At 39.1% G+C, this 72,089-nt stretch overlaps 2 pseudogenes; both read left to right on the forward strand.

Moving 5' to 3' along the window:
- Positions 1–20,371: 20,371 nt before the first annotated feature.
- LOC133756785 (olfactory receptor 2J3-like) lies at positions 20,372–21,314 on the forward strand (annotated as a pseudogene).
- A 9,917-nt stretch (positions 21,315–31,231) lies between these two features.
- LOC133756786 (intraflagellar transport protein 88 homolog) lies at positions 31,232–33,605 on the forward strand (annotated as a pseudogene).
- The last annotated feature ends 38,484 nt before the right edge of the window (positions 33,606–72,089 follow it).

Raw genomic sequence — 72,089 nt, forward strand, 5'->3', positions numbered from 1 at the left:
GCACAGCCCTAGCCTTATCATAAACCTTCAACTAGCCCATCCCTATCCCTAATCCTAACTCTTAACCCTAGTCCTTGTTCTAAGGCTCACGCTAGTCCTTGCTTTTAGCCCTACTTCTAAAACTAACTCTTGTCCTAATCTTAACACTAACCACTAATGTTAACAACAATACTAACCATAGGATAATCCTAATCCTAATACTAAACCTAACCCAATAATCTTAACCCTAACGCTAACCCTAGGCCTTGTCCTACCCTTAGCACTAGCCCTAGCCATAGCCCAGGCTGTAAATCTAACTCTATTCCTAAATCTCATGCTAACCACTAATCCTAACAATAACACTAATATTACCACAGCCCTAGCCCTAATCTTAACCCTAACCCTAAGCCTAACTCTGTCACTAGCCTAAATCCTGGCCCTAAGCTGCCCACAAGCCCTGGCCTTAGCCTATCTAACTCTAGCTCTATCCCTAACACCAATGACAAATTCTAACAATGACCCTAATTATCATACAGCCCTAACCCTAACCCTAACCTAACTCTAACCTTAACCTTAATAACCTTAACCTTATCTGTAGGCATCCACCTAACACAAGCAGTAGCCATCACTTTACCCCAAGCACTAAACCTAACTATAGTCCTAGCATTTAAACTAACAATTAAAATTAATCATAACATTAACATAGCCCTAGCCCTACTCCTAACCCTACCTCTATCCATAACCATAATACTAACACTAGCCTGTCTCTAAGGCTCACACTAGCCTTTGCCTTAACCCTATTGCTAACTTAACTATAGCCATAATACCAACACTAACCACTAACTCTAACAAAAACACTAATTGTAGTATAGTCCTAACTCTAATACTAAACCCAATACAACCCTAACCCTAAACCCAACACTAGGCCTTGGCCTAACCCTAACACTAGCCCTAGCCATACCCCTAAACTTTACTCCTATTCACCCTAAACACTAATCATAACAATAACACTAATGCTACCATAGCCCTAGCCCTAAACTTAACCCTAACACTAACCCTAGCCCTGGCCCTAAAACTCACCCTAGCCCTAGTCTTAGTGCAAAGCCAAATCGTAGCCCTATATATAAAAGTAAGCACAAATTCTAGTGATAATCCTTTCATACAGCTCTAATGCTATTCCTAAATCTAATCTAAACCCTAAACCTAACACAAATAGGAGCTATCATCATACCCTCGGCACTAAAAAATAAACTGGTCATACATCAGTATAAGCTTTAAATGAAACTTAACAAACTGAAACATAATCCTACATAGCCCTAGTCATAACCCTACCCCTCAGACTAATCCTGACCCTAATCTTAGCCCTAGCTTTGGTCCTAAGCCTCAACTAGCCCTGGCCATAGTTATATTGCTAAACCAAACTCTAGCCCTTTCCCTAAAATCAACCATGAATTCTAAGAATAACCCAAAGTGTTATATAGCCCTAATCCTAACCCTAAACTTAACCCTAACACTAACACTATCCCTTACCATAAGCCTCACACAAGCCCTAGTATTAGCCTTAGTGCAAAACCTAACCCTAGCCATATACCTAAAAGCAAGCACAAATTTAACAATAACCCTAAGTGTCAAGCAGCCTTAACACTATTCCTTTTTTATTTTTATTTTTTAAACCTTTTATTTAGTGAATGCATATTTCATAGGTACAACTTTAGGAATATAGTGGTTATTTTCCCCATACCCACCCTGCCACCTGACACTATTCCTAATCCTAACCCTAAGCTTAGCTCTAAGCCTCACACTAGCCCTTGCCTTAGACTTTCTGGTAAACCTAACCCCAGTCCTAACAGTAACACTAACCACTAATTCTAACAATTACCCTAACTGTAGTATAGCCCTAACCATAATTTGAAACATAGCCCAAACCACAACTCTAACCCTAGGCCTTGACTTAACCCTAACACTTTTCCTAGCTGACGCTCAAGCCCTAAACATAACTTTACTCCTAACCTTCACCCTAACCATTAATCCTAATCATAACACTAATGCTACCATAATCTGAGCCCTAATCTTAAATCTAAACCTAACCCTAAACCTAACCCTAACCTTCACCATAACCCTAACCCTAGGACTCATCCTAATATAAATAGTCCACCTCACCATTGCCCTGGCACTGAAACAAACTCTAGATGTAACCCTCAGCATAAGTATTAAAACTAAACATAACACTAATTGAAGAGCAGTCATAACCCTAATTAACCATACTACTAACTCCTACCCCTAAGGCTAACCCTAATTCTAAACCTAGCCCATGCCCTGACCCTAAGCCTCAAACTAGCCCTGGACATAACCTTACTGTTGAACCAAACTCTAGCCCTTTCTCTAATATCAACCACAAATTCTAACAATGACACAAAATGTCACATAGCCCTAACTATAATCCTTAACCTAAACCTAACACTAACTTTAACCTTAACCTTAATCCTAACCCTAGACCTAACCCTAACCCTAGCCCAAGCCCTAAGCCTTACATCAGCCCTGGCCTTAGCCTTAGTGTAAAACTCAATTCTAGCCCTGTACCTAAAAACAATCACAAATTCTAAAAATACCCCTGTCACATAGCACTTATACTATTCCTAAACCTAACCCTGATTCTAAACAAAAACCTAGTCCAGATTCTAAGCCTCATACTAGAACTTGCCTTAGCCCTACTGCTAAACCTAACTCTAACCCTAATTTTAACAGTAACCATTATTCTTTTTTTTTTCAGAGACAGAGTTATAGACAGTGAGAGAGAGACAGAGAGAAAGGTCTTCCTTCTGTTGGTTCACTCCCCTAATGGCCGCTACGGCCGGCGCTGTGCTGATCCGAAGCCAGAAGCCAGGTACTTCCTCCCGGTCACCCATGTGGGTGCAGGGACCCAAGCACCTGGGCCATCCTCCTTTGCCCTCCCAGGCCACAGCAGAGAGCTGGACTGGAAGAGGAGCAACCGGGACTAGTACCCGGCACCCCAACTGGGACTAGAACCCTGGGTGTCAGCGCCACAGGCAGAGGATTAGCCAAGAGAGCCATGGCGCCAGCCAACACCAACCATTATTCTAACAATAATCCTAAATGCCGTAAAGCCCTAACCCTAATACAAACCTCACCATAACCATAACCTTAACCCTAAATCTAGGATTCAGCCTAGCCCTACTACTAATAACGTTATTCCTAAACCGAACACTAAACCAAACTGGAACCCTAAACCTAGGCCTGGCTCAAAGCCTCATACTAGTCCTTGCCTTAGGCCTACTGCTAAACCTAACTCTAGCCCTAACCCTAACACTAACCATTAATTCTAACAATTACTCTGACCATAGCATAGCCCTAAACCAAATCCAAACCGAACCCTAACCCTAACCCTCATGCTTGGCCTCAGCCTAAACCTAACACTATCACTAGCTGAAGCTGAAGCCATAGAACTAACTGTGCTCCTAATCTTTACCCTAACCATTAATCCCAGCTATAATACTAATGGTACCACAGCCTTAGCCATAACATTTACTGTAAATATAACTCTAACCCTAACCCTAATTCTAACCTTAACCCTAGCCCTGGCCATAATCCCCACACTAGCCTGGCCTTAACCAAGAGCAAAACCAAACTCCAGCCCTATCCCTAAAACCAAGCCTGAATTTAAACAATAACCCTAAATTTCACATAGCCCTAATGCTATTACTAAACTTCACCCTAGCTGTAACCCTAGTCCTGGTCCTAAGCCTCACACCAGTCCAAGCCTTAGCCTTGGTGCAAAACCTAACTCTAACACCAACCCTAACACTAACCACAAATTCATACAGTTACCCTAACCTTAGCATAGCCTTAAACCTAATTCTAAACCTAATCCTGAACCTCACCTAGGCCTCAGCCTAGCCCTAACACTATTCCCAGCTGATGCACAAGCCCTAAAACTAAATGTACAACGAACCTTCACCCTAACCCTTAATCCTAACTATATCACTAATGGTATTATAGCCCTAGCCCAAATCTTAACCTTAAACTTAACCTTATCCATAACTCTAACATTAACCCTAACCCTAATCCGATCCTAACCTTAACCCTAGCCCAGGCCCTAGACTTCACACTAGACTAGCCTTAGCCTTAGTGCTAAACCTAACTTTAGCCGTATCCCAAAAATCAAGCATGAAATCCAAAAATAAATCTAACTTTCACACAGTTTTAATAATATTCCTAAACCCAAATCTAAACCTAATCCTAAACCCAACCATAACCATAACCTTAAACCTAGCCCTGGATCTAAGCCTCACACTAGACTTTGCCCTAGCCCTACATCTAAACCTAACTCTTGTCCCAACTTTAACACTAACCATTAATTCTAGCAATTACCCTAACTGTAGCATAGCCCTAAACTTAGTTTTAATCCTAACAGTAACTCTAACATTAACCCGAAACCTAACCCTAGGCCTTGGTCAAACCATGACACTATCCCCAGTCGACACTCAAAACCTAAACTTAACTGTACTCCTAATTCATCCTAATGCTTAATCCTAACCATAACACTAATGGTAACGTTGCCCAAGATACAATATTAAACATAAAACTAGCCATAAAACTAACCCTAACCCTAACCCTTACCCTTACCGTAGCCCAGGCCTAAAGGCTCATACTAGCTCTGGAGTTAGCTTTAGTGCTAAACTTAACTCTACACTATCTCTATCACCAACAATGAATTCTAACAGTAACCCTAACTACCACATAACCCTAATACTATTAAAGTTAACCCTAATCCTAACCCTAGTCCTAACCCTAACCTTAATCAAAGGTCTCAACATAACAAAAACAGTAGCCCCCAATTTATTCCAAGCACGAAAGCTAACACTATCCTAATCCTTACTCTAACCATTAAAACTAAACATAGTATTAATTTTAGCATAAATCTTGCTCTAATTCTAATCCTACATTAATCCTAGCCCTAGCCCTGCCCCTAAACCTCATATAATCTGGATTTAAACTTATGCTAAACCTAAATCTAGCCTTATCCCTAACACCAACAAGGAATTCTAACAATAACCCTAATATCACATAACCCTAATGCTATTCTTAACCCTAACACTAGAGCTGGCTTTAAGCATAATAATAGCCCTGGAATAGCCTTACTATATTTTTATATTTTTAAATATTTTTTTTAGTAAGTATAAATTTTCAAAGTACAGTTTATGGATTACAATGGCTTCCCCCCCATAATTTCCCTCCCACCCGCAACCCTCCCCTTTCCCGCTCACTCTCCCCTTCCATTCACATCAAGATTCATTTTCAATTCTCTTTATATACAGAAGATCAGTTTAGTATATATTGAGTAAAGATTTCAACAGTTTGCCCCCACATAGCAACACAAAGTGAAAAAATACTGTTGGAGTACTAGTTATAGCATTAAATAACATTGTACAGCACATTAAAGACAGAGATCCTACATATTTTTTTTAAAAAATAATTAATTTTCTATGCACTTTCCAATTTAGCACCAGGTTTTTTTTTTCATTTTCAATTATCTTTATATACAGAAGATCAATTCAGTATATACTAAGTAAAGATTTCATCCATTTGCACCCACACAGAAACACAAAGTATAAAAATACTGTTTCAGTACTAGTTATAGCATCACTTTACATTAGACAACACATTAAGGACAGATCCCACATGAGATGTAAGTACACAGTGACTCCTGTTGTTGACTTAACAATTTGACACTCTTGTTTATGGCGTCAGTAATCTCCCTAGGCTCTAGTTATGAGTTGGCAAGGCTATGGAAGCCTTTACGGTTCACAGACTTTGATCTTATTCCGATAGGGTCATAGTCAAAGTGGAAGTTCTCTCCTCCCTTCGGAGAAAGGTACCTCCTTCTTAGATGGCCCTGTTCTTTCCACTGGGATCTCACTCGCAGAGATCTTTCAGTTAGGTCTTCTTCTTCTTCTTTTTTTTTCCAGGGTGTCTTGGCTTTCCATGCCTACAGTACTCTCATGGGCTCTTCAGCCAGATCCAAATGCCTTAAGGGCTGATTCTGAGGCCAGAGTGCTATTTAGGACATTTGCCATTCTATGAGTCTGCTGTGTATCCCACTTCCCATGTTGGATCGTTTTTTCCCTTTTTGATTCTATCAGTTAGTATTAGCAGACACTTGTCTTGCTTGTGTGATCCCTTTGACTCTTAGACCTATAGTGTGATAAATTGTGAACTGAAGTTGATCTCTTGGACTAGTGAGATGGCATTGGTACATGCCACCTTGATGGGATTATATTGGAATCCCCTGGCACATTTCAACTTCACCATTTGCGGCAAGTCCGATTGAGCATTTCCCAAATTGTACATCTCTCTCTCTTATTCCCACTCTTATATTTAGCAGGGATCACTTTTCAGTTAAAAGTTAACCACCTAAGAATAATTGTGTGTAAATTACAGAGTTCAACCAATAGTACTAGAACAAAAAAAAAATACTAGAACGGATAAAGTATTACATTGTACATCAACAGTCAGGACAAGAGCTGATCAAGTCACGGTTTCTCATAGTGTCCATTTCACTTCAACAAGTTTCCCCTTTGGTGCTCAGTTAGTTATCATCAATCAGGGAGAACATAGGATATTTGTCCCTTTGGGACTGGTTTAATTCACTCAGCATGATGTTTTCCAGATTCCTCCATCTTGTTGCAAATGACCGGGTTTCATTGTTTTTGACTGCTGTATAGTATTCTATAGAGGACATGTCCCATCATTTCTTTATCCAGTCCACCGTTGATGGGCATTTGGGTTGGTTCCAGGTCTTAGCTATTGTGAATTGAGCTGCAATAAACATTAATGTGCAGACAGCTTTTTTGTTTGCCAAATTAATTTCCTTTGGGTAAATTCCAAGGAGTGGGATGGCTGGGTTGTATGGTAGGGTTCTATTCAGGTTTCTGAGGAATCTCTAGGCTGACTTAAATAGTGGGTTAACCAGTTTGTATTCCCACCAACAGTGGGTTAGTGTCCCTTTTTCCCCACATCCTCTCCAGCATCTATTTTTGGCAGATTTCTGAATGTGAACCATTTTAACCGGGATGAGGTGAAATATCATTGAGGTTTTGATTTGCATTTCCCTGATGGCTACTGATCTTGAACATTTTTTCATGTGTCTGTTGGCCATTTGGATTTCCTCTTTTGAAAAATGTCTATTGAAGTTCTTGGCCCATCTCTTAAGTGGGTTGTATATTTTGATGTTGTGGAGTTTCTTGATTTCTTCGTAGATTTTGGTTATCATCCCTTTGTCCTTTGCATAGTTTGCAAATATTTTATCCCATTCTGTCAGTTGCCTCTTCACTTTCCTGATTGTTTCTTTTGCCACAAAGAAACATCTCAATGTGATGCAATTCCAAATGTTAATTTTGGCTTTGACTGCTTGTGCTTCTGGGGTCTTTTCCAAGAAGTCTTTGCTAGTGCCTATCTCTTGCAGGGCTTCTCAAATGCTCTCTAATAATTTGATGGTATCAGGTCATAGATTTAAGTCTTTAATCCATGTTGACTGAATTTTTGTGTAAGGTGAAAGGCAGGGGTCTTGCTTCATGATTCTGCACGTGGAAATCCAATTTTCCCAGCACCTTTTATAGAATAGACTGTCCTTGCTCCAGGGATTGGTTTTGGATCCTTGATCAAATATAAGTTGGCTGTAGATGTTTGGGTTGATTTCTGGTGTTTATATTCTGTTCCATTGGTCTATCCATCTGTTTCTGTACCAGTATCATGCTGTTTTGATAACTACTGCCCTGTAATATGTCCTGAAATCTGGTATTGTGATGCCTTTGGCTTTCTTTTTGTTGTACAAGATTGCTTTATTTATTCGAAGTCTCCTGTGCCTCCATATGAATTTCAGCATCATTTTTTCCAGATCGGAGAAGAATGTCTTTGGTATCTTGATTGGTATTGCATTGAATGTATAAATTGCTTTTGGGAGAATAGACATTTTGATGATATTGATTATTCCAATCCATGAGCGTGGAAGCACTTTCCATTTTTTGGTATCCTCTTCTATTTCTTTCTTTAAGGTTTTGTAATTTTCATCGTAAAGATCTTTAACGTCCTTGGTTAAGTTTATTGCAAGGTACTTGATTGTTTTTGTAGCTATTGTGAATGGGATTGATCTTAGAAGTTCTTCCTCAGCCATGGCATTGCCTGTGTATACAAAGGCTGTTGATTTTTGTGCATTAATTTTATATCCTGCTACTTTGCCAAACATTTCTATGAGTTCCAATAGTCTCTTAGTAGAGTTCTTTGGATCCCTAAACCCAAAATGTACACAGAAGCCTAAACCCAACACTAACATTAGCCTTGACACTTAAACTAAAGCCTAATATTAATGTTAATCCTAAACCTAGTGAAACCCCATATCTAGGCAGAGCCCTAACGCCAACTCTAACCCTAACCCTAGGCTATATCAAACACTAACCCTGAACCTAACCCAAAAATTTAGGTAAACTTAATGCAAGCTTTGAACCCTAACCTTAACTGTCATCCTAACCCTAACACTTACCCTAACACTAGCCCTAACCCTAACCCTAACCCTAACCCCGTGTACCTAAATTGAAAACTAGAGGTAAACCTAATGCAAGCCCAAACCCTAACCCTAATCATCATCTCAATCCTAACCTTAAACCCTAACCCTAACCCTAACCCTAACCCTAACCCCGTGTACCTAAATTGAAAACTAGAGGTAAACCTAATGCAAGCCCAAACCCTAACCCTAATCATCATCCCAATCCTAACCTTAAACCCTAACACTAACCCTAACCCTAATAAAACCCAAAACTCAAACATATCCCTAACCATAACCCTAAACCTAACCCTAGGCAAAAACCAAACCCTAACACTAACCCAAATCTGAACCCTAAAGCAAAACCTAACACAAGCCCGAACCATAACTCTAACACTCATCCTAATCTTAACCTTATACCCTAATCCTAGATCTAACTCTAATGGAACCCCAACCATTAACATAGTCCTAACACTAATCCTAACTCTAACCCAAGCCCAATTTCTAACCCTAACCCTAAACCTAAATCTGAACACTAGGCAGAAGCCTAACCCTAACACTAACACTAGCCCTAAATTTTACCAAAAACACTAACCCTAACCCTAAACCTAATGAAACCCCAATCCTAAATACAGCCCTAACCCTAATCCCAACCCTAGACCAAAGCCAAATCTTAACCACAACCATAATCCAAAACCTATAGGAAAACCTAACACAAGTCCTAACCTTAATCTCAACCCTCACCCTAACGGTAACCATGCACCCTAATCCTAACTGTAACTCTAACAAAACTCCAAACATTAGTGCAGCCCTAACCATAACCCCAACTCTAGAGCCAGCATCAACCTAATGGTACCCCAAGCCTAAACTTGAACACTATCCAGAAGCCTAACCCTAACACCAAACACTATCATTAGCCTTAAACCTTAACCCTAAACCCTAACACTATCCCTAACTCTAATGAAACCCCAAACCTAAGCAATGCCCTAATCCTAAATCGAAACTGAACTCTAAGCCAAAAATTAAAAAAAGAACTTGAACCTAACCTGAAAACTATAATAAACCTAATGCAACCCTAATCATCATTCTAACCCTAACCCCAACCCCAAACCATAATGCTAACCCTAATGATGATGAAACCTGAAACCTAAGCACATCCATTACCTAACACTAACCTTAGGCCAAAACCAAACCCTAACCTGAACCTGAACCCTATATGTAAGAATAACACAAGCCCTGGTTGGCGCCGCAGCTCACTTGGCTAATCCTCAGCCTGCGGCACCAGCACCCTGGATTCTAGTCCCGGTTGGGGCACCAGATTCTGTCCCAGTTGCTCCTCTTCCAATCCAGCTCTCTGCTGTGGCCCAGGAAGGCAGTGGTGGATGGCCCATGTGATTGGGCTCTGCACCCCCATGGGAGACCAGGAGGAAGCACCTGGCTCCTGGCTTCAGATTGGCGCAGCGCACTGGCTGCCACATGCCGGCCATAGCGGCCTTTTAGGGGGTGAACCAAAGGAAAAAGGAAAACCTTTCTCTCTGTCTCTCTCACTAACTCTGACTGTCAAAAAAAAAAAAAAAACACGAGCCCTAACCCTAACATAAACTCTCATCATATCCATAACCCTACAACTTAATCTTAACCCTAACTAAACCCAAACATTAATGTATATCTAACCCTAACCCTAACTCTAACCATAAACCCTAAACTCTAACCCTAACCCTGAACAGAATCTGATAGGTCAACCTAATGCAAGCCAAATCTTAACCCTAAACCTCATCCTAAACTTAACTTTACACCCTAATCCTAACCCTAACCATAGAAACCCCAAACATTAGCATATCTCTAACCTTAACCCTAACTTTATCCATAACCCAAACCCTAACCCTAACCCTAAACCCTAACACTAATGAAACCCAAAACCTAAGCATATCTTTAACCCTTTTTTTTTTTTAAATTTTTGGCCAGGCCGAGTTAGACAGTGAGAGAGAGAGAGAGAGTTATAGACAGTGAGAGAGAGAAAGGTCTTCCTTCCATTGGTTCACTCCCCTAATGGCCACCACAGCCGGGCCTGTGCGGATCCGAAGCCAGGAGCCGGGTACTTCCTCCCTGTCTCCCATGCGGGTGCAGGGACCCAAGCACTAGGGCCATCCTCCACTGCCTTCCTGGGCCACAGCAGAGAGCTGGACTTGAAGAGGAGAAACCAAGATAGTACCCAGTGCCCCAACCGGGACTAGAAACTGGGGTGCCAGTGCCGCAGGCAGAGGATTAGCCAAGCGAGCCACAGCACAGGCCACAATATCTTTTACCTTAACTGGAACCCTAACCTAAGGCCAAAACCAAACCCTAACTCTACAGGTAAATCTAATGCAAACCCAAAATTAACCCTAACACTCATCCTAACCTTAAACATACACCTTAATTCAACTCTAATCCTAATGAAATTCCAAATATTAGCATAGCCCTAACACTATCCCTAACCCTAACCTTAAGCCTAAAACCTGAGCCATAACCAGAAGTCTAACCCTAATACTAACACTAGCCCTAGCACTTACCTTAATCCTAACACTAACCATAAAACTAATGAAACCCCAGACCTAAGCATAACCCTAACAATAACCCTTATCCTTTCCTTAGGCAGAAACCAAACCCTAACCCTAAATCTAAAAAAATACTATATTTAAACCAGTACAAACCAAACTCAAAATCTAACCATCATCCTAAATCTAACCCTAAATCCTAACACTAGCCCTAACCCTAAAAAAACCTAAAGCCTAAGCATAGAAATATCATAACCCAAACCCTAGTCCAAACAAAATCCTAACCCTAACCCTAAACCAAACCAGTAAGTCAATCTAATGCAAGCCCGAATATTAACCCTAAAAGTTGTGCTAACCATAATCCTACATCCTAATTCAAACCATAGTCTTAATGAAACTGCAAACATTAACATAGGCCATAACTTTAACGCTAAATCTAACCCTAGCCCAAACCCATTCTTAACCCTAAATCTAAATCCGAAACCTAGCCAAAGCCTAACTTAACATAAATACTAGCCTTAGCACATACCATAAACCCTAACACTAATGCTAACTCTAATGAAATTCAAACCTAAGCTTAGCTCTAACCCTAACCCTAACCCTATGTCAAAACCAAACCCTAATCTACCCTAACCTGTACCCTGTGGGAAAACCTAACACAAGCCCAAACCTTAGCCCTAACCTGCATCCTAACCATAACCCTACAACAAAATCCTAACCCTTACCATAACAAAACCACATTAACCTAACTCTAACCCTAGCCTGAACCCTAACCGTAATGCTAAGCCTTAGCCCAAACCCAAGCCAGAAACCTAACCTTAACATGAATACTAGTACTAACACTTACACTAAACCCTAACAATAACTCTAACTCTAATGAAACCCAAAACCAAATCATAGCCTTAACCCTGGCACTAACCCTAGGTTGAAATCAAACCCTGACTCTAAACCTAACCCCAAATCTATAAGCAAATCTAACACAAGACCAAATCCTAACCCTAATCATCATCCTAACCCTAAAACTAACCCTTTACCCTAACAAAAACTGAAATCTAACAATACCCCAAGCCTAACCTTAACCCTAAACCTAATCCTAGGCCAAAACCAAAGCCTAACCCTAACACAAATCTTATAGGTAAACACAAGCCTAAGCTTAACCCTAACCCTCATCCTAACCTTAAACCTACACCCTAATCCTAACGAAACCACAAACATTAGCATAGCCCTTACCATAACCCCAACTCTAACACAAGCCCAAATTTTAACTCTAACATAAGCATAAACCTAAACTCTAACCAGAGGCCTAACTCTAACATTAACAGTAGCCCTAATACTTACCCTAAACTGTAACACTATCCCTATCCCTATGAAAGTCCAAACCTAAGCATAGCCCTAATCCTAATCCTAGGCCAAAATCAAACTCTAACCCTGAACCTAACCTGAAAAGTTTGGGCTTACACAAACCCGGACTCTTACACTGTCATCATAACCTTAATACTAACCATAACCCTAACAAAACACAGAACCTAATCTTATTCTTAACCCTAACCCTACCCCTAACACTAAGCCAAAATCAAACCCTAACCCTAACCCAAGCTGAACCCTCTAGATAAATGTAACACAAGCCCAAAGCTTAACCCTAACTCATCTTAATCATAACCCTACACCCTTATCCTAACCCTAACCCTAATGAAACTCCAAAGATTATAATAGCCCTAACTCTAACCCAAACTCTAATCCTAGCCAGAACACTAACTCTAACTCTATGCTAAATCCCGAACCCTAGCCTGAGGCCTAACCTTAACACTAACAATAGCCCTAGCACTCTAAACTCTAACACTAACCCTAACCATAACCCTAATGAAACCCTAAACCTTGTCATAGCTCTAACCCCAACCCTAACCCTAGGCCTTAACCAAACCCTAATCCTAAACCTATCCTGGAAACTATAGGTAAACCTGTAAACTTAATTCTAACCACAATCCTAATCCTAACCCTGAAACAGAAAAGAGAAGGGAAGAAACAAATAAATAACATTAGAGATGAGGCCGGAGCCACAGCTCAATAGGCTAATCCTCCGCCTGCAGCACTGGCACACCGGGTTCTAGTCCCAGTCAGGGCACCAGATTCTGTTCCGGTTGCCCCTCTTCCAGGCCAGTTCTCTGCTGTGGCCCGGGAGTGCAGTGGGGGATGGCCCAAGTGCTTGGGCCCTGCACCCCATGGGAGACCAGGATAAGCACCTGGCTCCTGCCTTCAGATCAGGTGTGCAGCGCGCCAGCTGCAGCGGCCATTGGAGGGTGAACCAACGGCAAAGGAAGACCTTTCTCTCTGTCTCTCTCTCTCACTGCCCACCCTGCCTGTAAAAATAAATAAATAAATAAATAAAAAAGAATTAAAAACATTAGAGGTGAAAAAGGAAATGTAATAGAAATCAACAAACAACAAATGCTGGTGAGGATTTTGGGGAAAAAGTAACCTAATCCACTGTTAATGGGAATGTAAACTTGTGCAGCCACTGTGAAGACAGTATGGGGATACCTCAGAAATCTGAATATAGACCTACTATATTATCCAGCCATCCTACTCCTGGGAATGTACCCAAAGAAAATTAGATCAGCATATAATCCAGCTCTCTTCTATGTCCTGGGAGAGCAGTAGAAGATGGTCCAAATAAATCTTTAAAATAATTTAAGCAACATTGCCTACTGGGGGAAAATGCTGGACTTCATCATGATGTGTTATCTTTATAAGATATTTTTATGATTTGTTTATTTATTTGAAAGAGTTCAGAGAGAATGAAAGATAAAGATAATCTTCCATCTGCTGGTTCACTGTCCAAATAGCTGCAATGACTAGGACTGGAATAGGCCAAAACCAGGATATAAGAATTTCATCCTGGTCTCCCACATGGGTGACAGGTTTCCAAGCACTTGGGCCATCTGCTGATACTTTCCTAGGGGTATTAGAAGAAAACTGGATCTAAAGTAGAGCAGCCTGGGGCCGGTGCCTTGGCACAGTTGATTAATCCTCCACCTGCGGCGCCAGCATCCCATATGGGCACCAATTCTAGTCCCGGCTGTTCTTCCAATCTGGCTGTCTGCTGTGGCCTGGGAAAGCAGTGGAAGATGGCCCATTTCCTTGGGTCCCTGAACCCTCATGGGAGATCTGTAAGAAACTCCTGGATCCTCGTGGCTTCAGACTGGCACAACTCCAACCTTTGCAGCCAACTGGGGAGTGAACAAGCGGATGGAAGACTTCTCTCTGCCTCTCCTTCTCTCTCTGTTTAACTGTGACTTTCAAATGAAAAAACAAGCAAACAAAAGAAAATAAATATTTAATTTCTCAACTGCAAATCTGTCATATATATTTCTGACCTTTTTTTTTAAAAAAAATTTCTTTTCATATGCGATGCCAGGACTGCAGGTGGCGGCTTTACCCGCTACACCACAGCACCGGACCCAAGTGTTTTTTTTTTTTTAATACCTAAAAGAAAGAATAATAAAATTGAGGTATGATTGTTTGTTATAAAATCAGTTCTATTTAAAATTGACTTTATTTAAAAATCACTATAATGGCACCTAACAGGAATTGAGTGAATATGCTACAGGCACTATGGGGAATGCTTACCCATTTTTTTCTTATTGAGTCTCCACAACAATTCCTGTTTCTGAAATGAAAAATCATTTATTGGTACCCATAGCAAATGGAAAGGAAAGCACTTGGTCATTCTTAAAATCACTCAATTGTATAGGTGGCCTTATTATAATGTGATACCGTTTCCATACCAAGATTTTCTTTAGTACAAGGGCAATATTTTAGAGGAAAGATTGAACAATTTAAGCATGTTCATTAATTGATAACTTACCAATTTTTTTTACATCAACAACTCAAGTAATGAGTACTGACTGAAAAGCACAGTTAATTTCACTTTTTGAACATTTTGACTAAGCTTTTAAACAACACTTTAGAAAAAATGTTGGGGGCAGTGTTGTGGTACAGAGCTCTCACCCTGTATCAAAATGCCTGTTTTAGTCCTAATTGCACTACTTCCAATCCAGTTACCTGCTAATGTGCCTGGGAAGGCATTGGAAGGTGATTCAAGTACTTGGGCCTGTACTGCCCAAATGGTAGAACTGGATGGAGTACCTAGCTCATGGCCTTGACCTGTCCCAGCCCTGAAAGTTGTGACTGTTTGGGAAGTGAACCAGCAGATGGAAGAGCTCTTTCTCTCTGTTTCTCCCTCTTTCCCTGTCATTCTGTCTTTAAAATAAATAAATCTGGCTAAAAAGAAAAATGTTTCATAAACATGAAACAGTTTTGCTACGGTTTTAGGGTTTAGGAGGTGAAGTTCTGAGTTGTATTTTGGGTTTCAGAGATTGCTTTTATCACTTATGCAGTGTTCAACTGGACTTGATTTTGGAACTATCTGGCAGACAAATATGGAACTCAAATTAGCAAGGCACAGATATATAATTTAGTTTTCTTCAAATATGGCATGACTTCAATCACCATCCATTTAATCTACTGAATATGTTTGCCTCAAACTCAATCATTAGAATAATGAAACATTGAGGAAAAATGCTAGTTATTCAAGACAGCACCATCATATCCTTGTAATAACACTCAAAGCATTTAACTCAGTGATGGTCAGATTAGGAACTTACTGTCATTTTATTACAGCAATGTGGCATCATGCTGAAGGCATTCCTGCAAAACCATTCTAACCAGAGTAACTCCTTGAAGGGCATTAATTACCCATTTGGGATTTACCCTCCCCATGGCCTCAGTCTAAGAAAATGAGTCACATTCTTCTTTTGTTTCAGAAAGGCCCTGTTTATGCTAAGATAAGGCTCCACCCCTTGAAACAATGAGTGCCCTCATGAGTTTCTCCTTCTGGCAACCAAATCCTGTTACTGGACTCAAGGCTCTCTCTTCTGTGTCAGTGATTATCACAGTTATTTTCAGACTCTGTTTTCCTAACTTGATTTAGTAAGTAATAATCTGTGATAGGGACAACAATTTGTATTGGTGAATTCAAAGAGATCAGCGATCAATCAGTGCATACATGATGAGGACACAGGTTGGGAAGACAGTAGACAGGGAGTGTGGACAGACACAGGAAGGACAGAAGTTAGGAGTTCTAAAGGACTGCTGAAGCAGTGGCTAAGACTACAGAAGAAGTAATACGATAAGAATCAAGGAGCTGTCCAGGGTCATGATGATGGTGAAAAGGGATAATTTTCCATCATGTAATGCTTGATTTCCAGAACTACAGACGATAATTTCTTCACGGCCATGACAGCAACTTTTGGTAAGGTCTTCACTTCTCACACTTCCAGTAAGAAGAAAATCAAATAATATATTGCCTACCATTTCACCATGTGAATTTGATAGCATGCTTCGTTTCTTATCCAATATAGCTTTCTAACTTATCTACATAAGAATGCTGAAAAATAGTTCATGTAATGAATGAAAATGTCTCACAGCATTCATTTTGTCTTAGTCAATGTCCTAAGTCATGCAGACAACTGGAGAAGTTAATCACATGTACATCCGAGGAAACACAACATTTGTACACTATTCATGATGTATTATATCCCATTCTCAGGAAACCAAAGGAAGTTTCCTGGAAGATGTCCATCATGCCTCAAGTGGCAGTGATCTGTAAGGGAAGTAATCTTCACAATTTACTGTTTGAGCCGGCACCGTGGCTCACTAGACTAATCCTCCGCCTTGCGGCGCCGGCACACCGGGTTCTAGTCCCGGTCAGGGCACCGATCCTGTCCCAGTTGCCCCTCTTCCAGGCCAGCTCTCTGCTGTGGCCAGGGAGTGCAGTGGAGGATGGCCCAAGTCCTTGGGCCCTGCACCCCATGGGAGACCAGGAGAAGCACCTGGCTCCTGCCATCGGATCGGCGCGGTGCGCCAGCCACAGCGCGCCTACCGCAGCGGCCATTGGAGGGTGAACCAACGGCAAAAAGGAAGACCTTTTTCTCTGTCTCTCTCTCACTGTCCACTCTGCCTGTCAAAAAAAAAAACAAAACAATTTACTGTTTGACTATTGGTATCTTTTAATTACTCCTGGCCTCGTTTACAGGAATTGCATTTATTGAACATTAGCAGTTATGAGGCCACCCAGAGAGGTATCCACAAGTTATTTTTTTTTTTAATTCTCTCTGTTTGTATCATAGCCTATTAGGGTGAGTGAGAACAGGAAATTGCCTTTGCAGAAGGAGGTTACCAGCAGAATGTTGCGAAGCTATAGGATGTAAATAATTTGGAGACAAAAAGGGTTATTTATACAATGAGTTACTGTGCCTTTCCATAATGACTATATGATAAATTCAAATAATAATGTTTTCTATGAAAGCCCAAAAGCCTGTAGAGAAAAAGTATCACCTATTTGTAAAACCTCCTTCATTATTTAATAAAAGGGTAACAATCATTTTAGCAGTATATTAAATGACAACAAAAACCAATGTGATTTTGTATTGTTTAACAAAAAGGTAACTATCAGTACCTCTGTATATTAAGTGACAAAAAGCAATTTAATTTTTTCAATAAATATTTGCAATTCTTTTTTAAATGGGAGAATAAAAGTATGTGATAGTTGTATTGTATGCCAAAAGTTAAAATACTGTCTATGTTATATTCCTAGAGAAAAAGAATCATGTAGAAACATTCTTGTATTCCTGTGGTTCAAATTTCTCAGCCCAGTATATACATACTCTCAGTCCTATGACCTATAGTCAGGTTCCTCTCTTTTCTCCTACCCTATCACTCCTTCCATCTTCTGTGCCATCTCACTGAATTTTATCTATCTTCCCCTAAAGCTTTCATTTCAAATTTAGTAATTTGAATTACATTCACAATTCTTTTTTTCCTTTTTAAAAATATTTTATAAGTATATATTGAATAGATCATGAATTTCATAGATATGATTCAAAGAATATGATGGTCATTCTTTAAGAATGATTCTAGGGGGCTTTGCTGTGGCATAGCAGGTAAAGCTGCCACCTGCAGTGCTGGTATACATTATGGGCACCGGTTCAAGTCTCAGCTACTCCACTTCCAATCCAGCTCTCTGCTATTGCCTGGGAAAACAGTGAAGATGGCCCGAGCTCCTGGGCCCCTGCACCAGACGTGGAGGGAGCTCCTGGCTCCTCGCTTCAGATCGGCACAGATCCAGTTGTTGTGGCAATCTGGGGAGTGAACCAGCAGATGGAAGACCTTTCTTTCTCTCTCTCTGCCTGTACTCTCTGTGTGTAACTATGCCCTTCAAATAAATAAATATTTTTTAAAAGAATGATCCTATTACTGTACTCCCTAAATTGTTAGCTTTGTTCATATCATGAGTAATCATAAGTTTATGTGCATTTGGCTTTGTCTCTTTTTTTGGTATCTCCACTATTTTACTTTTCATTTAGAACTAAGTTTTGAGTGTAAGTGAGCAAATCCTATATAAGATTTTCTCTATAAGCACACATAATTCAGTCTAAATATTTTCTACTCGATATGAACATTTTGAAATAACATCTAAATTTGATATTTTTCATCCTGTTTTTTTTAAAAGATTTACTTTAAAAAAAAAGATTTACTTATTTATTTTAAAGTCAGAGCCACAGAGAGGGAGAGACAAAAAGAGAGTGATCTTCCATCTTCTGGTTCACTCCCAAGTGGCTGAGCTATAAAGAAGCCAGGATTAGGAACTTCATCTGGGTCTCCAATGTGAGTTGCAGGGGCCCACTTGCTTGGATCATTTTCTGCTGCTTTCCCCAGACCATTGCAATGGGAGAATGGGAGAATACAGGACATCAACAGGGGCCCTTAAGGGATGCCAACATCACAAATAGCAGTGTTATCCACTAGGCCACCCACAAAGCAGGTCCCCACTCATCCTATATTTTCATCTATAAGTAAGATTATCAGGACTGCCATTTTTATGTTAATTATTATTTTTCCAATGAGTACAATCATATAGATGGAAATAACTTGAAATTATTAAAAAGAAAAACAAAAATACTTATTTGCTAAAAAAGAACAGTTTCTTGGACATTGTATTCTCAAGTTAGATTAGCACATTTTTCAATTTTTTCTTAGGATAAGTCAGAAGATCTTGATAGTTAAGATGTTTTTTATCCTATAGTAAGACAATTATATGGATGAAATATAAAACTTTTAAAATTATTTTATATTTACATTTAGGAATGTTATATTATGATAAATATTCAAATTGATAAAAGCATTGAAAAAGTAGCGTAAAAACATTCACTGCTTATTAAGAGTTAGCATTAGTAGAGTTTTTTTTCTCTTAAAAGCTTTGTTCTGTCACCTATTACCTGATTTTTTGATATTTCTTAACTAATACAGAGACTTCATGTTCCTTTACTCATGAGTATTTCAGTGTTCATTGTCTTTGAACAATAAATTATGTTACATCTTTACAGTTACCAAAGTCAGCAAATGCAATGAGATTAATATTATTATTTGTTTAATAGTCCATATGAATTCTAACATTTCAGTAATTTCATAAATAGCCTTTTCTCAAGTCTGTGTTCTTATACTTAGGTATCAAATTCCATTGATCTCTTTTGATCTGGGCCAGTTTCTCCACCCTAATTTATCTTCAATGGCCATTATATTTTTGAAGAATATTAGAAAACTATTTCATTTCATTTTGAATCTGTATCAAGTTTGTTCATTATTAGAGTTAAGGAGTATATATTTTGCAACAATATCACTGAAGTCACAATCATGTCCTCTTTAGAAAATCACATTAGTAACTAGTTGCATTGATTTGTCCTAATATTAGTGATGTTAATATTGCTCACATGGTGATGAAATTAGCGATCGGCTTTTTTTTTTTTTTACTGTAAAGTTTACTGTTTTTTTTTTTTGCTAGAAAAATAAATGATAAAATGCAACATCAGGAAATAATTTTAAAACTGTAAATTTTCTACTCCTAGCCAAATTTTTTTCTACAAGTGTTTGATCCATTTGTGTTTTTCTAACTCCATCCTTTATTGCCTATTTGTTAATTAGGCTGTCAGTATATGGAATAATTGGCTTCATCATGTATTTATTTCTTTTATTTTTGTTGTAGTCTGAGCTTGAGAATTCTTAGTTGTTCAAATCAATTACAACCATAGTTCCTATTAATGCTAAAGTTGTCCAGGAATTGAATAGTGGGTAGCCCTCCCAGTTAACTTTTACTTCTGCTTAGCAGTCCCCATGATTCTTGGAAAATTTGTTTACTTTTTTGAACTTATGTGATTTTTTTTCCACAGGCAACAAAAAATGAATGACAATGGAAAATGTCAATTCTAGTTCTAAAGACTACTTTATTCTTCTGGGATTTTCAAGTTGGCCTCACCTGGAAGTAGCTCTCTTTGTGATGATCTTGATTTTCTACTTGATGACACTCATAGGCAACCTGTTCATCATCATCCTGTCATACCTGGACTCTCATCTCCACACTCCTATGTACTTCTTCCTCTCAAACCTCTCTTTTCTGGATCTCTGCTACACCACCAGCTCCATCCCTCAGTTGCTGGTTAACCTCTGGGGCCCAGAGAAGACCATCTCTTACACTGGCTGCATGATTCAGCTTTACTTTGTCCTTGCATTGGGAGCCACAGAGTGTGTCCTTTTGGTGGTGATGTCCTATGACCGTTATGCAGCTGTATGTAGACCTTTGCATTACACTGCCATCATGCACCCTCGTTTCTGCTATTTATTGTCTGTAGTTTCTTGGCTAAGTGGTTTTACTACCTCAGCCCTTCACACCCTCTTTACCTTTTGGATACCCCTGTGTGGACATCATCAAGTGGATCACATTTTCTGTGGAGTCCCAGCACTGTTGAAATTATCCTGTGTTGATATCCATGCTAATGAGCTGACACTCCTTGTCACTAGCTCTATTTTTGTTCTCATACCTCTTATACTCATTGTCACATCCTATGGTTCCATTGCCCAGGCTGTATTGAGAATGCAATCCACCACTGGATTTCAGAAAAATTTTGGGACATGTGGCACCCATCTGCTGGTTGTATCACTCTTTTTCATTCCTGCCACGTGCATATATCTCCAGCCACCATCAGAAAATTTTCAAGACCAAGGCAAGTTCATTGCCTCTTTTATACTGTTGTGACACCAAACCTTAACCCTCTAATCTACATTAGAAACATCTAATCTACATCAGAAACAAGGATGTAAGAGGGGCCTTAACTAGACTAATGGGATGAGAATTGTACACTTTTGGTGTTAACAGTGTAATAAAGCATCTATTCGCCAATCATGCATCCTTTCAGCAACTACTCTTTCATTCATTCACTCTTTGCTGTGCTGTGTGGGAAGGTATGCCTCCATATTGTTCTCCTGTGAAGAAAACAGGATCAACAAAGAACAAAGATTTTTCTTTTCCTATGACATAAGCTTAATGAATCCAAGGAAAACTTTTCTTAATTGAGAATGAGTCTTGGGATTTGTTATAAATATTGATTAAAAGGCAATTTAAAGTGCCTATGGAAAGGCATTTATATAATCAATTAAAAATCTCTGTAATATGTGTTTTCTTTTTTTTGCTTCTTAGTCATTATACTGTGTCCTCTATCTTTGCTTTAAAGGAATTGTGAAATACCATAAATATTTCCCCATCACCACTTTTCCTATTTGAATAATAAGCATTGAGAGAAATTTTGTTCAATATTCTTTATGTCACAATATCAGTAGTAAGAAAATAATTTTTATGAATTTCAACAAGAATGAATCTGAAATACTGCATCTGAAACAATCATCCCATATCTCCTTTTGCAAGGCAGTTAGAGGAAGCTCTGACATACAGCTTATAAAGTAATGGTTATCACAGGTTAAATATAATTTAAATAGATTGTTTGGAATGTCTGAATATTCTAAGGAGTTTTAAAGATTATGTGAAGCAGGTAGTGAATCGGCCTCTAAAAATGACTTGTAATGAATGGGATGTTTCAAAAGAATTACTTGAAAATACATTTGAGGGACTGGCATTATGGTGTAGCTGATAAAGCTGCCATTTGTAATGCTGGCATTTGCTATTGGAGCCAGTATGGTCCTGGCTGCTCCACTTCTGTTCCACTTCCCTACTAACCACATAAGAAAAACAGCAGAAAATGGCTCTAGTCTGTGGGCCCCTGTCACCTATGTGGGAGAGTTGGATGCAATTCCTGGCTTTAGCCTCAGCTAGCACTGGCTGTTGAAGAAATCTGGGGAGTGAATCAATGGGTGGAAGATCTTTCTCTATCTCTTCTCTCTCTGCAAGTCTGACTTTCAAATAAATAAATAAGTTTTAAAATAAAAATACACTTGAGGGGCCGGTGCTGTGGTGTATTGGGTAAAGTTGCTGGCTTTGACCATGCCGGCATCCCATATGGGTGCCAGTTGGTGCCCTGGCTACTCTGCTTCCAATCTAATTTACTATTAATTGACTTAGAAAAACAATGAAGGGTGGCCCAAGTGTTTGGGTCCATGCTACCCACATGGAAAACCCAGATGAAGCTCCTGATTTCTGTTCAGCCATGTGTGAACCAGTGAATGGAGGATATCTCTCCCTCTCTCTGTAATTCTGACTTTCAAATGAATAAATATATCTTTTTAAAAATACATTTGAAAAACATTTGCAATAAAGACTGTTAGGTGGGGGGGCGGAGCCAAGATGGCGGATAGTGAGGACGTTCTCCGTAGTTTGGGAAAATAAAGTTTCATAAAAGTGGAATTACTATAGCCTCAGGAAAAGACTCAAGAAAAAAACTGCAGAGGAAACGCTTCCAGATCTAGTGGATGTGACACAGAGGACCTACAGGGAGCCCACCGTGTGGAAACCCAACCGCGGGAGACAAGCCGCAGAATCTCGCCAGTGCGGGAACGAACGGAAGGTAAGACAAAGACGTCAGAAACCTGAGACATTGGGGGGAAAAGCAGAGGCATCTCTCTTCACTCAGCAAGCAAAACAAAGAGCAGGCACCATTTTATATATGTAAAGCGCCACCAAGGAGTTCACAAACTCAGTAATTTTGGAACTTTGGTGAAATTTGAGAACACATTGAGGGCTGCATAAACTCTTTGTGTTGTCCCAGGGGTAGATCAAACGAATACTCACAGTGGCCAGATTTCAACTACCCTCAATTCCACTCATCTGTGCCGAATTACTTCCCAACTGAGTCAAAAAAAAAAAAAAAAGAGAGAGAGAGAGAGAGAAAGATCCAGCAAGGAGCAAGGGATTGAACAATCTGGGTGAGTCGCTTTTTGCACAGCCTTAAACCTGAAAAATCAAGCGAAGCTCTCTGGCCACACCCATCACAGCCTCTAAGGATCCATCAAAGCAGACAGCCCACTTAGAGGCATAGTATAACGAGAAAAAAAAAACACCACAGCCAAAAAAAAAAAAAAAACCATAAATTATCTCCAACATGCCAAACAACAAATGTAGAAACCGAGGTAACAAGAGCAAGGAAGACACTATGATGCCCCAAATGAACAAGACACCCCAATCAAAGATTACGAAGATGAAGAGATAGAGGAAATGCAAGAAGCAGATCTCAAACATTGATAAGAACATTGAGAAGTTCTCAAAAACAAATTCTTGAACTACAGAAATCCTTAATGGACAAGATAGAAAATCTCTCCCATGAAAATGAAATATTAAGGAGGAATCAAAATGAAATGAAACAACTAGTAGAACAGGAAACTGTGATAGTGACAAAAAACCACAATGAAATGAAGAACTCAATAGATCAAATGACAAACACATTAGACAGCCTTAAAAACAGAATGGGTGAAGCAGAAGAGAGAATATCGGAATTAGAAGACAGAGAACAGGAAAGGAAACAGTCAAATCAAAGAAAAGAAGAGGAAATCAGAAATCTAAAAAATACTGTCAGGAATCTACAGGATACTATTAAAAAAACCAACATTCGGGTTCTAGGAGTTCCTGAAGGCATGGAGAGGGAGAAAGGATTAGAAGGCATTTTCCGTGAGATACTAGCAGAAAATTCCCCAGGTTTGGAGAAGGACAGAGACATCCTAGTACAGGAAGCTCATAGAACCCCTAATAAACGTGACCAAAAGAGATCCTCACCACGACACGTCGTAATCAAACTCACCGCAGTGAAACACAAAGAAAAGATCCTAAAATGTGCAAGAGAGAAACGCCAGATTACTCTCAGAGGATCTCCAATTAGACTCACAGCTGACTTCTCATCAGAAACCCTACAAGCCAGGAGAGAATGGTGAGATATAGCCCAGGTACTAAGAGAGAAAAACTGCCAACCCAGAATATTATATCCTGCAAAGCTCTCATTTGTGAATGAAGGTGAAATAAAGACCTTTCACAGCAAACAGAAATGAAAGAATTTGTCGCCACTCGTCCAGCCCTGCAAAAGATGCTTAAAGATGTGTTACACATAGAAACACAGTAACATGGTACCAATATGAAAGAAGATAATGGAAGGAAACCTCACAGCAAAAGATCACAGGAGTCTCAAAGCATATATTAGAAAGTATCTTTGGCAAATGACAGTGCAAAGTTACTCCTTCTCAATAGTCACGTTGAATGTTAATGGCCTGAACTGACCAGTTAAAAGACACTGATTGGCTGATTGGGTTAAGGAGCAAAACCCATCTTTTTGCTGCTTACAAGAAACTCATCTTTCCCACAATGATGCATACAGACTGAAAGTGAAAGGCTGGAAAAAGAGATACCATGCCAACAGGCGACAAAGAGGGGCACTATATAATGATTAAGGGATCCATTCAACAGGAAGATATAACGATTATCAATGTATATGCACCTAATTACAGGGTACCAGCTTATTTAAAAGACTTGTTAAGGGACTTAAAGGGAGACTTAGACCCCAATACAATAGTACTGGGGGACTTCAATACTCCACTCTCAGAGATAGACAGATCAACAGGACAGAAGAGCAACAAGGAGACAGTAGATTTAAATGACACTATAGACCAAATGGATCTAACAGATATCTACAGAACATTTCATCCTACATCTAAGGACTTTACATTCTTCTCAGCAGTACATGGAACCTTCTCTAGGATTGACCACATACTAGGCCATAAAGCAAGTCTCAGAAAATTCAAAAGAATTAGAATCATACCATGCAGCTTCTCCGACCACAAAGGAATGAATTTGGAAATTAGCAACTCGGGAATCCCTAGAGCACATGCAAACACATGGAGATTGAACAACATGCTCCTGAATGAACAATGGGTCATAGAAGAAATTAAAAGAGAAATCAAAAATTTTCTGGAAGTAAATGAGGATAAAAGCACAACATACCAAAACCTATGGGATACAACAAAAGCAGTGTTAAGAGGAAAGTTTATATCAATAGGTGCCTACATCAAGTATTTGGAAAGGCACCAAATAGTTGAGCTTTCAAGTCATTTCAAGGATCTAGAAAATCTGCAGCAAACCAAACCCAAACCCAGTAGGAGAAGAGAAATAATTAAAATCAAAGAAGAAATCAACAGGATTGAATACAAAAAAAAAAACATTACAAAAAATCAGCCAAACGAGGAGCTGGTTTGTTGAAAAAATAAACAAAATGGACACCCCATTGGCCCAACTCACTAAAAAAAGAAGAGAAAAGACCCATATCAATAGGATCAGAGATGAAAAGGGAAACGTAACAACAGACACCACAGAAATAAAAAGAATCATCAGAAATTACTACAAGGACTTGTATGCCAGCAAACAGGGAAATCTATCAGAAATGGACAGATTCTTGGACACATACAACCTACCTAAATTGAGCCAGGAAGACATAGAAAACCTAAACAGACCCATAACTGACACAGAAATTGAAACAGTAATAAAGGCCCTCCCAACAAAGAAAAGCCCAGGGCCAGATGGATTCACTGCTGAGTTCTACCAGACATTTAGAGAAGAACTAACTCCAATTCTTCTCAAACTATTCAGAGCAATCGAAAAAGAGGGAACCCTCCCAAATTCTTTCTATGAAGCCACCATCACCTTAATTCCTAAGCCGGAAAAAGATGCAACATTGAAAGAGAATTACAGACCAATATCCCTGATACACATAGATGCAAATATACTCAAAAAATTCTGGCCAATAGAATGCAACAACACATCAGAAAGATCATCCACCCAGACCAAGTGGGATTTATCCCTGGTATGCAGGGATGGTTCAACGTTCGCAAAACAATCAACGTGATACACTACACTAACAGACTGCAGAAGAAAAACCATATGATTCTCTCAATAGACACAGAGAAAGCATTTGATAAAATACAACACCCTTTCATGATGAAAACTCTAAGCAAACTGGGCATAGAAGGAACATTCCTCAATACAATCAAAGCAATATATGAAAAACCCACGGCCAACATCCTATTGAAAGGGGAAAAGTTGGAACCATTTCAACTGAGATCCGGTACCAGACAGGGATGCCCACTCTCACCACTGCTATTCAATATAGTTCTGGAAGTTTTAGCCAGAGCTATTAGGCAAGAAAAAGAAATTGAAGGGACACAAATTAGGAAGGAAGAACTCAAACTATCCCTCTTTGCAGATGATATGATTCTTTATTTAGGGGACCCAAAGAACTCTACTAAGAGACTGCTGGAACTCATCGAAGAGTTTGGCAAAGTAGCAGGATATAAAATCAATGCACAAAAATCAACAGCCTTTGTATACACAGGCATTGCCACGGCTGAGGAAGAACTTCTAAGATCAATCCCATTCCCAATAGCTACAAAAACAATCAAATACCTTGGAATCAACTTAACCAAGGATGTTAAATATCTCTGTGATGAAAATTACAAACCTTAAAGAAAGAAATAGAAGAGGATAACAAAAAATGGAAAGTGCTTCCTTGCTCTGGATTGGAAGAATCAATATCATCAAAATGTCTATTCTCCCAAAAGCAATTTATACATTCAATGCAATACCAATCAAGATACCAAAGACCTTCTTCTCCGATCTGGAAAAAATGATGCTGAAATTCATATGGAGACACAGAAGAACTCGAATAACCAAAGCAATCTTGTACAACAAAAACAAAGCCGGAGACATCTCAATACCAGATTTCAGGACATACTTCAGGACAGTTGTTATCAAAACAGCATGGTACTGGTACAGAAACAGATGGATAGACCAATGGAACAGAATAGAAACACCAGAAATCAATCCAAACATCTACAGCCAACTTATATTTGACCAAAGATCCAAAACTAATCCCTGGAAAAAGGACAGCCTATTCAATAAATGGTGCTGGGACAATTGGATTTCCACATGCAGAAGCTTGAAGCAAGAGCCCTACCTTTCACTTTACACAAAAATTCACTCAACATGGATTAAAGACTTAAATCTACGACCCGAAACCATCAAATTATTAGAGAGCATTGGAGAAACCCTGCAAGATATAGGTATAGGCAAAGACTTCTTGGAAAAGACTCCAGGAGCACAGGCAGTCAAAACCAAAATTAACATTTGGGATCGCATCAAATTGAGAAGTTTCTGTACTGCAAAAGAAACAGTCAGGAAAGTGAAGAGGCAACCAACAGAATGGGAAAAAAACATTTGCAAACTATGCAACAGATAAAGGGTTGATAGCCAGAATCTACAAAGAAATCAAGAAAACCCACAACAACAAAACAAACAAACCACTTAAGAGATGGGCCAAGGACCTCAATAGACATTTTTCGAAAGAGGAAATCCAAATGGCCAACAGACACATGAAAAAATGTTCAAGATCATAGCCATCAGAGAAATGCAAATCAAAACCACAATGATTTTCACCTCACCCCGTGAGAATGGCTCACATTCAGAAATCTACCAACAATAGATGCTGGAGAGGATGTGGGGAAAAAGGGACACTAACCCACTGTAGGTGGGAATGCAAACTGGTTAGGCCACTATGGAAGTCAGTCTGGAGATTCCTCAGAAACCTGAACATAACCCTACCATACAACCCAGCCATCCCACTCCTTGGAATTTACCCAAAGGAAATTAATTTGGCTAATAAAAAAGCCATCTGCACATTAATGTTTATTGCAGCTCAATTCACAATAGCAAAGACCTGGAACCAACCCAAATGCCCATCAACAGTCGACTGGATAAAGAAATTATGGGACATGTACTCCATAGAATACTATGCAGCAGTAAGAAACAACGAAACCCAGTCATTTGCAACAAGATGGAGGAATCTGGAAAACATCATGCTGAGTGAATTAAGCCAGTCCCAAAGAGAAAAATATCATTTGTTTTCCCTGAACGGCGACAACTGAGCACCAAAGGGGAAACCTGTTGAAGTGAAATGGACACTATAAAAACAATGAACTGATCAGCTCTTGTCCTGACTCTAGATGTACAATGTAATACTTTATCCTTTTTAGTATTTGTTGTTGTTGTTGTTCTAGTACTAGTGGTTGAACTCTGTAATTAACACACAATTATTCTTATGTGTTTAAATTTAACTGAAAAGTGATCCCTGTTAAATTTAAGAGTGGAAAAAGAGAGGGAGGAGATGTACAATTTGGGAGATGCACAATCAGACTTGCCCCAAATGATGGAGTTAGAAATGTGCCAGGGGATTCCAATACAATCCCATCAAGGTGGCATGTACCAATGCCATCTCACTAGTCCAAGTGATCAATTTCAGCTCACAATTGATGGCTCTGATAGGTCTAAGAATCAAAGGGATCACACAAGCAAGACAAGTGTCTGCTAATACTAACTGATAGAATCAAAAAGCGAAAAAACGATCCAACATGGGAAGTGGGATACACAGCAGACTCATAGAATGGCAGATGTCCTAAACAACACTCTGGTCTCAGAATCAGCCCTTAAGGCATTTGGATCTGGCTGAAGAGCCCATGAGAGTATTGTAGGCATGGAAAGCCAAGATACCATGAAAAAGAAAAAAAAAAAGAAGACCTAAATGAAAGATCTCTGTGAGTGAGATCCCAGTGGAAAGAACAGGGCCATCAAAGAAGGAGGTACCTTTCTCCGAAGGGAGGAGAACTTCCACTTTATGACCCTATCGGAATAAGATCGAAGTTGGTGAACTCTAAAGGCTTCCATAGCCCTGGCAACTCATGACTAGAGCCTAGGGAGATTACTGACGCCATGAACAGGAGCATCAAATTGTTAAGTCAGCAACAGGCGTCACTGTGTACTTACATCCCATGTGGGATCTGTCCTTAATGTGTTGTCTAATGTGCAGTGATGCTATAACTAGTACTGAAACAGTATTTTTACACTTTGTGTTTCTGCATGGGTACAAACTGATGAGATCTTTACTAATTATATACTGAATCGATCTCCTGTATATAAAGGTAATTGGAAATGAAAAAAAAAAACCTGGTGTTAAATTGGAAATGGCATAGAAAATTAATTAATTTTTTAAAAAAATATTATGTAGGATCTCTGTCTTTAATGTGCTGTACACTGTTATTTAATGCTATAACTAGTACTCCAACAGTATTTTTTTTTTCACTTTGTGTTGCTATATGGGGGCAAACTGTTGAAATCGTTACCTAATATGTACTAAACTGATCTTCTGTATATAAAGAGAATTGAAAATTAATCATGATGTGATTGGAAGGGTAGAGGGAGCGGGAAAGGGGAGGGTTGTGGGTGGGTGGGCAGTTTTGGGAGGGGGAAGCCATTGTAACCCATAAGCTTTACTTTGGAAATTTATGTTCATTAAATAAAAGTTTAATAAAAAAAAAGAAAAAAGAATTGAAAATGAATCCTTACATGAATGGAAGGGGAGAGGGAGCGGGAGAGGGGAGGATTGCGGGCGGGAGGGTAGTTACGGGAGGGGGGAAGCCATTGTGACCCATAAGCTGTACTTTGGAAATTTATATTCATTAAATAAAAGTTTAATAAAAAAAAAGAATGACTGTTAGCTGGAAAATGTTAACATATTTTTCTTTCTGACTTTGATATAATTAGAGTATTTGTGGTTAACTACATTATGAAAATCTGTTTATATATTTTTAAAATAAATACATTTTATAATGTTGTTGTCTGTATTTCTATCAACCTTCCCCATCACAGTTCATTAGTATGTGTGCTAATCTTTCAACTGGTATTAATTCCAAGGGAATTGAATAATGAATAAAAGAGAAGTGCTGTAGAGTAAACATATTGGCAATATCAAATGTTATCTGCAACTCAATTTTAAGTGTGTTTTTTGAGGACTTTAAGACTTAGATATGATTATATAAATGCTGTGTTGAAATTACTAAAATAAAATTGCATTCAAAATTTTCCATAGGGGCCAGCACTGTGGTGTAATGGGTTAATGCCCTGGCCTGAAATGCCAGCATCCCATATGGACATCATTTGAAACCTAGCTACTCCTCTTCCCATCCAGCTCTCTGCTATGGCCTGGGAAAGCAGTAGAAGATGGGTGAAGTCCTTGGGCCCCTGCACCAGCATGGAGGACCCAGAAGAGGCTCCTGGCTCCTGGCTTCGGATTGGCACAACTCCAGCCATTATGGCCAACTGGGGAGTGAGCCAGCAGATGGAAGACCTCTCTCTCTCTCTCTCTCTCTCTCTCTCTCTCTCACTCTCTGCCTCACCTCTTTCTGTGTAACTCTTTCAAAGAAAGAAAGAAATTAAAAAACAAAAAAATTACCATAAATTTCCTGTGTGTCATGCAACAGCATTTAGTCCAATGAATTTGTCTTCTTCCTATGGCTCTAACTCAAATTTAACTCCAATGGACATGACCAATAATTTGAGGTTTATTCTCTTTTCTTTAAGCACTAGAAAAAGAATGAAGGAAAATAGCATTATGCATGTAAAATAAGCTTCAGTGAATAATTGAGACAATGTAGATTGAAACATCACAGAAAAACAGACTTTTAAGAACTTAAAAAGCATAGCTTACCTCTTTGAACTGTTGTATCTTATGGTTTGTAACATTCTGGTTTCTCACTATATAAATTCTTCCCTCAAATTTATGTAGTCAGATTTTCACTTCATGTGTTTATATACACACTCATAATAGTATACTATATGACTTGGCAACAGGCGGCACGCTCTGGCCTACCGATGCTCTTAGTAGCTGTGCTCTAACCCCGCGTCTTCCCGGAGCTCCACTTGCAGTCTCCTTGCTCTCTTCCACGTGAGGTACAAATGATGCAAAATGTGCACTTGGCTCCAGAGACAGATGAAGATTATTTTTATTCTGGCTATAATGACTACAATCCAACCTATGATACTGAGGACTTGGAGAATGACACAGCTTTTCAACAGGCTGTGAGAACTAGTCATGGCAGAAGACATCCATCCAAGACATCCCTAGCATCCTTAATGGGCAGACCAATGGCAGGAGCTATTCAGGATGGAGCTACCAGACCCATGACAGCAGTGAGAGCAGCTGGTTTTACCAAGGCAGCTTTGAGAGGCTCTTCATTTGACCCACTTGGTCAGTCAAGGGGTCCTGCTCCTCCTCTGGAAGCCAAAAATGAAGATAGTCCAGACGAGAAGATTAGACAATTAGAGAAGAAAGTAAATGAGTTGGTAGAAGAAAGCTGTATAGCCAACAGTTGTGGAGACTTAAAATTGGCCTTAAAAAATGCAAAAGATGCAGGAAGAAAAGAGAGCGTTCTAGTGAGACAATGAGAACAAGTTACAACTCCAGAAAATATCAATTTGGATTTAACTTACTCAGTTCTTTTCAACTTGACCAATCAATATTCAGCTAATAAAATGTATACTGAAACACTAAACACCTACCAAGTTACAGTGAAAATAAGATGTTTAGCTATGCAGGAAAATTGAAGGTGAATATGGGAAATACTTATATAAAGCAAAGAAATTGTTCCAAGGCCATTAAATTCTACCGAATGGCTTTAGATCAATTTCCAAGTGTCCATGAAGAAATGAGGATTAAAATAATACAGAATATTGGAGTTACATTTATTAAGACTGGTCAATATTCAGATGCCATTAATTCATTTGAGCATATAATGAGTATGGTGCCAAATCTGAAGGCTGGCTTCAACCTAATTCTTAGTTATTTTGCTATTGGAGATCAAGAAAAAATGAAGAAATCATTCCAAAAATTGATTGCTGTTCCATTAGAAATTGATGAAGATGATAAATATATTTCACCAAGTGATGATCCTCATACTAATTTAGTGATTGAAGCTATAAAAATGATCATCTCAGGCAAATGGAACATGAAAGGAAAGCCATGGCAGAAAAATACATCATGACAGCTGCGAAACTCATTGCTCCTGTAACTGAAACATCTTTTGCTGTAGGTTATGATTGGTGTGTGGAAGTGGTGAAAACGTCTCAATATGTAGAGCTAGCCAATGACCTGGAAATAAACAAAGCAATTACATATTTGAAACAAAAGGACTTTCCCCAAGCTGTAAATACCTTAAAAATGTTTGAAAAGAAAAAAAGTAGAGTGAAAAGTGCAGCTGCAACCAACCTCTCCTTTCTATATTATCTGGAAAACGAATTTGCACAAGTCAGCAGCTATGCAGATTTAGCTGTGAACTCTGATAGATACAATCCGTCAGCTCTTACTAATAAAGGGAATACTGTTTTTTGCAAATGGTGATTATGAGAAGGCAGCTGAATTCTATAAAGAGGCTCTAAGAAATGATTCTTCTTGTACTGAAGCCCTTTATAATATTGGTCTTTCCTATAAGAAGATAAACTGGCTAAGTGAGGCTTTTGAGTGTTTTCTGAAACTTCATGCTATCCTGCGAAATAGTGCCCAAGTTCTTTACCAGATTGCAAATGTATACGAATGAATGGAAGATCCCAACCAATCTGATCAGTGTTGTTCCAACTAGGAGAATTACATGATAGTGAAGGAGATAAATCTCAAGCATTTCAATATTACTATGAGTCATATAGGTATTTTCCTTCTAATATTGAAGTCATTGAGTGGCTTGGAGCCTATTACATTGACACACAGTTTTGTGAAAAAGCCATTCAGTACTTTGAAAGAGCTTCTCTTATACAGCCTACACAAGTGAAATGGCAACTGATCATAGCTAGTTATTTTAGAAGAAGTGGTAACTATCAGAAAGCATTAGATACTTATAAAGATATTCACAAAAAAAATTTCCAGAAAATGTTGAATGTCTAAGCTTTTTGGTTCGTCTCTGCACAGATATTGGATTAAAAGAAGTTCAAGAATATGCCACAAAACTCAAGAGGTTGGAAAAAATGAAATAAATAAGGGAAAAGCGCATAGAGTCTGGAACAGATGGCAGTGAGGGCTCCCGTGGCAAAAGAGAGGGTAGTGCTGGCAGTGATAGTGGCCAGAACTGTAGTGCCAGTAGTAAAAGTGAACAACTAAGTGCCAAACTCAGAGCTTTACCTGGGACAAATGAACCTTATGAAAGTAGCAGTAACAAAGAAATAGATGCCTCATACATGGATCCACTTGGCCCACAAGCAGAGGCCTAAAACTGCGGCCAAAAAGCAAGTTGATGGGGATGGCTTTGCTGACGAAGAGCTAGATTATTTACTTCCAGAATAATACACAGTCTAATACATGTCTTAATAAAGGAAAGAAGTCACCTTAAAGGATAACACTCAGGTTAAATTTTGGATTAAATATCCGAACTTTAATTTTGTACATTGTCAAAACTGTAAACAAGTGTATTCTGCTCCAAGTACGGATTTTAATTGTTTGGTTGTTTTTCCCTATGGAATAAAAACCTGTGAAATTAAAAAAAAGTATACAATATAATTGATATATGAATATATTATGAAATTATTTATCTAGAGAATTATATTTTGCATGGTTTTATATGCTTAAATTTTTGTGATGAAATTATTTAAGAAGTATTTTTCTATCAATTTTCAATAATCTATTCCAGTGTTATTAATTATAGTCACTATATTTCACAATACTAATATACCCCTCATACTTATTCTTCTTATTTAACTGAAATTAAATAATTTTTAGAAGCACTTTCACAGTATTTTCCTAATGGCCAAATACATTTGCATTGCCACCAACAGTGCACAAAAGTTCCCTTTCCTCACATCCTTGTCTGATTCAATAGCTGTTGACTTTTTTAAGGTTTGTTTATTTACTTGAAAGGTAGAGTTACAGAGAGAGAAAGAGATCTTCCATCCACTGGTTCATCCCCAAACAGCTGCAATGGCAGGAGCTGGGCCACCCCAGAGTCAAAAGCCAGCAGCTTCTTCTGGGTCTCCCAGGTGGGTGCAGGGGCCTAGACCATCTTCCACTGCGTTCCCAAGAACATTAACAGGAAGCTGGATCAGAAGTGGTACTGGAACCCGTGCCCATATGGAATACCAGCACTGCAGGCAGTGGCTTTATCTGCTAGACCACAGTGCAGGCCCTGCTTTTAACTTTTTCATAATGGATATTCTACAGGTGTGAAGTGAGAATCAAGAAGTGGTATCTAATGGGAACAAGCTGGATTCTGAGTACACTGGAGACTGAAGCTACAGGGACCAACAGAGAGCCTGGAGCCAGTGTGGTGCCTGGGATGGGCCAAGAAACTGGTTCTTTGGGGGTTGATCTGTAGTCTGGCACTGTGAGGCCCATTTTGGACTCTGAGTCTGTGGGTACTTGACTATAGGCTAGGTTCTTGTGAAGTGGTCTAGGTCCCTGGGCCGTAGAGTTTGGCATGGCATTGAATTTTACTGGGGAGGGGCCTGGTGCTACGGCTCACAGCAGAGTCAGGTTCTTACTTCATGTTCCACCCCTGAAAGGGATCTCTTTTTCCATGCAATGAAGCTGGGGCTTGGAGGAGGGTGGGGCATGCAATGTCAAATTGTTCTTTCTACTTTCTCATTCTGTCATTTCTTACTTCTGTTCTATACAAGTGCCTGAATCTCTTGGCAGAATTCCTCAGCTACTGTGAAGGTGGGGTGTGTGTGTGTGTATGTGTGTGTGTAGTTGTTCAGAGTGAATTTCCTTGGTGATGATGTGTAGAAGTGCGTGAGCATTGGAAAGTCATGTTCCACCACATTGCCACATCTTTTTCACTAGGTAAATATTTTAAACTTTTAATTCTATGCTATATTTTCCCTTTTCTGCTTACAAAACATGTAGATTCTCTTTTATATGTATAATTTTTTGTCTTAGGATGCTGTAATTACAGCAATATAATACTGAATCCTAGCCATATTAACATTATATTCACAATCTAAAACAAAGATAAGTTACCCAAATCCCCCCAAAACTGAACACAGACATTTTTGTTTTGATTTTTTTGTACTTTTCAAGCCAGTTAATAAAACTTATGCAACTTTATTAGAGGTGCAATGACAAGAACAACTTCACTCATTTTTTAAATGAGAAAATTGAAGAGGAGAGAATGGCTTGTTTCAGTTTAAGCAACTTGCACATAAAAAAATCAGGGTAACTTAATAAATTTTATGCTCTGGAGATTCATTCTTATGGTCAACAATATACAACACAAATTAGAAGAACTGTGATCTTTTCGTTGCCAACTATAACTCTCAAGACAAAGTTTATAGGTTGGCATTTACACAGCACACAAGAATTTGCCGTAAGAAACTTATAGAACTGACAATGAAGTCAGTTCTTTTCCCAGATAGGGATGAGGCTCACTTCACTAAAGCACCAAATTCTTTAGTTCTGCAAATTTCTGTGCTCCCTAATCCAGGCAGCTGTCTCTGAGACTTTGTTCATTTCATCATATATTTAGTCCTGTTGTGTGGCATATTATATACATGTTCAATTACCTCTTCCTGTGGTAACTCAGCAGTACAAAATTATTGGCATACATATGTCATCCAGGAAATCACAGCCCAAGTACTCTCAGTCTACACTCTTCTCAGTGGCCTCAAGTTTATGTCTTCCATCTTATTTTAAAGATATGGCACTGGAAAGGCAATTAGTTGTCATGTATTAATACAAATCAAGTTATTTCAAACATAATAAACTTTAATTAGACATACACCAATAATTCAGCAATCACAAACATCTTACAGAAGCTTTAAACCATATTACAGACTTACCATCAACTTCACTAGATGTTAAAAACAGGAGTGTCAACTTGTTAAGTCAGCAACAGAAGTCACTGTGTACTTACAGCCCATGTGGGATCTGTCCTTAATGTGTTGTCTAATGTGCAGTGATGCTATAACTAGTACTGAAACAGTATTTTTGCACTTTGGGTTTCTGTGTGGGTACAAACTGATGTGATCTTTACTAATTATATACTGAATCGATCTTCTGTATATAAAGATAATTGGAAATGAAAAAAAAAACCCCTGGTGCTAAATTGGAAATGACATAGAAAATTAATTAATTTTTTAAAAAAATATTATGTAGGATCTCTGTCTTTAATGTGCTGTACACTGTTATTTAATGCTATAACTAGTACTCCAACAGTATTTTTTTTTTACTTTGTGTTGCTATATGGGGGCAAACTGTTGAAATCTTTACTTAATATATACTAAACTGATCTTCTGTATATAAAGAGAATTGAAAATGAATCTTGATGTGATTGGAAGGGAGCGGGAAAGGGGAGGGTTGCGGGTGGGAGGGAAGTTATGGGAGGGGGAAGCCATTGTAATCCATAAGCTTTACTTTGGAAATTTATGTTCATTAAATAAAAGTTTAATAAATGAAAAAAAAGAAACTGGAAAAAATGCTATAATTTTAATAAGAGTGCTTTAGTATTTTTTATAATATATATTTATATGCATTTATTTTTTCTGTAATATTATATTTCAGCATATAATGTGCATCTACCTCCAAGTGATTCTGGGACTATTTCCTAAATAAAAAATGTAATCCAGGATCATAAATTGGAGGTGTCATATCTCTTAGTCTCCTTTTATTTAAAACTGTTCCTCAATCTGTCTTGGTCATTAATGAGCTTAATATATTTGAAGAGCTCAGGCCATTTATTTTAACTTAGGTTTGATTCAAAGTTAGGTTTGATTGATTTTGATGCATAATTAAATTTAAGTTATTCATTGTTTTTGCAGAAACATCATTATGTGCCTTCCTTAGTGTGCCCTATTAGAAGTTATGCAGAATTTATTTCATTACTGGTGATATTTACTTTGTTTACTTGGTTAATGTGGCATCTGCTAGACTGCTTTATTATTGAGTTAGCTTGGTGATTCATAAATATTATTTGGGGTGATATGTTGAAATGGGGCAGAATTCTGTTCTTAAATTATTTTTTGAATTTGTTTTTAAATGATTATTTTACTTGTACAAAACATGTGGTATAGTGTGATAAGTCAATATGTGCATTCAATGTGTCAAGACTGAATGATGTTAGCTTCTCCATCTCTAAACATATTAAATTTTTATTAACAATTATATATATTCACGCTGCTCCATGTGACATTTCAATAAATGGGTACAAGTGCACTGAAAAAAATCACAACAAAAAATCTTTGTTGTTGACTTGTGATTGGAGCCTTTGAATCGCTCTCATCTATTTGCTCAGGAAATACATTTCAGGTTATTGTGATCTACAGTTACCTCACTGTGCTATGCAACACTGGAAATCTATTCCTTCTATCTAACTGATGTGGTACCCACTTCCCTTACCTCCCTACAAAAATTTTAACCACCAGCTTGATTATTAAGTATTCCTTAATAATTTTTCCCAGAAATAATTATTCATATGGTAATTGCCAAATGGTGATTCTTTTTAAATTTCATTATTCCCTCTACATTTATCTTGGCATGGTAGGCTGAATAATGCAGCCTCCTCTTCTCTCAAAATGTTTACATCCTAATCTTTGGGATTTGATTATATCTTATCTTCAGAAAAAAAAAACTCTTTACCTATGTGATTAAAATAATGATCTTACATCCTGAAACATGCAAGTGGGCCCATAAAATGCACTGTGTCCTTATTAGGAGAAAGAAGATGTCAGACAGGAAAGTAGACAGTATGCAGCTGGCTTGAAAGATGGAGGAAGAAGCATTGAACCAAGAGATATAGGTGGCATCTAGAAGCTGGAAAGGCAAGATATAGTCTGCATTTGTTTGTACATACATGTATATGTATGTATATATTATCACTTTTTATCTATAATATATACTATATATATATATATATATAGTCTGTTTTATTGTGGATATTTGAATTCTTGTTTTCTTGTGTTGTTATTTTGATGATGAAACTGTCAGTTATTTGGCTGGAGAGAACCAGGTGGCTCATATGTCCTTTTGGTGACATGTCTGCATGATTCCTAGAATGTTTCCATAATTTCTTGCAAACCTAGAAGATCATCATTAAGCTTATACTTTATTTTGAGATACAGTGATTTATGTTCCTTAGGTCAGATGACCCCTTCTTTGAACAAAGCAGTGGGTTTCACCAAAGACCTATTTACCAGAAGGCAAGGGAAGCAAGGGAAGGTAATATTGACAAGTTTCCTTCTGTTAGTACAACACTTTCCTTTGTTTTTCTAGAAAGTAGAATACTTCTGTCTTATGCCTGAGAATAAAGCAACACTTAAAAAGAGTAACTGGCTACAGAGTTGGGGAGTTATTTATAGCAAGACTGTAAATACTTGAAATCAGGAGATATTTCAAACTACCTTGATTCTTCATAAAGTTTTTTTTTAAGATTTATTTTATTTATTTGAAAGACAGAGTTAGAGAGAGAGGTAGAGGCAGAGAGAGAGGTCTTCCATCCACAGGTTCACTCCCCAGATGGCAGCAACAGCCGGAGCTACACTGATCTGATGCCAGAAGCTGGGAGCCAGGAGCTTCATCCAGGTTTCCCAAGTGGGTGTAGGACTTGAGCCATCTTCTTTTTTTTTAAACTTTTATTTAATGAATATAAATTTCCAGTGTACAGCTTATGGATTATAATGGCTTCCCCCTCCCATAACTTCCCTCCCACCCGCAACCCTCCCCTCTCCCGCTCCCTCTCCCCTTCCATTCACATCAAGATTCATTTTCAATTCTCTTTATATACAGAAGATCAATTTAGTATAAAGATTTCAACAGTTTGCACCCACATAGAAACACAAAGTGAAACATATTGTTTGAGTACTAGTTATAGCATTAAATGACAGTGTACAGCACATTAAGGACAGAGATCCCACATCAGGAGCAAGTGCACAGTGGCTCCTGTTGTTGACCCAACAAATTGACACTCTAGTTTATGGCGCCAGTAACCACCCTAGGCTGTCGTCATGAGTTGCCAAGGCTATGGAAGCCTTCCAAGTTCCCCGACTCTGATCATATTTAGACAAGGTCATAAAAGACAGGGTGAGGATAGTAACCAATGATCCTAAGAGTGGCATTTACCAGGTTTGAACAATTATACAGCATTAAGTGGGGAAGAGGACCATCAGTACACACAGGTTGGGAGTAGAGCCATTGGTGGTAGAGTAGAGGTTATGATTACAAAGGAATGAGGCCCAAGTGCATTAGACAGGGTATAGAACAACGGACAGAGTCATTATTAGAGGAGCTAAGAAAGGTGCTGTCTAAGCTACAATTAAGTTTTCTGATTGAGAGGCAAATAGAACCTGATAGAAGGGGCTTGATAATAATCTGGTGGGCTTTAGGCCTTGTAAGTTAAGAGGCCCAGACCTATCTATCTCTTCACATGGGGTATATCCTAAGGGAGGTGTGAACCTCCTAGGGGAAGGCACTCTGTTGACTTTCATTACTTGGCTGGCCTGGGAGGAAAGCTGGCCAGGTAAAGGAAGGTGGCATCTCTAACAAGAAATTTACAGTTCTGCCTGCAATGTTGCTGAACCTACTTGGCCGTCCCCTCAGCTGCAGTGGTCACTTTGGAAGTTGGGCTGAGTGAAGGGCTTTTCAGCTTAGAGCCAATAAGATCTGTGGCTCTGACCTGGGCATCCTTCGACTCCAGGGCAGGTCCATTTCCAGTGATCCAACTCTTGGCAGAGCTGCCAGGGCTCTTCACAAGCTGACTTCTGCTGAAGCCCAGGCTTACCACATTGAAAGCCACTGCAGTGGACTGGCCTGTTGGGTCTCCTGAGGGCAGATCACTGTACAGATCAGCCATGAATAGGCCTGCCACCCATTGCTTCTAATGCCTAGCTTTCTTTTCCCCCTGGTTTGTGTTAAAGCAGACCAGAGGATGCAACTCAAGGGAGTGCCCAAGTCCCATCTCTAATCTTCGGTGGCCTGAACTACAAAACTTTCTTTCCCTTTGGTCTGAAAGGGAGGTTTTTTCTACTTACTGCTTACTTCCCTGATGGCGAAGTGAATCTAGCTATGAGATTATTATTTAAGTTCTTATTTTGGCTATGCTATTACAGAAAAATGTTAGCCATCTCTTTTATAGGGTCTAAAGATTAAATTGTGCATCCTACAGATTCCTTCATAATAGAATTAGTTTCCTACCTTGAGGAGAATAGAGAAATGGAAGAACAAGTTGGGCTTAGAATAGAGAAATGAGAGAGCAAGTCCTAGATCGCTTGCTGACAATAGCAATATTACATGAATACTTAGCAAACCGTTTCAACCATTAGATAACAACTTAAGAAAACATTTATCAGAAGGTCCAATGCCTTCCATAAATTTTAAGAATCATGTATTTGAAAACACCTCTTAAATATCTAACATGGTGTAGTTTAACCAGTAAACTTAAGCACAACCATATAAAATGTTTTTAGTTTCTTTCTACCAACACGTTTAAAAAATATGATACACAGATTCAGGTCACACAAATTAAAATGTATCTTTGATTGATTTTAGCAGCTTAAATTTATGGACAATCTTATCTATAAGCCATTTAAAATAAAACTCTTAATAAATTTCCCCATGTGGACATACAATATGTACACACATAACATAGCATAAGAGATCAATATAGCAATTTTAATAATAGCTTTTAAAATCTTTAACTCTTTTTGTAGATTGCCAATTGATTTGAATTGCTTTTTGTTTTTAGTAACCTCAGTTAACCATACTTTCTCTCAGTTGGTACTGTTAATACATTATTGGTTTCATCTGTTTACAGAGCCATCCCAAAGTACTGAATACATTAGAAGTGGCAGGAAAAAGTCCATAGGAACCCATAGGAGGACAGCTAAACACAGAACCAACAACACTTTAGTTTTATGAGCAGCAAATCATATATAACTGTGGATGACAAAAGACTTTAAGTCGCCTTGTTTAAAATTATAAACTCATCAACCAACAAGTGGCACTTGCTTACTTCACAGTATTTTTGAAAGCACCAGTAGGATTTTACAAGTATTTAACCCTTTAGGCCTCTGGAGCTTTCTCATTAAGATAACTATCATGTCTAGTAACACAAAATCATTAGACTTTTTAATTCTCAAACTTTTGTATTAATAGCATTTTCCATTATAGAAACTTAAAGTTTGGTACTACATCACATCTTGACAGTACTTTTTTTTTACTTTTATTTAATGAATATAAATTTCCAATATACAGCTTATGGATTACAATGGCTTCCCCTTCCCATAATTTCCCTCCCACCCACAACCCTCCCCTCTCCCGCTCCCTCTCCCTTTCCATTCACATCAAGATTCATTTTCAATTCTATTTATATACAGAAGATCAATTTAGTATAAATACTTCAACAGTTTGCACCCACATAGAAACACAAAGTGAAACATACTGTTTGAGTACTAGTTATAGCATTAAATCAAAATGTACAGTACATTAAGGACAGAGATCCCACATCAGGAGCAAGCGCACAGTGGCTCCTGTTGTTGACCCAACAAATTGACACTCTAGTTTATGGCGCCAGTAACCACCCTAGGCTGTCGTCATGAGTTGCCAAGGCTATGGAAGCCTTCCAAGTTCCCCGACTCTGATCATATTTAGACAAGGTCATAAAAGACAGGTTGAGGATAGTAACCAATGATCCTAAGAGTGGCCTTAACCAGGTCTGAACAATTATACAGCATGAAGTGGGGAAGAGGACCATCAGTACACACAGGTTGGGAGTAGAGCCATTGGTGGTAGAGTAGAGGTTATGATTACAAAGGAATGAGGCCCAAGTGGACTAGACAGGGTCTAGAACAAAGGACAGAGTCATTATTAGAGGAGCTAAGAGACAGTACTTCTAATATAATCCAAATAGCCTGATTAGTTGGTATCTCTATAAGATGAGAGACATAGGTCCTTCGATTTTTTCAGTTGGGCCCAAACTGGAAAAACCAGAGTCCAGGATTTACTGGAAATTTTAGAGACCATATTGTTTGAAACTTTGATTTTTTGAATGCCTGTCAAGAATGCCAAGAAGGCTCAAAATCCAAAATATCTGGTTGAAATAAGATTCCTTAAACTCATGACATAACATAGACCAAATTTGATCATTGTTACAAGGTGATTATTCAAATCTTTGAAAATAAGCACATATTTAAATAACCCATAGCTCTTAATAAAAATTCAGCTGTTTTTGAACAATTAGAATTTAGCAGACATCAAGAGAACATAATAGATTACTTTAACACATTGCTTTAACAGAGCATCAGAGTTTAATTCTATGTCAAAGAGAAATTGAGCTTCCTGTGATCTTTTGCTGTGAGGTTTCCTTCCTTTACCTTCTTTCATATTGGTGACCATGTTTCTGTGTTTCTGTGTGTAACACATCTTTAAGCATCTTTTGCAGGGCAGGATGAGTGGCAACAAATTCTTTCAGTTTCTGTTTGCTATGAAAAGTCTTAATTTCACCTTCATTCACAAATGAGAGCTTTGCAGGATATAATATTCTGGGCTGGCAGTTTTTCTCTCTTAGTACCTGGGCTTTGTCTCACCATTCCCTTCTAGCTTGTAGGGTTTCTGATGAGAAGTCTGCTGTGAGACTAATTGGAGATCCTCTGAGAGTAATCTGACGTTTCTCTCTTGCACCTTTTAGAATTTTTCTTTATGCTTCACTGTGGTGAGTTTGATTACAACATGTCGTGGTGAGGATCTCTTTTGGTCATGTTTATTAGGGGTTCTATAAGCTTCCTGTATTAAGATGCCTCTGTCCTTCTCCAAACCTGGGAAATTTTCTGCTAGTATCTCACTGAAAATGCCTTCTAATCCTTTCTCCCTCTCCATGCCTTCAGGAACTCCTAGAACCTGAATGTTGGGTTTTTTAATAGTATCATTCCCGACAATATTTTTTTAGATTTCTAATTTCTTCTTCTTTTCTTTGGTTTGCCTGTTTCCTTTCCTGTTCTCTGTCTTCTAAGTCTGATATTCTCTCTTCTGCTTCACCCATTCTGTTTTTAAGGCTTTCTAATGTGTTTGTCATTTGATCTATTGAATTCTTCATTTCGTTATGATTTCTCGTCACTATCAGAGTTTCTTGTTCCACTAGTTGTTTCATTTCATTTTGATTCCTCCTTAATATTTCATTTTCACGAGAGAGATTTTCTATCTTGTCCACTAAGGATTTCTGTAGTTCAAGAATTTGTTTTTGAGAACTTCTTAATGTTCTTATCAATTTTTTGAGATCCGCTTCTTGCATTTCTTCGATCTCATCATCTTCATAATCTTGAATTGGGTTGTCTTTTTCATTTGGGGGCGTCATAGTGTCTTCCTTGTTCTTGTTACCTCAGTTTTTGCGTTTGTTGTATGGCTGTTGGAGATATTTGTTTTCTTCACTGTGGTGTTTTTTCTTGTTACACTATGGCTCTATATTAAGTGGACTGTCTGCTTTCGGTGGATCCTTAGAGGCTTGAGATGAGAGCTGTGTTTGGTTCCTCAGGGTTGAGGGTGTGTCAAAGATGACACTCCCAGGTTAGGTGTGGTAAATCTCTCTTTCTTTTTCTTTTTCTTTTTTTTTTTGATTCAAAAGGGAAATAATTCTGCACAGCTGAACGTAATTGGAGGTAGTTAGCAGGTGAATGGTATACCCACAGGAGCCAGAGATCAGAAGCTCTTTCCCAAGGACCACACAGGGAATCTCTGCTGCCCTCGGTGTGGGCTCCAATTCTCCTGCAGTCTCCCACTGGGTTGCCAAGTTAGATGCTAATCTCCTGTTATTTCACCCCTCCCCCCAGAGTCAGGTTTTTCTGCTAGGCTCAGGGCCAGTGCAGACCTGAGGTCGCCCTGCTTATGACGTATGTCCAAAATGGTGCCTGCTCTTTGTCTTGCTAGCCTTTTTGGGGTGAGCGGAGAGAGAGAAACTCATGTCCGTATTGGTCACTTTTTTTTTTCCTCTCTCTCTTCTAGTTAGCCTGGTGAACTTTTCCCAACGGAGTTTCAAGCCTCGTTCCCTCTAATCTCCTCTTTCCGCTTGCCCGCTGGTGTCTTGGGCTATTGAGGTTCGGCTCACCTCGCGTTCCAGCGCTGGTGTGTTGATTCTGCCGCTGGTGTCCGAACTTGGGCTCCCACGCTCTCCACGCAGGTCCATTGTGAATCACTAGTTCCTGAAGAGTTTCCTCTGCTGTTTCTTCCCCTACTCTTCCTTGACCCTGCAGTATCTCCACTTTCATTTACCTGTGTCCTGCCAAACTATCAATGTGCTCCCTTCCTATTCCGCCATGTTGCCGCTCCTCTTGGGCCATCTTCTACTGGTTTCCCAGGCCATAGCAGAGACATAAAGTCTTAATTTGAAGTTTAGATTGATAAAATGATAACAATGGGAATCTAGTTCTTCCATACTGCGCTGCTTATTTAATCCTAAATATAACAGGAATGGAATACTGAAGGGAGAAACATTTATTCCAAGTTTTTGAAGATATATATAGCAGGGCCTCAGAAAGATATGTTTACATTAAGAGGTCTTTGACTATTAATGAGAGACCATAAGTTCTTAGCTGCCAAGCTTTTTAGACAACACTCCCTGAATAGCCCGTGTGTGAAAAGACAATCCTCTTATAAGTGGGATGTCTGAGTGGGACTTAGGAGGGACACATTCTTATTGGTCTGGAAGAACCTTGCACATTTTCTGGTTATGTGATGCTCTGTCCTGAAAGCGTCTTGGAGCACTGTGTATTCTCCCCTGCTACCACCCCATTAGTGATCCTTCATAGTAAACAGATGCTGATTCAGGTTCTAAACAAAACACTTCTGATGTGCTTTGTGTTGTGTGTAACAGGAGGGTGTTGGCAACCTGACACACATTTGTCACTATGGAAGTCCCACTTACTGACTTGAAGCTTTAATTAATACAAATCCTAGAGAAGCTGTGAGATTATGTCAATGCTCATTCCAGATCTCTATGGATTAACGTGGAAGATAGGGATAAGTGCAACTATAGCTAGATTTTTTTTAATAGTTGAAATAAAAATTTATGGAAGTAGTACACAAGAATTTAATGTGAGAATTTATACTGTAATTAAAAAACTGGAAACTCAGACTGGTTGAAAAAAGAATATGAGCGCATTTTATCTTTAAAGAAGTACAATTCTGGAAACAAGAAGTCAATCTCTGAGTCTGTGGGAAATTTGTGTTAAAATAGATACTTCAGACAAATAATGGCAAGGAAGGAAATTATAGTGTTTAGAATGACATAAGGTTATGCTTAGCTTTAGAATTAGGGTTCAGCCACTCGAAGATGAATTCAAATCCTTTCAATAACAAGAAATTGATCCCAAATGACTTTAAAACCTGCTGTAAGAATAAGAAAAGCACACTTATTATAATAATAAAATATAATTAGGATGAGTAGTTCAATCCTCAGGAAAGCCTAAGCTACTTGAAGAAGAAGCTAAGGATTGGATGATACATTCAACAAATACTCCATAGAAATGATATTTGAATTCTTGGCAAATGTGCTATTTGTTAAAATAAACCAGAATAAATGTCTAAGTGAGCAACTGATGAATATTTTCTATTCTAGTAGCAGAAAATTAGTTAAAATCGTCAACTTTAAAATGGATACAAAGAGGAAATTTAAAAACAAATACCAGTTAAGAAAGGCCATAACAAAATTGAATTATGCTTCTTTTTTGGCAAATGTAACCTTTATTACCTTACCAAGAAATTGTCCGCTCCTCTCTGGACACTGCTAATACAAGTCATAGCAAAAGAGATCCAGGAACACAGCTAAAATTTGGGACCTGCTGATCACCATCATGGCACAGGACAGCAGCTGAGCTAATATTTCATCAGGGGTGACAAGGGAGATATCCTAGTGAGGGAGAATGCTGTGGCACGTGTTATGGCAGAAGCCCTTGTTAACAAGGGGAGGGGAAGCAATTATATCTCCCAGACAGCGGGGCTGCACGTTCCTGCTAAGCTGTGCTGATGCCTTATAAAATGATAGTGAAAATCTGAGGCCAAGTGTGAAATCTCTAGTGTTTCATGGAGAGGCTGCTATCCTCTGCAGAGGAAAGGAAGATAGAGAGGAATGGAAACTGAAGGCTTGACTGTGTGGTCACAGCACTCCAGTGATGTCTCCAAACTCATCCAAGACACTTGTGTGAATGGTAGGGTCCTGGTAGAGAAACCTAAGGTTCTGCAACCTGGAAGTGGCTTGTCTGATGATGCCCTTCAGGACACTCTGGGTCTGCAGAGGAGGCTCAGTCTTGTCTGGTAATGGCTAGTACTACTTGTGCTGGTAAACACTGTGAAAGTCTATCATGCATCAGGTGTTGCACTTAGAACTCCTTGGCCTGCATCTACTTCTGTGATTGAACTCAGACGCTTCGTTCAAGGGACCAGAATGACAGCCTGGACAAACAATTGTCTTAGGGGCACTATCTCAAGACATAGGTTTATCAAGGACCTCACAGCATGTTGCTGAGGTGGCTTTATATAAATTGGGAAAAAAATCATGTATAGTTGTCAAGGAATTAAACATGACTTGGGTGCCTGGAATATAGTAGAGAATGCAAAAAAGAGGAAGAGAGACATAGACATGTGCATGTGGGACAGAGACATGTATGAAACCAGAAGACCCATGAAAGGGTCACACCTTTCACCAAAGCCTTCTGAATGAACTGCTGAGAGTAACCTGCATTGTTGAAAAGTTTGGGATCATGACCTCTGCAGGCTGGGGATGACATGAGGCAGGTATACCCAGACTTGGGCGCATTAATATCCATGAGATCCATGTGGTAAGTCTGGCCCTGTAGAGATAGAAACCAATGGGTGGCAGGTAACTGGCAAAAACCAAAGGGACAATGACCATAGCCACCCTAGGGGACTGGACCTGCAGTGGATTATGGAGACAGTTCATGAACTGTGGTGTAAAAATGGGTGACAAACAAGGGCACTGCTTAATACCTATAATAAATATCTATGAAAAGATGCTGGGTGAAACTGAACCCAGAATCAGTGGTAGGGCCTTGGGATCTTGAACAGAACCAAGTCACCCACAGCAGAATAAGTCCCCTTTCAGAAGCAACATGGTGCGTTACTGGATCTGATAAGTCAGAATGTTTGTCTGTGAGACAATAAACAGCCATGTGATTACAAGTGTCCATGTTAATTAAGTTCTCCATAATTCACTGAGTCATAAATTGAAGACCAGGACAATCCATCATAAGACACAAATGCACATTGAGGGTTGAGCCTGAATCATCAGTTAACACCCACCCCTGAATGGCACTGAAAAACCAAGGAGACACATTGACATTGGACATTTTGCATTACTGACTCCAAAGTACTGGTGCAATGGGCCCATGTATTGAGCAGACATAGTGGTAGGGATGAGACCCTCTGTGGGTCCAGCAGCACTGATCCCATTACCAAGGGTGATCCATCTACTGCTGCCTATAAACATCCAACTTCTCAGCCTTGGAGATGAGGTAAATCACTAGTTCTGAAGGGGATAGCCAACCACTAAGTATCACATTGATTGCTCCTTTCTATATTGGAAGGACCAGAGCTCCATCCTCATAGAGATAGGCACTCCTTCCATGTGTTCGTTTTTCCTTCCTATCCTCAGACCCTCAGCTATCACCACAATCCCAGGGACACATACTATGAGTTGTTCTAGGGCAGCCATTTGAACAGGGGACCTAATTCACACAAAGGAGGTACAATCTGGGCCATGACCATGGGATCCACTGCTCACATCACATATGCACCATGCTGAGGCTGCAGGCCCCACAGAACATTGCACAGGTCTTCTAATAAAGGTCAACTGCAATGTTAGCTTTGAGTAAACCTATGAAAGGGTGGGCACCATCTTTCAGGACACAACGATCATTGAATCAGAGAACTCCTGATGGACCTGTGCTCTCAACACAGATAGTGGGGAGGGCCTTCCTTTTCATTGTAGCTGGAAGACTTTTCCATGCTCAACTCTTCCTATGTTTCCTGGGACTAAGATGCATAATACAAAACTTCTTTCCTTCTGTGCCTCACTTTCCTTCTGTAATGACTGGAAGTCAGACCTGCATCTCAATCTAACATCTTCCCTGGAGATTCTCAGCTCCCACCTCATATTTTCTGACAAGTGCTTCCACTAAAAAATAAATTACAGGAGAACTAAACACTGTCTTGGCATCTGTTTCTTCAAGAACTTGGGCTAACAAATCATTTCCATCTGTATACCAGAGACATTATTTATTCCAATGTGAAATTCCTCCTCTTAATCAAACTCCACCACCTATATAGTCTCTATTTTTTCTGGTCTATGCATTATCTCTTTGAGTTTATACACTAGGCCCCTTGTTAATTATCCTACACCTCCGAGAGCATGGCCCTCTGGCTGCCCCTCTCTCTGCTTTGCTATCCACTTGCTAGGCTACCTGTGGCTACTTGTAGCCACATGCTTTGCTCCACGTGGCTCCCAGCCTACTCTCTGTCTGGTATGCACCCAGCTTATGCTTCTAGACTCCTTTCTCCCTAAATAAAGCCTTCACTTTCCTGTGTATTTCTCTCACCAAATAAATGTGAAAAATTTAACATGTTGCCGGTTTTATTTGAGCCAATATTCAGAATTCTTATCTGAATAGATGACAAGAATCCTCAAAATATTAATATTAAAATTAAAGCTAACCTACATCTGAAGTTCTCTCTTTTTACTGTCACTATGTATTTCAAATAGTTGAAAATAAACACACAAATTTTTAAAAAAGAGAGAAACGCTAGAATTAATAAATGGTTGTTTTAATTGTTTCCAACTGCTAAACTCTGGAAAATCTATTATGCACCAGTAGATAACTAATACAACTTCCAAAGAAAGAATGAATTATTGAACTTTAATAGTCATGTTTTCTAGATGAATCATAATATATGAATACATCTTTTGATTTTGAGGTTTAAAAATTTTCATTGTTAAATAGGATGCATTTCATTACAACCCCTAACAATCTATTTGAGTTTCAATTTTCATTTCTGGCTCCAACACCAAAGGAAAAGCCTAATTGTGCTAGGCTGATCTAATAATGGTCTCTCAATAACTACCCATGACTAATTGCACACACATTTTTATAAAATCAACTGTTAAAGAAGATGCTACTGGGAAGGATTTAGCAGATGTAGTGAAGGTGCAAAATCAGCTGACCTTGAGATATGGGGATTCTTCTGGGTTGGATGGTCCCAATCAGATGAGCTCTTCAAAGGACTAGATTCTTCCTGGGCACAAAAATTCATGGTATTTGCTACTCTTTGTTTTTGATAATAGCCATTCTGACAGGGGTGAGGTGGTATCCCATTGTGGTTTTGTTTTGTAATTTCATGATGGCTAGTGATACTGAGCATTTTTCTATATATTTGTTGCCATTCATAGATTTCTTAATTGAAAAATATCTATTCATGTCACTTGCACATGTCTTAACTGGATTGGTTGTATTCTATTTGGTTTGGTTTAGTTTTTAACAAATGCCAGTAAGGATGGTAAGAAGGGAGAACCGATATACACGATTGGTGGGAATTCAAATTACTGTAGCCACTGTGTAAAAGAGTATGGAGCCTTCTTTAAAAACTAGAAATGGAATTTCCATATGATCTAGTGATTCCATTACTGCATGTATATACAAAAGTCATGAACTCATTGTAAGAAAGAATAACCTGTTACACTGTGTTTATAGAAGCACTGCTTTATGACAGCTAAGATTTAGAATCAATCAAGGTGCCCATCATCAGATCAATGGATTTTTTTAAAAAAATGTGGTAGGACTAGGTTTTTTACACAGTAGGTTAAGCCACTGGCTGTAATGCTGGCATGCCATATGGGCGCTGATTTGAGTCCTGACTGCTCTATTTCTGATCCAACTCCCTGCTAATGCACCTGGTAAAGCAGTGGAAGATAGTCCAAGTATTTGGGTCCTTGCCATTCATGAAGGAAATCTGGATGGAGTTCCTGGCTCCTGGTTTCAGCCTGGCTCATCCCCATTCATTGTGACCTTTTGGGAAGTACTACAGATTGAAGTGTATTTCTCTCTCTCTCTCTCTCTCTCTCTCTCTCTCTCTCTTTATCTCCCTCTCTTAGTAAATCTTTCAAATAAATAAATCTTTTTAAAAAGAAGAAAATGTGGCGCATATATATATATATATATATATGCACATATATATATCAACAGTGGAATGATATTCAGCTAAAAAAATTGAAATCTTGTCGTTTGCAGCATAATAGTTAGAACTGGAAGGCATAATGTTATTGAAATATGCCAGGCACTGAAAGATAAAAACACCTGTTCTCCTTCATATTGATAACTCAAATTTAAAAAAAAGAAACAACACCTCAATGTGAGCACAGAATATTGATTACTATAGGCTGGAGGTGGTGAGAAGGATAAATGGAATTTTGATTGAAAATCAGGGAAAGGTGGATGTGGATCATTGATTGTAACAAAGATGAAAACAGAGATTCACACTGTGAGAGCAGTTCAGTGTGAGAGAATCCTCCACTATGGGCACTGACTATGGGTGGCCATGAGGCAAAGAAGGCTGATGGTCACTGGGAGTTGGGAGCAGCCTTCCCCTGTGCACCCTGACAGGTGTTAAGGAAAAAAGTCCCCAGTCCTCCAGCTACAAGAAACTAAAATCTTCCCACAATCTCTGGAGGAGTTTGGAGGAGGACTCCAACTCCAAGATGGCAACACAACTTTGTGAAACACCGGACAGAGAATACATCCGCACCAGGCCTGGATGTCTGACCAGGAAACTGTGAATAAATAAAGAAATGTTGTTCTAAGCTACTAATTCGTGGTAACTTGTTATGCAGTAACAGAAAATTAGTAATGCCCAAGCTCAATTGTGCACCAGTTAACTTAGATAAGCCTAGTCTCCACTGGAATAGATTTATGAACTGACATGAACACTCATTGCATGAATAAAGTCTTTCCTAAAGTTTCTGTATTTTTCCTTTCATAACTTTTATGTGATGTTATTAAATTGTAATGCAATTATAATTCACTCATTCAAAAGTTAGTTTAGTGACTACTAAGTAGTAGGAGATAAGACCCTATATGTTGAGGTTACAGGTCAGCCCTGATATCCAGACTTATGGGCCTTACATTCTAGACTTTTCTCAAGAATGAGATGAAGCCTTATGTGTGTTTCTTTAAGATTTATTTATTTATTCATTTATTTGAAAGACAGAGCAGGAGTGGGCATTGTGGCACAGCAAGTAAAGCTATCACTTGCAATGTGAGCATCCCACATCAGAGCACAAGTTTGACTACCGATCTCTTTCATTCCAATCCAGCTCCCTCTTAACACACTGGGAAAGCAGCAAGAGGTGGCTTAAGTGCTTGGTCCATGCCAGTCATGAGGAAACCAAGATGGAGTTCTAAGTCCCTGAGTCAGCCTAGACCAGCCCTGGGCATGGCAGCCATTCTGAGTGTGAGCCAATAGATGGAAGCTCTCTCTCTCTCTAGCTCTCTCACTGGCTCTCACTCTCACTCTGTCACTCTGAATTTCAAATAAAGGTGAAAAAAATGGAGAGATGGAGGGTGGGAGAGAGAGAGAGAGAGAGAGAGAGAGAGAGAGAGAGAGAGAGAGAGAGAGAGAAAGCTTACACAGGGCTGGGCAAGTTGCAGGCAAAAGCCAGAAACTCCATCCTTGTCTCATGTTGGTGATGGAGACCCAAGTACCTGAGGTGTCTTCTGTTGCCTTCTCAGGAACATTAGCAGGAAGCTGGATCTGAAGTAAAATAGGCTGGACTCAAAACATCACTGTATGTGAGGTGCTGGTATCACAAGTGGGGTCTTAACTCATTGTACCACCACAACTTCTCCAATTAGAGTGTTTTAAATGACAAAACAATACAACCTGACTCTCATTAGCAGGGTGGCTGGCCACAGACTAGTCCCTGGGTGGCACATGAGGTGATAGGGCTAAGTGCCACAGTTCAGGTTGGTGGGGACTACATGGGGTGGGGAGAAATGAGAGGGAGGAAGGGCTGAGAAGCTAGAGGTGAGGAAAAGATGCAGAGGTAAAGGATTTAAAGCAATGGTACGCTCAGGTTTCACTTTGTTGTTTTATGGATTTTAATAGATGTATGTATTGAGCCTTACATGAATTCTTAGCATTGGTATTTAATGAATTCTGTGGGACTACCTAAAGTCTAATGGCATCCTTATGTGAATCAGATAAAGAAGCAATAACACCAGGAATGTACCAGGCTTAGAAGGAACTAACTTATAAAAGTAGGGAATAGATGGGCATTCAGCTTACCAGTTAAGAAGCTTGCATCCCATATCAAAGTTCCTGGGTTGAATGTATGGCTGTTCAAGACCCCAACAGACCCTGAAGGCTGCAGACTATAGGAGGGACTGGCAAAGGCTGAAGTAACTACCACATTCATGGTAGACCTTGATTGACCTCCCAACTCTCTATTTCAGCCCAAGAATATGGAAGCACTGTTTTGTTCTCTCTCTCTTCCTCTCAAATAAACAGAATTTAAATAAAATACAAAATGATGAGCATTTGATGCAGTAGTTTAACTACTATTTAGGATGCCCACATAATGCATGAGAGTACCTAGGTTTAGGTGCCAGATCCACTCCAGATTTCAAGTTCTTGCTAATGTACACTCCGGAAAACACTGATGATTGCTAAAGTACTTGATTTCCTGACACATATGTGGATAACCTGAGTTGAATTCTGGGTTTATGATGATGATCTGGCCTAGCCTGGGCTGTTTCACAAGTCTGAGGAGTGTAGCAGTAGATGGGAGATTTCTCTCCCTCTCTCTCTCTCTCTCTCTCTCTTTTTCATTCTCTCTCTCTCCCTAAATAAACACAATAAATAAGCAATGCATGGACACTGATGAAGAACTTACTATCTGTATTAAACAAAGGCAATCTTGAGGAAATAAAAATTTGTAGATGTTGGCCGGCGCCGCAGCTCAGTAGGCTAATCCTCCCCTGCGGCGCCGGCACACCAGTTTCTAGTCCTGGTCAGGGTACCCTCTTGCAGGCCAACTCTCTGCTGTGGGCTGGGAGTGCAGTGGAGGATGGCCCAAGTGCTTGGGCACCTGCACCCCATGGGAGACCAGGAGAAGCACCTGGGAGGAAAAGAAAGCTAGGCATCAGAAGCAATGGGTGGTAGGCCTATTAATGGCTGTTCTGTACAGTGATCTGCCCTCAAGGAGACCCAACAGGCCAGTCCACTGCAGTGGCTTTCAATGTGGTAAGCCTGGGCTTCAGCAGAAGTCAACTTGTGAGAGCCCTGGCAGCTCTGCCAAGAGTTGGATCACTGGAAATGGACCTGTCCTGGAGCCGAAGGATGCCCAGGTCAGAGCCACAGATCTTATTGGCTCTAAGCTGAAAAGCCCTTCACTCAGCCCAACTTCCAAAGTGACCACAGCAGTTGAGGGGACGGCCAAGTAGGTTCAGCAACATTGCAGGCAGAACTGTAAATTTCTTGTTAGAGATGCCACCTTCCTTTACCTGGACAGCTCTCCTCCCAGGCCAGCTAAGTAATGAAAGTCAACAGAGTGCCTTCCCCTAGGAGGTTCACACCTCCCTTAGGATGTACCCCATGGAAAGAGATAGATAGGTCTGGGCCTCTTAACTTACAAGGCCTAAAGCCCAACAGATTGTTATCAAGCCCCTTCTGTCAGGTTCTATTTGCCTCTAAATCAGAAAACTTAATTGTAGCTTAGACAGCACCTTTCTTAGCTCCTCTAATAATGACTCTGTCCGTTGTTCTATACCCTGTCTAGTGCACTTGGGCCTCATTCCTTCGTAATCATAACCTCTACTCTACCACCAATGGCTCTACTCCCAACCTGTGTGTACTCATGGTCCTCTTCCTCACTTAATGTTGTATAATTGTTCAAACCTGGTAAATGCCACTCTTAGGATCATTGGTTACTATCCTCACCCTGTCTTTTATGACCTTGTCTAAATATGATCAGAGTCGGTGAACTCAAAAGGCTTCCATAGCCTTGGCAACTCATGACGAGAGCCTGGGGTGGTTACTGGTGCCATAAACTAGAGTGTCAATTTGTTGGGTCAACAACAGGGGTCACTGTGCACTTCTCCTCATGTGGAATCTCTGTCCTTAACGTGCTGTACATTGCGATTTAATACTATAACCAGTACTCAAACAGTATGTTTCACTTTGTGTTTCTATGTGGGTGCAAACTGTTGAAATCTTTACTTAATATATACTAAACTGATCTTCTGTATATAAAGAGGATTGAAAATGAATCTTGATGTGAACGGAAGGGGAGAGGGAGCGGGAGAGGAGAGGGTTGCGGGTGGGAGGGAAGTTATGGGAGGGGGAAGCCATTTTAATCCATAAGCTGTACATTGGAAATTTATATTCATTAAATGAAAGTTAATAAAAAATAAAAAATAAGACAATAGTTTTGTTTGTGTGATCCCTTTGACTCTTAGACCTATCAGTGTGATCAATTGTGAACTGAAATTGATCAGCTGGACTAGTGAGATGGCTTGGGTACATGCAACCTTGATGGGATTTCATTGGAATCCCCTGGCACATTTCTAATTCCACCATTTGGGGTAAGTCCAATTGAACATGTCCCAAATTGTACATCTCCTCCCTCTTTTTCCCCACTCTTATATTTAACAGGGATCACTTTTCAGTTAAATTTAAACACCTAAGAATAATTGTGTGTTAATTACAGAGTTCAACCAATAGTATTAACTAGAACAAAAATATATGAAAAGGGAGAAAGTATTACATTGTACTTCAACAGTCAGGACAAGGGCAGATCAAGTCACTGTTTCTCATAGTGTCCATTGCACTTCAACAGGTTTCCCCTTTGGTGATCAGCTGGTTGTCGCAGATCAGGGAGAATATATGATATTTGTCCCTTTGAAGCTGGCTTAATTCACTCAGCATGATATTTTCCAGATTCCTCCATTTTGTTGCAAATAACCGGATTTCATTTTTTTGACTGCTTTATAGTGTTCTATAGAGTACATGTCACATACTTTCTTTTTTTTTCATGAAATAAATTTAATGTTTTATTCTGCTTTTCATAATATTATGTCAAAATGGTTTCTTATATATATATATATTTATTTTTTATATATATTTTTTAAACTTTTATTTAATGAATATAAATTTCCAAAGTACAGCTTATGGGTTACAATGGCTTCCCCTCTCCCATAACTTCCCTCCCGCCCGCAACCCTCCCCTTTCCCGCTCCCTCTACCCTTCCAATCACATCATGATTAATTTTCAATTCTCTTTATATACAGAAGATCAGTTTAGTACATATTAGGTAAAGATTTCAACAGTTTGCCCATATAGCAACATAATGTGAAAAAACTACCATTGGAGTACTAATTATAGCATTAAATAACAACATACAGCACATTAAAGACAGAGATCCTACATAATATTTTTTTAAAAAAATTAATTAATTTTCTATGCCATTTCCAATTTAACACCAGGTTGTTATTTTTTTTCTTTTCCAATTCTCTTTATATACAGTAGATTGATTCAGTATATAATTAGTGAAGACCTCATCAGTTTGTACCCACACAGAAACACAAAGTATAAAAAATACTGTTTCAGTACTAGTTATAGCATCACTGCACATTAGACAACACGTTAAGGACAGATCCCACATGGGGTGTAAGTACACAGTGACTTCTGTTGCTGACTTAACAATTTGACACTCCTGTTCATGGCGTCAGTAATCTCCCTAGGCTCTAGTCATGAGTTGCCAGGGCTATGGAAGCCTTTAGAGTTCGCTGACTTTGATCTTATTCCGATAGGGTCATAGTCAAAGTGGAAGTTCTCCTCCCTTCGGAGAAAGGTACCTCCTTCTTTGATGGCCCTGTTCTTTCCACTGGGATCTCACTCACAGAGATCATTCATTTAGGTCTTTTTTTTATTCCATGATATCTTGGCTTTCCATGCCTACCATACTCTCATGGGCTCTTCAGCCAGATCCGATTGCCTTGAGGGCTGATTCTGAGGCCAGAGTGTTGTTTAGGACGTCTGCCATTGTATGAGTCTACTGTGTATCCTACTTCCCATGTTGGATCTTTCTCTCCCTTTTTGATTCTATCAGTTAGTATTAGCAGACACTTGTCTTGTTTGTGTGATCCCTTTGACTCTTAGACCTATCAGAGCCATCAATTGTGAGCTGAAATTGATCACTTGGACTAGTGCGATGGCATTGGTACATGCCACCTTTGGGGATTGTGTCGGAATCCCCTGGCACATTTCTAACTCCACCATTTGCGGCAAGTCCGATTGAGCATGTTCTAAATTGTACATCTCCTCCCTCTCTTTTTCCACTCTTAAATTTAACAGGGATCACTTTTCAGTTAAATTTAAACACATAAGAATAATTGTGTGTTAATTACAGAGTTCAACCACTAGTACTAGAACAACAACAACAACAACAAATACTAAAAAGGATAAAGTATTACATTGTACATCTAGAGTCAGGACAAGAGCTGATCAGGTCATTGTTTTTATAGTGTCCATTTCACTTCAACAGGTTTCCCCTTTGGTGCTCAGTTGTCACCGATCAGGGAAAACAAATGATATTTTTCTCCTTGGGACTGGCTTAATTCACTCAGCATGATGTTTTCCAGATTTCTCCATCTTGTTGCAAATGACCGGGTTTCGTTGTTTCTTACTGCTGTATAGTATTCTATGGAGTACATGTCCCATAATTTCTTTATCCAGTCTACTGTTGATGGGCATTTGGGTTGGTTCCAGGTCTTAGCTATTGTGAATTGAGCTGCAATAAACATTAATGTGCAGATGGCTTTTTTATTAGCCAAATTAATTTCCTTTGGGTAAATTCCAAGGAGTGGGATGGCTGGGTTGTATGGTAGGGTTATGTTCAGGTTTCTGAGGAATCTCCAGACTGACTTCCATAGTGGCTTAACCAGTTTGCATTCCCACCAACAGTGGGTTAGTGTCCCTTTTTCCCCACATCCTCTCCAGCATCTTTTGTTGGTAGATTTCTAAATGTGAGCCATTCTCACCGGGGTGAGATGGAACCTCATTGTGGTTTTGATTTGCATTTCTCTGATTGCTAGTGATCTTGAACATTTTTTCATGTGTCTGTTGGCCATTTGGATTTCCTCTTTCGAAAAATGTCTATTGAGGTCCTTGGCCCATCTCTTAAGTGGGTTGTTTGTTTTGATGTTGTGGATTTTCTTGATTTCTTTGTGGATTCTGGTTATCAACCCTTTATCTGTAGTATAATCTGCAAATATTGTTTCCCATTCTGTTGGTTGCCTCTTCACTTTCCTGACTGTTTCTTTTGAAGTACAGAAACTTCTCAATTTGATGCAATCCCAAATGTTAATTTTGGTTTTGACTGCCTGTGCTCCTGGGGTCTTTTCCAAGAAGTCTTTGCCTGTACCTATATCTTGCAGGGTTTCTCCAATGCTCTCTAATAATTTGCCGGTTTCAGGTCGTAGATTTAAGTCTTTTATCCATGTTGAGTGAATTTTTGTGTAAGGTGATAGGTATGGGTCTTGCTTCAAGCTTCTGCACGTGGAAATCCAATTTTCCCAGCAGCATTTATTGAATAGGCTGTCCTTATTCCAGGGATTAGATTTGGATCTTTGATCAAATATAAGTTGGCTGTAGATGTTTGGATTGATTTCTGGTGTTTCTATTCTGATCCATTGGTCTATCCATCTGTTTCTGTACCAGTACCATGCTGTTTTGATAACAACTGCCCTTTAGTATGTCCTGAAATCTGGAATTGTGATGCCTCCAGCTTTTTTTTTTTGTTGTACAAGATTGCTTTGGCTATTCGAGTTCTTCTGTGTCTCCATATCAATTTCAGCATCATTTTTTCCAGATCTGAGAAGAAGGTCTTTGGTATCTTGATTGGTATTGCATTGAATCTGTAAATTGCTTTTGGGAGAATGGACATTTTGATGATGTTGATTCTTCCAATCCATGAGCAGGGAAGATTTCTCCATTTTTTGGTATCCTCTTCTATTTCTTTCTTTAAGGTTTTGTAGTTTTCATCGTAGAGATCTTTGACGTCTTTGGTTAAGATTATTCCAAGGTATTTGATTGTTTTTGTAGCTATTGTGAATGGGATTGATCTTAGAAGTTCTTCCTCAGCCGTGGCATTGCCTGTGTATACAAAGGCTGTTGATTTTTGTGCATTGATTTTATATCCTGCTACTTTGCCAAACTCTTCGATGAGTTCCAATAGTCTCTTAGTAGAGTTCTTTGGGTCCCCTAAATAAAGAATCATATCATCTGCAAAGAGGGATAGTTTGAGTTCTTCCTTCCCGATTTGTATCCCTTTAATTTCTTTTTCTTGCCTAATAGCTCTAGCCAAAACTTCCAGAACTATATTGAATAGCAGTGGTGAGAGTGGGCATCCCTGTCTGGTACCAGATTTCAGCGGAAATGTTTCCAACTTTTCCCCATTCAATAGGATGTTGGCCGTGGGCTTTTCATATATTGCTTTGATTGTATTGAGGAATGTTCCTTCCATACCCAGTTTGCTTAGAGTTTTCATCATGAAAGGGTGTTGTATTTTATCAAATGCTTTCTCTGTGTCTATTGAGAGAATCACATGGTTTTTCTTCTGCAGTCTGTTCATGTAGTGTATTACGTTGATTGTTTTGCGAATGTTGAACCATCCCTGCATACCAGGGATAAATCCCACTTGGTCTGGGTGGATGATCTTTCTGATGTGTTGTTGCATTCTATTGGCCAGAATTTTATTGAGTATTTTTGCATCTATGTTCATCAGGGTTATTGGTCTGTAATTCTCTTTCAATGTTGCATCTTTTTCCGGCTTAGGAATTAAGGTGATGGTGGCTTCATAGAAAGAATTTGGGAGGATTCCCTCTTTTTCGATTGTTCTGAATAGTTTGAGAAGAATTGGAGTTAGTTCTTCTCTAAATGTCTGGTAGAACTCAGCAGTGAATCCATCTGGCCCTGGGCTTTTCTTTGTTGGGAGGGCCTTTATTACTGTTTCAATGTCTGTGTCAGTTATTGGTCTGTTTAGGTTTTCTATGTCTCCCTGGCTCAATTTAGGTAGGTTGTATGTGTCCAAGAATATGTCCATTTCTGATAGATTTCCCTGTTTGCTGGCATACAAGTCCTTGTAGTAATTTCTGATTATTTTTTTTAATTTCTGTGGGGTCTGTTGTTACGTTTCCCTTTTCATCTCTGATCCTATTGATTTGGGTCTTTTCTCTTCTTTTTTTAGTGAGTTGGGCCAATGGGGTGTCCATTTTGTTTATTTTTTCAAAAAACCAGCTCCTCGTTTGGCTGATTTTTTGTAATGTTTTTTTGGATTCAATCCTGTTGATTTCTTCTTTGATTTTAATTATTTCTCTTCTCCTACTGGGTTTGGGTTTGGTTTGCTGCAGATTTTCTAGATCCTTGAGATGACTCGAAAGCTCATCCATTTGGTGCCTATCCAAATACTTGATGTAGGCACCTATTGATATAAACTTTCCTCTTAACACTGCTTTTGTTGTATCCCATTGGTTTTGGTATGTTGTGCTTTTATCCTCTTTTACTTCCAGAAAATTTTTGATTTCTCTTTTAATTTCTTCTATGACCCATTGTTCATTCAGGAGCATGTTGTTCAATCTCCATGTGTTTGCATGTGCTCTAGGGATTCCCGAGTTGCTAATTTCCAACTTCATTCCTTTGTGGTCTGAGAAGCTGCATGGTATGATTCTAATTCTCTTTAATTTTCTGAGACTTGCTTTATGGCCTAGTATGTGGTCAATCCTAGAGAAGGTTCCATGTACTGCTGAGAAGAATGTAAAGTCCTTAGATGTAGGATGAAATGTTCTGTAGATATCTGTTAGATCCATTTGGGCTATAGTGTCATTTAAATCTACTGTCTCCTTGTTGCTCTTCTGTCCTGTTGATCTGTCTATCTCTGAGAGTGGAGTATTGAAGTCCCCCAGTACTATTGTATTGGGGTCTAAGTCTCCCTTAAAGTCCCTTAACAATTCTTTTAAATAAGCTGGTGCCCTGTAATTAGGTGCATATACATTGATAATCGTTATATCTTCCTGTTGAATGGATCCCTTAATCATTATATAGTGCCCCTCTTTGTCTCTACTAACAGTTTTTGTGGTAAAGTTTATGTTGTCCAATATTAAGATGGCTACGCCCGCTCTTTTTTCATTTCTGTTGGCATGGTGTATCTTTTTCCAGCCTTTCACTTTCAGTCTGTATGCATCATTGTTGGAAAGATGAGTTTCTTGTAAGCAGCAAAAAGATGGGTTTTGTTCCTTAACCCAATCAGCCAATCGGTGTCTTTTAACTGGACAGTTCAAGCCATTAACATTCAATGTGACTATTGAGAAGGAGTAACTTTGCCCTGCCATTTGCCAAAGATACTTTCTGTTATATAGTTTGAGATTCCTGTGATCTTTTGGTGTGAGGTTTCCTTCCTTTACCTTCTTTCATATTGGTGACCGTGTTTCTGTGTTTCTGTATGTAACACATCTTTAAGCATGTTTTGCAGGGCTGGACGAGTGGTGACAAATTCTTTCAATTTCTGTTTGCTGTGAAAGGTCTTTATTTCACCTTCATTCATAAATGAGAGCTTTGCAGGATATAATATTCTGGGTTGGCAGTTTTTCTCTCTTAGTACCTGGGCTATCTCTCGCCATTCTCTCCTAGCTTGTAGGGTTTCTGAAGAGAAGTCAGCTGTGAGTCTAATTGGAGATCCTCTGAGAGTAATCTGGCGTTTCTCTCTTGCACATTTTAGGATCTTTTCTTTGTGTTTCACTGTGGTGAGTTTGATTACGACGTGTCGTGGTGAGGATCTCTTTTGGTCATGTTTATTGGGGGTTCTATGAGCTTCCTGTACTATGATGTCTCTGTCCTTCTCCAAACCTGGGAAATTTTCTGCTAGTATCTCACTAAAAAGGCCTTCTAATCCTTTCTTCCTCTCCATGCCTTCAGGAACTCCTAGGACCCGAATGTTCGGTTTTTTAATAGTATCCTGTAGATTCCCAACAATATTTTTTAGATTTCTAATTTCTTCTTCTTTTCTTTGGTTTGCCTGTTTCCTTTCCTGTTCTCTGTCTTCTAATTCCGATATTCTCTCTTCTGCTTCACCCATTCTGTTTTTAAGGCTTTCTAATGTGTTTGTCATTTGATCTATTGAATTCTTCATTTCATTATGGTTTCTAGTCACTCTCACTGTTTCTTGTTCTACTAGTTGTTTCATTTCATTTTGATTCCTCCTTAATATTTCATTTTCACGGGAGAGGTTTTCTATCTTGTCCATTAAGGATTTCTGTAGTTCAAGAATTTGTTTTTGAGAGCTTCTTAATGATCTTACCAATTTTTTGAGATCTGCTTCTTGCATTTCTTCTATCTCATCATCTTCATAATCTTGGCTTGGGGTGCCTTTTTCATTTGGGGGCATCATAGTGTCTTCCTTGCTCTTGTTACCTTGGTTTCTACGTTTGTTTCGCATCTTGGAGGTGTGGCCAGAGAGCTCTGATTGGTTCTTCAGTGTTGCCTAGGCTAAAGAGTTTGTTTTTCTCATGTAAAGTGGTCCCTGCTCTTTGTCTTTCTGGGGTTTGTAAGGAGAGTGCAGAGAGGCTAGTGTCCCAGCTAGTTCCCCCTTTTTTTTTTCTTCCAGTCAACCTGGTGTAGTTCCCCCTCCCCCCCCCCGCGTGAGTGGGACCAAGGTCTAACCTTCGCGGCCAATGTCTCGGGTTACCTGTGCTTCCAGCGCTGGGGCTCAAATTCTGTGGGTGGGCTTCTGTAGCTGGGTTCGCTGTTTTTCCAACTCTAGTGGCCCCCATGTCCGTGGCGCGGCTCAGTGCGGGTCAGGTTGGGTCGGCGCAGCGCAGCTGGGCGCTGCTAGGTGCGGCTCAGGGCAGCTCGGCAGGGCTTGGTGCGGCGCGGCGCGGCGGGGCAGTGGGCCACTTTACTCTCCTCGGAGGTCCTCCGTGTCACATCCACTAGATCCAAAAGAGTTTCCTCTGCAGTTTTTTCCTCTGAGTCTCTTCTTAAGGGGACAGTAACTCCACCCTTGTTAAAATTTCTTTTCCCAAACTGTTGTGTGCGCCCTCACTCTTCTGCCATCTTGCGTCTCATACTTTCTTTATCCAGTCTACTGTTGATTGGCATTTATGTTGATTCCAGGTCTTAGCTATTGTGAATGGAGGTACAATAAACATTAAGGTGCAGACAGCCTTTTTGTTTGCCAATTTAATTTCTTTGAGAAATTGAGGTGCAAATGGCTCTTTTTTTTTCTCCCCTTTAATTCCATTTGGGTAAATTCCAAGGAGTGGGATGGCTGGGTTGTACAGTAGTGTTCTATTCAGGTTTTTGAGGACTCTACAGACTGACTTCCATAGTGGCTTTACCAGTTTGGATTCCCACCAACAGTGGGTTAGTGTCCCTTTTCCCCCACATCCTTGCCAGCATCTATTGTTGGTAGATTTCTGAATGTGAGCCATTCTCACCGGGGTGAGGTGAAACCTCATTGTGGTTTTGATTTGCATTTCTCTGATGGCTAGTGATCCAGAACATTTTTTCATGTGTCTGTTGGCCATTTGAATTTCCTCTTTTGAAAAATGTCTATTGAGGTCCTTGGCCCATCTCTTAAGGGGGTTGTTTGTTTTGATGTTGTGGATTTTCTTGATCTTTTTGTAGATTCTGGTTATTAACCCTTTATCTGTTGCATAGTTTCCAAATATTTTTTCCCATTCTGTCAGTTGCCTCCTCACTTTCCTGACTGTTTCTTTTGCAGTACAGAAACTTCTCAATTTGATGCAATCCCAAATGTTAATTTTGGTTTTGACTGCCTGTGCTTCTGGGATCTTTTCTAAGAAGTCTTTGCCTATACCTATATCTTGCAGGGTTTCTCCAATGTTCTCTAATAATTTGATGGTGTCAGGTCATAGATTTAAGTCTTTAATCCATGTTGAGTGGATTTTTGTGTAAGGTGATAGGTATGGGTCTTGCTTCAAGCTTCTGCACGTGGAAATCCAATTTTCCCAGCACCATTTATTGAATAGACTGTCCTTATTCCAGGGATTGGATTTGGATCTTTGGTCAAATATAAGTTGGCTGTAGATGTTTGGATTGATATCTGGTGTTTCTATTCTGTTCCATTGGTCTATCCATCTGTTTCTGTACCAGTACCATGCTGTTTTGATAACAACTGCCCTGTAGTATGTCCTGAAATCTGGTATTGTGATGCTTCTGGCCTTGTTTTTGTTGTACAAGATTGCTTTGGCTATTCAAGGTCTCCTGTGCCTCCATATGAATTTCAACCTCATTTTTTCCAGATCTGAAAAGAATGTCTTTGGTATTTTGATTGGTATTGCATTGAATCTATAAATTGCTTTTGGGAGAATGGACATTTTGATGATATTGATTCTTCCAATCCATGAGCATGGAAGATTTCTCCATTTTTTAGTATCTTCTTCTATTTCTTTCTTTAAGATTTTGTAATTCTGATTTTAGAGATTTTTTTACAGAGTTCAACCAGTAGTCTTATATAGAACAAACAGAGCAACAACAAGAACAACCACAACAACAAAAATACTAAAAGGAATAAAATAGTAAGTTGTTCCTCAACAGTCTAGACAAAGGCTGATCCTGTCATTGTTTCTTATAGTGTCCATTTCACTTAGCAACAACAACAACAATACTAAAAGGAATAAAATAATAAGTTGTTCCTGAACAGTCAAGACAAAGCTGATCATGTCATTGTCTCTCATAGTGTCCATTTCACTTCAATGGGTATCATTTTAGATGCTCGTTTAGTTGCCATCTCTCAGGAAGAACATATGCTATTTGTCCCTTTTGGACTGGCTTATTTCACTCAGCATGATGTTTTCCAGCTTCCTCCATTTTGTTGTAAATGCCTGGATTTCATTGTTTTTTACTGCTGTATAGTGTACCATAGAATACATATCCCATAGTTTCTTTTTTTTTAACTTTGATTTAATCAATATAAATTTCCAAAGTACAGTTTATGGGTTACAATGGCTTCCCCCCTCCCATATCTTCCCTCCCACCCGCAACCCTCCCCTTTCCCGCTCCCTTTCCCTTTCCATTCACATAAAGATTCATTTTCAATTCTCTTTGTATACAGAAGATCAGTTTAGTACATATTAGGTAAAGATTTCAACAGTTTGCCCATATAGCAACATAAAGTGAAAAATCTACCATTGGAGTACTAATTATAGCATTAAATAACAATGTACAGCACATTAAAAACAGAAATCCTACATAATAGTTTTTTTAAAAATTAATTAATTTTCTATGCCATTTCCAATTTAACACCAGGTTGTTTTTTTTTTTTTTATTTCCAATTTATCCTCATCCATTATCGGACATTTAGGTTGATTCCATGTCTTAGCTATTGTGAATTGAGCTGCAACAAATATCGAGGTGCAAATGGCTCTTTTTTTCTCCCCTTTAATTCCATTTGGGTAAATTCCAAGGAGTGGGATGGCTGGGTCCTGTGGTAGTGCTATATTCAGGTTTCTGAGGACTCTCCAAACTGTCTTCCATAGTGGCTTTACCAGTTTGCATTCCCACCAACAGTGGATTAGTATCCCTTTTTCCCCACATCCTCGCCAGCATCTGTTGTTGGTTGATTTCTGTATGTAAGCCAATCTAATCGGGGTGAGGTGAAACCTCATTGTGGTTTTGATCTGCATTTCCCTGATGCCTAGGGATCCTGAGCATATTTTCATGTGTCTGTTGGCCATTTGGATTTCCTCTTTTGAAAAATGTCTGTTAAGGTCCTTGGCCCATTTTTTATTGGGTTGTTTTGATTCTGTGGCGGTTTTTGATCATTTTGTAGATTCTAGTTGTTAATCCTTTATCTGTTGTGTAGTTTGTGAATAACGTCTCCCATTCTGTTGGTTGCCTCTTCACTTTCCTGACTGTTTCCTTTGCTGTAAAGAAACTCTTAAATTTGAGGTAATCCCATTTGTTTATTTTATCTTTGATTACCCGTGCCTCTGGGGTCTTCTTCAGGAATTCTTTGCCTGTTCCAATATCTTGAAGGGTTTCCCCTATGCTCTCAATTAGTTTCATGGTGTCTCAGTGCATCTCTAGTTCTTTGACCCATGTTGAGTGGATTTTTGTAAAAGGTGTAAGGGGTCTTGCTTCATACTTCGACATGTGGACATCCAGTTTTCCCAGCACCATTTATTGAAGAGGCTGTCCTTGTTCCAGGGGTTGGTTTTAGGTCCTTTGTCAAATATGAGTTGGTTATAGATGTTTGGATTGATATCTGGTGTTTCTATTATGTTCCATTGTTCTATCCATTTGTTTTTGTACCAGTACCAGGCTGTTTTGATTATAACTGCCCTGTAGTATGTCTTGAAGTTGGAATTGTGATGCCTCCGGCCTTGTTTTTATTGTAAAGGATTGCTTTAGATATTCTCGGTCTCCTGTTTCTCCATATGAATTTCAGCATTGTTTTTTCTAGGTCTTTGAAGAATGACTTTGGTATTTTGATTGGTATTGCATTGAACTTGTAAATTGCTTTTGGAGAATGGACATTTTGGTGATATTGATTCTTCCAATCCATGAGCATGGCAGGTTTTCCATTTTTTTGTGTGTCGTCTTCTATTTCTTTCTCTAGTGTTTTGTAATTTTCATTATAGAGGTCTTTGACATCCTTGGTTAAATTTATTCCAAGGTACTTTATTGTTTTTGTGGCTATCATGAATGGGATTGATCTTAGAAGTTCTTCCTTGGCCCTGGCATTATCTGTGTATACAAAGGCTGTTGATTTCTGAGCGTTGACTTTGTATCCTGCTACTTTACCTAACTCTTCTATGAGTTCCAATAGTCTCTTATAGGAGTTTATTGGGTGCGCTATATATAGCATCATGTCATCTGCAAATAATGATAGTTTAACTTCCTCCTTTCCCATATGTATCCCTTTAATTTCTTTTTCTTGCCTGATGGCCCTGGATAACACTTCTAGGACTATATTGAATAGCAATGGTGAGAGTGGGCATCCCTGTCTGGTGCCAGTTTTCAATGGAAATGCCTCCAACTTTTCCCCATTCAATATGATGCTGACCATTGGTTTATGATATGCTACCTTAATTGTGTTGACAAATGTTCCTTCTAACCCCAATTTGCTTAGGGTTTTCATCATGAAAGGGTATTATATTTTATCAAATGCTTTTTCTGCATCTATTGAGATAATCATATGATTTTTATTTCTCAATTTATTAATGTGATGTATTACATTGATTGACTTTCGAATATTGAACCATCCTTGCATACCAGGGATATATCCCACTTGGTCCGGGTGAATGATCTTTCTGATGTGCAGTTGGATTCAGTTTGCCAGAATTTTGTTGAGTATTTTTGCATCTATGTTCATCAGGGAGATAGGTCTGTAGTTTTCTTTCTCTGTTGTGTCTTTTCTGGGCTTAGGAATTAAGGTGATATTGGCTTCATAGAAAGAATTTGGGATGGTTCCCTCCCTTTCAATCATTTTGAATAATTTGAGCAGAACTGCGGTTAGTTGTTCTCTAAATGTCTGGTAAAATTCGGCAGTGAAGCCATCCGGTCCTGGGCTCTTCTTTTTCGGTAGTGCGTTTATTACTGATTCAATTTCTTCCATGGTTATGGGTCTGTTTAGATTTTCTATATCTTCATGGCTCAGTTTAGAAAGGTTGTATGTCTCCAGGAATCTATCCTTTTCTTCCAGGTTCCCCAATTTGTTAGCATACATCTCTTTGTAGTGGTTTCTAATGATTCTTTTTATTTCTGTTGTGTCTGTTGTTACATTTCCATTACTATCTTTGATTTTACAGATTTGGGTCTTCTCTCTCCTTTTTTTGATTAGTTGGCCAATGGTGTGTTGATTATGTTTATTTTTTCAAAGAACCAGCTCCTGGTTTTGTTGATCTTTTGTATATTTTTTTTGTTTCAATTCTGTTTATTTCTTCTCTGATATTTAGTATTTCTTTCCTCTTGCTGGATTTGGGCTTGACTTGCTGCTGTTTTTCTAAATCCTTGAGGTGCATGGAGAGTTCATTTGTTTGGTTCCTTTCCAGCTTCTTGATGTAGGCACCAATTGCTATAAACTTTCCTCTTAGCACTGCTTTTGCTGTGTCCCACAGGTTTTGATAGGTTGTGTTATCATTTTCATTTGTTTCTAGAAATCTTTTGATTTCTCTTTTAATTTCTTCGATGACCTGCTGTTCATTTAGGATCATGTTGTCCATTCTCCATATATTTGTATATTGTGTAGAGATTCTTGGGTTGTTGATTTCGAGTTTCACTGCACTATGGTCTGAGAAGCTGCATGGTATAGTTTCAATTTTTTTGAATTTGTTGAGGCTCCCTTTATGGCCTAGCATATGGTCAATCCTAGAGAACATTCCATGTACCGGGGAGAAATACATGAACTCTGTGGCTGTAGGGTGGAAGGTTCTGAAGATATCTATTAGGTCTATTTGGTCTATAGCGTCAATTAACTGTTGTTTCCTTGTTGAATTTCTGTCTAGTTGATCTGTCTATTGGTGAGAGTGGGGTGTTGAAGTCCCCTGTTACTATTGTATTTGAATCTATATCTCCCTTTAAATCCTTTAGTAATTCTTTCAGGTAGCCAGGCACCCTGTAATTAGGTGTGTATAAATTTATAATAGTAATGTCTTCCTGCTGGATAGATCCTTTAATCATTATATAGTGCCATTCTCTGTCTCTTTTAATAGCTTTTATGTTAAAGTCTATTTTGTCTGATATCAGGATGGCCACACCAGCTCTTTTTTTTTTCATTTCTGTTAGCTTGGAGTATCTTTTTTCATCCTTTCACTTTCAGGCTATGTGCATCTTTGCTGATAAGGTGTGTCTCCTGAAGGTAGCATATAGATGGATTCTCTTTCTTGATACAATCAGCTAGTCTATGTCTCTTGGTAGTAGAATTAAGACCATTCACATTCAGTGTGATTACTGTTGAGTACTGTCTTTTCCCATTCATGATTCCTGAAATGAGCTGTTTATGTATTTTGAACTTTGTTTGTAGGTTACTCTACATTCACTTTTTTTGTAGTGAAGTTCTTGTTTTTGTATTTCTGTGTGCAGCACGTCTTTGAGCAAGTGTTGTAGGGTTGGACGTGTGGATACAAATTCTTTCAGTTTCTGTTTGTCTTGGAAGATCTTTATTTTCCCTTCATTCATAAATGATAGAGAACTTTAGTGTCCTTGGTTAAGTTTATTCCAAGGTTTTTGGTTGTTTTTGTAGCTATTGTGAATGGGATTGATCTTAGAAGTTCTTTCTCAGCCGTGGCATTGCCTGTGTATACAAAGGCTGTTGATTTTTGTGCATTGATTTTATATCCTGCTACTTTGCCAAACTCTTCGATGAGTTCCAGCAGTCTCTTAGTAGAGTTCTTTGGGTCCCCTAAATAAAGAATCATATCATCTGCAAAGAGGGATAGTTTGAGTTCTTCCTTCCCAATTTGTATCCCTTTAATTTCTTTTTCTTGCCTAATAGCTCTGGCTAAAACTTCCAGAACTATATTGAATAGCAGTGGTGAGAGTGGGCATCGCTATCTGTTGTCAGATCTCAGTTGAAATGCTTCCAACTTTTCCTCATTCAATAGGATGCTGGCCATTGTTTTTTATAGTTTTCATTCTTCAATCTGTTAATGTGATGTATTACGTTTACTGATTTGCCAATGTTGCATACCAGGGATTATTCACCCACTTGTTCTGGGTGAATAATCTTTCTGATGTGTTGTTAGATTCAGTTAACTAATATTTTGTTGAGAATTTTTGCACCTATGTTTATCAGTGATATTGGTCTATAGTTCTCTTTCTTTGTTGTATTCTTTCTGGTTTTAGAATTAAGTTATTACTGGGCTCCTATAAGCAGTTTGCAAGGATTCGGTCCCTTTCAGTTTAAAAGCTTAAAAAGAATTGGAATTGGAATTAGTTCTTATATAAATATCTTACAGTATTCAGCATTGAAGCCGTCCTGTCCTGGGCTTTTCTTCATTGTGAAGGTCTTGGTTACTGATACAATCTCCATTTTGGTTACTGGTTATTATTCTATTTATGCTTTCTATGTCTCAGGACTCAATTTTGGCAAATTGTGTGTGTTCAGAAATTATCCATTTCTTCTAGATGTTCCAATTTGTTCACAGCTGTTTGTAATACTTTCTGATGATTCTTTTTTTTCTGTGCTGTCGCAACACATCATTTTTCATCTCTGATTTTATTAACTTCCTTGTCTTTATTTTGGTTTGTTTGGCCAACAGTATATTAACTTTGTCTTTTCTTCCAAAAAACAGCTCTTTGTTTCAGTGAACTTTTGTATTGTCTTTTTTTGTTTCAATTTTGTTTATTTATTCTCCAATATTAATAATTTATTTCCTTCTATAACTTTGGATTTGGTTTGATCTTGTTTTTATAGGACATTGAGATGTATTATTAGATCATTTATTTGATGCATTTTCAATTTCTTGATGTAGACACTAATTGCTATAAACACTACTCTTAACACTGCTTTTGCTACATCCCATAAGTTTTGTTATGTTGTGTTGTCATCTTCACTCTTTCTAGGAATTTATCTATTTCCCTTCTGATTCCTTCCATGACCCACTGTTCACTCTGGAGCGTGTTATTCAGTCTCCATGTGTTTTCATATTCTCTACAGTTTCTTAAATTGTTAATTTCCAGCTTCATTTCACTGTGGTCATAAAAGATACATGTAATGGTTTCAATTTTTTTGAATCTGTTGAGACTTGCTTTATGGACTAGCATATGGTCTATCCTAGAAAAAGTTTCATGCACTGAGGAAAAGAATCCAGCTATGGGATGAAATATTCTGTAGATATCATTCATTTGGTCTATAGTGTAGATTAGCTCTGTTGTTTCTTTGTTGATTTTTTGTCTGATTGATCTGTCCATTGATGAAAGTTATTGTATTGGAATCTATTTATCTTTAGATCAATTAACACTTATTTTAAATAGCCAAGCATTCTGGAATTGGGTACATAAACATTTAGTGTAGTCATAGTTTCTTGTTGTATTGATCCATTAATCATTATATAATGCCTTTATTTTTCAGACAGTTGTTTGTCTCATATTATGATGGCTGCTCCTACTCTTTTTTGCTCTTTGTTAGCATGGATATCTTTTTCCATGCTTCTTTTTCATCCAAGATAGTTCCAACAATTTGTCCTCTAGCTTGAATATTCTTATTATGTCCCACCAAATCTTTAGTTAAGGCTTCCCACTGTAATATTTGACATATTTAATTCTTCATTTCTTATATTTCAATTTGATTTCTGTTTAATTTCTATGTCCCAGCAGAATCATTCGTCTATGTCATGTATGGATTTTTTAACTCATGTATTTCCTTCTCTGTGTTTTTGCATAATCTTATGATTATTCTTAAGAATTCCTTTTCAGTTATTTAATCAATATGTTTATTTTCATATCCTAATATTGAAGCACTGTTGTGTTCCCTTTGGGTAGTCATAGCATCTTCCTTCTTCTTTCCTGTATTTTTATTTTATTTTTAGACATTTGTGGATGTCCTTGTTTGTTTTCTCCTCTCATGGCTTTTGTTTTTGAAATACACCTTTGTGGCTTAATGAAGTGTCTGCTCCTTCAGCAGATATCCACAGGCATATCCTGGGTAGGGCCAGGGACCTCTGGCCATTGCTGGAGGGTGTGGCAAGATCCAGGGTGATACTTATGTCGGGAATGATAGATTTTCTCTATCAGCACCAGGGGAGGGTATGATCAGATTGGCTGAAATCATCACAGTGACAGCTCCTCTCTGCAAAGGTGAATCAGCCTCTCATAGTGAGCCCACAATGGCTAGGAATGTCATCCATACAGGTACACGAACTGCACAAAGGATCTATGCACTTCTCAGTCTGAGTACAGAACCTGGAACCGCTGAAGCCAGAGTGATTGCCCAAAGATTCAACTATACCCTACTGCACAGTCACAGAATTTCCACAATCACAGTGAACAGAGGATCCTCTCTTAGCACCACAAGGCTCTACAGAAAGACTGGTAGCATTCCCAGAGCCAGCTGCATAACCAATAGAGGTTGGTTGGTGCTCCACCTTGGGAATTCAAGAATGAGGTCTTGATAGCTTGAACTGAAAGCGGGATGGGGAGGATCAGACCCAGGCTACAGATCTAAGCAGCTGTGGTGGTGCCTTCTGGAGAGGAGCAGAGATACACATGTCATGTGCAGCATGAGGAGCTGTGGGAGCCCCTCACCCTGAGATGGGGTGAGGAGGGCAGGAGGGGCGAAGCCACTGTGGGGAAGGGCAGAGCTCTTATGAGTGCCTTCATAGGGTCTGGGCTGAGACCTGAGGTCAGAACCCCTCACCTCCTCTTCCCTTCTCAGAGCCTCCTGGTCAGCCCACCATCTCCACGGTAGGAATTGTTGCTGGTCTGGTCCTCCTAGGAGCTGTGGTCACTGAAGCTGTGGTAGCTGTTGTGATGAAGAGGAGAGAGAGCTCATATGGAAGGAGTGAGGGGGAGGGTTGAGTCTCTTATTCCCCTGGAGGACTTCAAGCCCCAGGGAGAAGTGTATCTGCCCTGCTCATGGGATGCACAGTCCATACACATCTGCACACCTAGGCTGGGGCCCTGTGTGCTATCATGTGCTCTCTCTTGAGAAAGCACAAGTGAAAATAAGGATGAATATTTCACGGTGCTGATTCTGATGATGGGGAGCTGAGTTCTAGCAGCTGCAGGCTGAGGGGGGAACAACTGAAGACAGACCTCCTCCTGAGCCCTTCTTGG

This window comes from Lepus europaeus, chromosome 3 (genome assembly GCF_033115175.1).
Source record: "Lepus europaeus isolate LE1 chromosome 3, mLepTim1.pri, whole genome shotgun sequence".
NCBI classification, from domain to species: domain Eukaryota; kingdom Metazoa; phylum Chordata; class Mammalia; order Lagomorpha; family Leporidae; genus Lepus; species Lepus europaeus.